Here is a 72,089-nt window from a genome sequence, read left to right on the forward strand (position 1 = left end):
TCACCGTGTCTGCTCCTGCATCCTGACTTCTGCCACGCCTGCCAGGATCCTGGATCACCTGCAAAGGAAGAGAAGAAGAGAACAGAAGAAGGAAAAGTACTTACCTGCTAAATCCGCATCCCGGAGACATCTCGCCGACAATCCTGAAAAGGAAGACTTTAATTTAAAAGCTCATTGCGTCGATCGCTGCAGCGCCGCATTCCACTCACCTTTACAGGGCGCCTCCATGTTCAGCAGCGATCATCCGGATTCGCAGTCACGCCCCAGTGCCTAGGGAGAAAAAGACCAGAACAAAAGGTGAGAGAGAGAAGGGAATAAGGAAATCTAGATCTCCATGTTAAGACTTACCTGTTGATTCATTCCCTCTTCATTTCGGGTCCGCGCCGCATCCTGGCATTTCCGGACCCCAGCCCCTAGGGGGAAAAAAAGACATCAGCGTTAATGAGCGAATGAAAAGACATTACCAAAAAACGCACATTAAAGACTTACCTGATTTCTACAAGGATTTCACCTCTCATCTCGGGTCGGTGCCTGTTCCCCGGCATTCCGTACCCCGGCCCCTATTGGGAAAAAGACACTAGCATTAGTACATTAATGCATGGACAAAAGGGGAACCTCTTATCAAAAAAACTTACCTGGAAGCCAAGCAAGTTTGGTTCTCACCAATCCGAAAATCCAGTGAAGTAACCAGGCCAGCGCCTCCGTAGGAGTCAGGTGAGCGTAACAGTTATCCAGTTGCATTCCCTTGCTTTTTCTACTTTGTTCCCTATGAGAGACTTAAGTCAGTTGGTAGGATCTCCATCTAGTAATTTGTAGAAAGTTGTCTCTGCTAGTTGTCTATCACATGCAGTAATGTAGTCCAATCAATCTAGGAGTCCAATGGTGCTGACTTTGTCTGCACTCCTAATGATAATAGTTTTGTTGTTCTTGAGTGTGGAAATAGCATGTCGTTGTAGCCTATAGCAATTCTGGAAAACTGGATCATTATTTGTCTTTTCCAATAACTCTAGTTCAGATAGTACTCTGTGCTCAAATACAATTGACTCTGTACTGTGGATGGTTGTTGCTGGGCAAATATTGTTTTAGGTGAATCTTCCGGAAAAGCTGTTGGATTTCAAAACGGGTATTGAAACTGTCATATTTAGAAGTGAAAACAAACCCAAACCCTTTCTCCAATACAGCCATTTATTCCTTGGAAAATTGATCAATAGGCTGTCTTGCACCGTGTTAGTCTGGGTTTGTAATCCCACGTCATCATGTCCATGTCTAAAAATAGAGGTTGTAGGCCTCCTGTTCCTTTGTGTTGATCGGAATGGATGTTGTCTCTGTCTATTATTACCACTGCCTCTCCCTCTTCCAGTGCCGCGTGCCTGCCTCCTAGAGTTGGCATTACTGGTTGAACCATCGTGATGCGAGCTAGGCGAACTATACAAGGTATTCAAAAAACATATGTTTTTTCTAATATTTCTGGAAGAACCATCATACATTTGGCCAGGTAAATAATACTCTTCGGTGTACCTGAAGGCTTTTTCGTGCTTATAATCAGTTATGTCTTTCTTCAATCTCCTGATTCTGTCTCTCACCATTAACTCTTTAAATTTGTTCATCTCTTTTACAATCTCCTTGAGTCTCTTTTAGAAGACTCAAGTGGGATCAATTTCTTAATTGCTTCTTCTAGATTTGCCAATTCCATGCCCTGTTTCCCTGTCATCTCCTTAGCTGTATCAATATTCAGAATAAGCCAATCGCTGCCGCATTTGTTTGCTATATAACTCCAACAAATGATAAATTCTTTGTTGTCTAAGAAAAACTCCACTCCTTAGGTATTCCAACATGCTTGTGCCGTGAAGTTCGGTACGGATCAATCTTTTTTTCAGTTGGAATAAGGCCAAATCATTCCCAACAGTCTTTGCTGTCTTCACCAATTTACCTTTTGCTGTAAAAAAACTATTTTGAAGAGGCTTTTCCGAGGGGGCAGGATACCAGCTCCTGTGACCTAGATCTGATCACATTCACCCCTCCCCTCACTCCCCAAGACGTTTTGTTTCACTTACAGGCAGAACCAAATCTGTAAAAAAAAAGTTAATTTGGACTGCTGTCCGGCGACAGGGGCAAAGGCAGATTAATGGCTGCCAACATCTCAGCATTAGTAATTAACCCAAGTTCAGCTGAGGAGGCCATGCTCTTTTTTCGTGCTCTTTTTGCAGCTCTTTAGATCATACATACAAGTGAGTAGGTTCCCACAAACAAGTTCGGCTAGGCACTGTATTGGTCACAAAGAAATCAGTGGGGCTTAAGATTTATGGCACTCACCAAAAATCCAATGAGAATAATTACGGTGCACAAGCCCCAGTCTGTGACCTGTTGATAACTCCGTATATTCAAAAGAACCACCAGGGAGAGGCCGTGCACCATGCAGCCTGCACAGATGGTCGTGACTAATTCCACTCAAAACAACTCTGCTCCGTTCCACGGTCTCCTGCAGATTTGATCAACAGGCACCTCCTTCAGCAGCAATGAACAGCAAAAACAGTCTGAAAGAGAGGAACACGAAGGAAAGGACCCACAGTGACTGCTTCCACTCAACCACCTAAGCGTCCCAATAACCCTGCAATCCATGACCCAAAGGTCCAGGTGATGAATGTGGGTGATGATGTCAGTGATGTTACCTGCAAAATCAGTTATAAAACTGCAGCACTCACCTTTTTTACGAATGCACAGATGCCTCCCTGTGAGGCTAGGGCAATATCTAGAGACATGCAGTTCTGGAGCACCATAGTTTGTAAAGCTACTAGTTGACAGGACAACAAGTTCAAGTAGACAGCAGTCGCATGTGTGACATCCTCCACTAACCATGACAGTCGAGTCAACCAGGCTATTTTATCTTAACCCCAAGCACTGGTATGAAATGTCCCACTCCCGCAACAAAGTTTTACAAATAATTTCTGCTCCTAGGAAGGGGCTGAGTGCAACAAGTAAGAGTGTGATGCACTGCAGGCGAAATATATCCCACGTAACAACTCCCTCACCAATGGATGGGTAGGACAACCAGGGGTAAGCCTTGTCCAAACAGATGAAGTAAATCCTGGAATATGTAGCACGTCCAGATTGGAGAATTAAAAACACTGTTCCAAAGTGAATGTGACATTATTAATCAAAACATTGGAATTAGTGGACAGATAAAACAGTCACTTGCTAGTTCCCATATACAAAGGTCCCGGGTTGGTATAACAAAGAAGACCAACTGCTGGGGAGGAGAGATGGAGTGCGGCCGGCATAACCCGTACTCCTTTCCTCTCCTTCCCTCAGAAGCTCACTGTCTCCCAAGCTCTGGTTCTCTCTAGGTTGGACTACTGTAACAGCCTCTTTCTAAATCTACTGACCTCCACTCTCTGCCCTTTACAACTAATCCAGAATAGGACTGCAAGACTTGTCCTTGCCCTCAAGCCCTGGGATTGTATCTCTCCAGCTCTTAATTCCCTTCATTGGCTCCCAGTGGATGCAAGGATTAAATTAAAAACCCTCCGTATTGCCCAAAAGGCTTTCTGGGGCCAGGGTCCAAAATACCTTCAAATATCCCTCTGTAAATACCTCCCCTCTCGAACCCTTCTCTCCTCTAATTCTAACTCCCTCAGGGTCAGTCATTTTTCAAAGAAACACGCTGAGGTAGATCTCTTTCTTTGGCTGGGGCCACCCCTTTGGAACAGCCTCCCTGACACCATGAAAATTGAGGAGAACCATCTCTGGTTCCGGAAGCACCTCAAGACATTCTTCTTCACTTCTGCCTTCGCCCCTCTTCTCCCCTGCTGATCTGTTGTCTCTCTCGGCACCATGCACCTGGCCACCCTCTGTCCTTCGGGCCCAGGTACCTGCTCACCCTACCACCCTCCTGCACTGCCTCTGGGCCACCCCTTGCACTGGGGTCTGTAACTGTACCCATACAGTCCCCACATTTTCTTCTGCATTTATCAAATATACCCGATCTGGCTAACCTAGCACTTGCCATTTTCTGGCTGCACTACCACTGTTTATCACATTTATTTATTTATTTTGCTTATTATTATTTATGCTGTTCTCTCCTCTGTCCCACACTTTCCACTTCTCCCCCCTTCCATGCACTTTCCCCTTTGTCCCTTTCCCGTGCACTTGCGTGTTTTCAATGTCACTGGGCCTAGTATGATCGTTGTTTTTTCCCTTGTTCCCCACCCTTCGCCTGATCGCGCTCTGAAACACTTGTGTACGAGCGCGATATAAATAAAATATAATTTCATTTCATATCTTCTGGGGTGGGGAAATTCGGAGACCCAGTAAAGCCCAAGTGGGAATGGGCACCCCTAAACAATCCTACTCACATGGAGGGATAACAACTTGAGAACCAAACAGACATTGTCCATTGGAAGTGGGTGGGCGTGATAAGAAACCTGGAGGATAGATTGTGTGGAAAATTGGACAAATCCAGCAATCGATCAATAATAACTAAGTATTTTCACTGTCAACTCAAGGATGTGCAGAGGGACCATCACTGTCTTGGCAAGTGGTGTAAAAGGTGGCTGACACAGTTAAACAAGAGAATATCACTATCTTAAGAATCACAACAATAACAGAGTTGTATCCGGACATGGTATACACCAGGCCCACTCCTTAAACACTACAGTCCTGGAATCAAGTCGTAACCTTGGGACAATAGCTAATGGACTGCAGGCAACGTTCACTATAGTTCATCCAGGCTGGTAGGATACAGGATGCAGGTGAAAGGAGTCCACCAGACTAAACCTTTTGGTTTAAAGTTCCTGGCTCTCTAGAGAGGCAAATGAATACAAAGCAATGTCTCAAAGTTCGTTCACTTCTGAGGTGCTGGGCAACAGTTTGTGATTCTGAGTTCCTCCTAAAATTCCACATTACAAATATTTGAGGTACCAATGAATATAAGGGTCATGGTAACGAAATGCTTGACCAACAAATGATAGCACAAGAGCTATAACTTATAGATACTGGGAAATTAGCAGCAGTGCAGGAAGATTCGTTATCATTGTGAGGTCAGATCCAAAGGCAAGTAACTTGGCCAGGTGCTTTGTTCGAACCTGCTGACTCGCTGGTATTCTTCCACTATTATTGTTTATTATTATAATTTCTTAATGATTGCTTTGATTAAAATATCAACCTTTCATCAAACTAATTCACAAGGTTAAAATAACATTATACATTGATTCATCACCACAAAACATTAACATATTAGAAAAGGCAGTCTGACATATAAGTTAATAAAACTATGAGCATTGCAACATTAAAAAGTGATCTAAAAAATAAGTCTAAATGACTTTAGAAACTTATGGCACATTCATTAATGCACTGTTCTCATAACCGCTAACACAATAATAATTAAAAAAAACTAATCGTACCATTTTAAATGTAACAAGTAATATATCACAACCAAAATTACGAAATATGTTGTCCATTAAAAATCATGTTCCACATTTGATAAGGTGCTAATATTATAAAATCAGAGAAGAATTTATTAAAAGTTGCCTTCCTCAAAGGCGCCAAATTAGTGCAGTCTACAACCAGGTGTTCTAATGTTGCAACTTGTGCAGAGGTGCAGCAGAATCAGCAAGCATTGAGAAAACCTGAGGCTTGAATGGATATAGAACAAGGTTCTTCCATGCACTTTGAACCAACTCCGAGCATTACTTTGGATTGGGTGGTGCTGCAGTGGGCCTCATCTATTGGTAAATTAGATGTGAAAATAGATTGTTCTTGTGAAAATAGATGGAATTGTTTTTTTAGATTGAGATGTTAACAAGTCAACTTTTAGTACTAGGGCATTAAGAAGTACTGTTTGAGCATCCATTTTTTTTCTACTACTTCAAACTGTTTAGTTAGGCTTGTGAGTCCATTATTCATTGCCATTAATGTGATCTCATACAATGGATTTGGTACCGGATTTAACCGAAATGATGGTCTCAGAGTTGGTTTTACAAAAGACATGGGTGAGCTTGCAGTCAAGTTAAAAGTTGAATTAATTGAATCAGGATATAGAATAGTGGAGTGCAATAGATTTGAGTGTTGGATGCGCGAAAGCTCACCAGGTTGAGTTTTGTGAACTATCTGTGAGTTATTTACTGGTTTATGGACAGGCATAGAAGTAGTGTTTCATGGCAAAGGACAAGATGTTTGATTCTCAATTTGCTGTGTGTACACCTGTTTGAGGATAGTTTCTTTAGGTATTGTTTGGACAATTTGTGAATAAAGAGTGAGTGTTTGGGTGTTATCTATTGAATTAAATATTGCCTCAGTTAGTGCAGAAGGTTTAGTAGATAAGGCTTTATTATGGTTTTCACTAGTGAGACTTATTGTCGGAAGAGCAATAGCGTGACTTAGATTAGTTTGATTTGCTACTGTCAGCAAGTCTGCTTCCGGTATGTGGTGCAAGTCAATAAGGCAAGATTCCTTATTGGACAAAGCTATCTGGGGAGTCGCTTGCTGATTTACAAGAATCGGGGTGCAACTCATTCAGGAATCAGAGACAATTGTGGCATGGGTGCCATTTTGCCAAAAGTTGCCTAATGGCTGTAGCTAGCGATTTCAAAACAAGTGTGTAACAAGGAACACATATATCAATGCTTGTATGCCTAGGAATCTGCGCCTGCTGTCCAGCTGAACAGCTAAACAGCACACTGCGAGCACTCCTAATATAGGCGCGCGCTTGCCAGTTTTAAAGAGGCAGGCAGAAGTGGGCAGAGCCACAGGCCAAGCAGGTTATAGTAAGTACAAATTAAGTTTATAACAGAGTTCATAGAGGGTCTTTGTGGCGATAGTCACTGGCTCAAGGAAGGAAAATATTCTGCTAGCTAAACATCACTCCACAAGCACTCCCTCTATGCGTGCCACTGTATCGCAGAGCATACCTCTGGCAGGTTACATTGTGAGATCCAGAGGCATCAGGCACTGAAGATGCTATGCCAACAGAGGGTGCTAAATAGTGGTCGTCCCTTCCAGGGCTTCCACATCCTGATGAAGGGGCTTTAGCAACAGCTCCAGCATGGTCCACACTGTGTTGAAGATACCCAGAAGCTGCAGATTCTGTTTTAGCATGTGAACTCATTGAGCCCTCGCACTCTGATAATAGTCACTAGGCTGCAGAAACTCTGGAAGAGTCTGACATTGGTACACAGTCAGAAGGTGGTGGTTGTGTCGATGGTCGATGTGGAACTTGAGCCTGCCCGAGTAAGACCAGGGGGTGCAGAGTTGATGTCATCGGCTGGGGCAGTGACTTTGTAGCAATGTGGCACATGGATTGTGGCCAGTCGCCCGTCTCATTTGTTAGAGGCGTTGGTTGGAAGCAGGTCTTGAAATGGTCTGCGCCCCCTCAAGCTAAAGTGCGGCCTTCTGATGATGGAGCATCAAGAGGACTGAATGTTCTGGCTACAAGTGGTGGCAGGGTCAAGTAGCTGGTTCAGGGAGAGCTTCACTGACCTGGGCATGAAGAGAATGAACAGTTTTAATCAATGTGCTACAATACAAGGTATCATCCTCTAAAGAGAAACTTGATATGTAGGCAACTGCTGGGGGTGCAGTCCCCAATCTCATGGAATGACCAGTGAGGTTTTCATGGGCGGACAACTTGTGTTTATGTTGGGGGTTGTTTCTCATAGTAAACAAAACCAGGGGTGGGGGTTGGGTCCACTTTAACCATGTTTCCTTGCACACATTGGACAGCCTCAACTTGAGGTTGCCATTACGGCACTCTACATGCACATGTGATTGCAGGTGGTAAGTGCAATGGAACTGTTGAGTTATTCCTAAAATTTTGCAGACTTCCCTAATAACCTAATCAGTAAAATGGGTACCTTGGCCACTGTTTATGCTTAGGGGCAATAAAAACTGGGGTATAAACTCAACTAACAGCTTCTTGACCACAGTGACAGCATCTGCTTTTCTACAAGGATAGTCCTCCACCCACCCAGAGAACACATCTACCTAGTCCTGGCAATACAGATAAGTCATACAAGGGCCGGGAGGATAGCTTAGGTTCAACATGTTTGTCCTGGAAGCAAAATAGCGCAGAGCAACACATGTTTGAATCCTGGTTCCTTGCTTAGAGACTTGTCTATGGTATTAAGCATGTTATAAAAGATTAATTATTTAATAATTAATTAATGCAAGTGGGTAGCTGTATGAAATCTGTCTGCATTTGTAAAAATGGATCGCCTGGTGCAGGAGGTGCAGACAGCTTCGTAGCACCTTTCTCCTAATGTTCTATGTTAAACATGTCACACAATGTTCACAATAACTCTGGGCTATGGAGGCTAAACCAGGAGCCATCTAATCCCGATGTAACAAGACAATCATGGTATTTTTACCTGAATGAGCCATGCTGTGAACTTCATGGACCAGATAGGCGAGGAATACCTTAGGTGCCACCAAGCGGCCATCTGGGAAATGCCACAGAGAGTCTACTCCCAGGCTACACCTACGTTGAATCCAGGTCACATTTCCAGCCTCCGGAGGTTAATCCTGGAGATTCATCAGACTGGAAAGTGAAGAGATAGGCAACTGTTGAACTGCAACACAAACAAGACATTTGTTAGGAGTGAATGGCCCTTTCAAGGCCGCTGAGCGAGCTGCACCATCAGCTAAAGTGTTTCATTTTGGCCGTAAATGACTATGAGGGGTTGTGCCCCTTGCATTTGACTATGACTTTGCTTCAGGGATTAACAATGCATTCAATAAAGCTGAAACATATTGTCCATTCAATATCGGGGTGCCCGTTCAGGTTAAACATCCATGTTGCTTCCATGAAACACTGAAGCCGTGGACCACCCAATGGATGTACCTGAAATTGGTATTGATAGTAACCGACCTGTCTCGAGCCCATACACATGCACGGGTTAAAGCCATGAGTTTGGTGACTTATGCTGCTTTTGCCATATGTAATTGATATGCTTCTAGAACAGCATGAGGGCTACATACAGAATATCCAGAAACCAGGTACCCTGTTTCCAGAACACGGATACAAGCTCCGTCAATGAAAAGAATAAGGTCAGAATTCATTAAGGGTACATTAGAGAGATCAACACGGGGTGATTAGAGTGTCTCAAGGAAAACCTGACAGTCATTCGACTCCCTGTATTCCTGAGCTGGTAGCAAAGAAGCAGGATTCAGAACTGAACATCGCCTCAGGGTTACATTGGCAGCGTAAATAAGCAACGTTTTGGGGTCTCACTTTATTTGTTTGAGATGAAAATTCGACACATGCTGTGTCTTTCCCTTCAGCAATAGTGATAATACAGAATGGGGAACCATATCCATGGACCAAGGAGTATGGTATTATATCTGTGAACAGGTCAGCAGTGGTGATGGCATGCAGGCATGATGGGTGTCCCGCAGCTACTGGATCTAGAGCTATGCAGTGATAGCATACAGGCCGGTGCTTATCACTAAGGCACCTTGAGCAAACCCATTACGCTTGTCGCAAAACAAATGTTTATAGTCATTCAAAATTGTAGAGTTCCTCCTGTACCTCAGGAATTGTCCGTAGGTAGGTTTCTTCTTAAGCTTCTGGGGTGGTAACTCTGGACCAGGAGTAAGAAGTTTCTGTCTGTGGTTTTATGGTAGACTGTAGTTTTTATTTGGGCAGCTTTGGCACTCAATATCAAGTTGGGAAAGTTGACTTGAGAGCGCCTATGTGTGTCACTGAATTTCAAGAACCTATCCCTTGAATTTAACCATGTTGTGAACTGCGTGAGGCCATCATCAGTACCCTCAAATATCATCAAGATATCATCGATATACATCGCCGTAGTTTAATTTGATCACAAAAAGGGTTGAGGGGATTATAGATATGTGCCTCCTCAAAGTCTGCTACGTACAGATTTGCCAGACTCAGTGCAAAAGTCCTGCGATTTATTCTAAGTATTCTTTTTCAAAGATGAAGTCATTTTTTATTAATGCTATTTCTGCCAGTTGCATGATGAATTTGACTGGGATCTCTATGGGTGGTTGTCTGTCTCTGAGTATACTCTTGATAACCTTAAGGGTGGCAATCTGAGAGATCCTGGTGTACAGAGATTCTATATCCAGGGTCACCAGAATTGTATGCATTGGGTCAAATTGGAGATCATTTGTGAGACAAAGTACTGCCCCGGTGTCTTTTATGTAGGACTTCATATTGGTCACCTCTGGCTTTAAGAAGTAGTCTACAAATTGTGATACTGGTTCTAGAATCAATCCAATGCCTGTTACTAAGGGTGTCCCTGGTGGTAGGTTGACACCCTTATGTATTTTGGGTGGTGCATACAATGCATGACATTTTGGATTTTCTGAGAGGAGGAATTTTAATTCTTTTTTGCTGATGTGTTGTTCCAATAGAGCCTCATCTACAATGGGTACAATCAGCTTTCTTATTTTCTCTGTGGGTTCACTCCCCAACCTCCTGTAACTCCCTTGATCATCCAGGAGAGTTGTTACCATACTCCGGTACTTGGCAGTATTCATGATGACTTTGGCTCCTCCCTTATCCGCAGGTTTTATGGTGATTTTTTCATTATCAGTTAATGTTTTGAGGGCCATTTTATCTTTCCTAGAGAAATTATTGAAACGCAGTGTGTATTGCTTTTCGAGTTCATCTACTCTCTTAATAAGAGCTTTCTCAAAGGTGATTGATTCTGTGCTTATACCATTCGGTGGTGGATAAAAGGTGGATTTGTTCTTCAGACCATTGACACTATCCCATGGGACTGTCACTTTATCTTCGAAAAATAGTTTTAAACATATCTTATGCACTAACTGTGCTATTTTAATCCTTCTAGTCTGAAAAGGATCATGTGTGCCAGTAGGACGGTCCCTTTTCTAGGAGAGCTGATTGGTCATTTTTGAGAACCAAATCTGACAAGTTGATGACCAAAGAGATGACAGATGATGAACCGTATTCAATATGACCCGGATTGTGTTGGTCGGTGTGCCCCCTTGTTATTGTTCATTCCACCCCCTTCCTCGGCTGCGCGTTATTCTCAGCGATTTATTTTGCCAATAGTTTTGCCACTTGTTCTTGCCTTTTCCTCCACTTCGCTCCTGGTATAAAAAAGACTCTTGATTGCGGTTGTCACTCATATCTTGGAAGTGGACGTTCCTATTTCTGATTGGTTGCTGGCATGATGGTACTCAAGGTGCTTGGACCACTGTCATCCGAGCTGGCACTTGAAAAGTTCCAGTTGTTTGGCCTTGGGCGAGGTCTATTGAATTGTTTCTTTTCAGTGGGTCTATTAGAGGCACCTCCTGTTGGGTTTTGGTCATCGTAGTAGGTATTGGTTGCATGTGGATACACTTTCTCATGTGAAAAGGCGGTTATGTCCTTTTTAAGTTTGATTGCCTTCTTATTGAGGTTACATTCTTTTAAGTCTTTTATGGAAGCTTCCAACTCTTCCAGACTTTTCTTGTACTTAGCTACTAGGACTTCTGTCTGCATGGATTCTTGTTTAGTTTCAATTTCATGCAGCAGTCGTTCTGAGACCGTCTTAGTCATGCTTATTATCAATATAGGCCAATCATGTGTGCCATTGTTAACTATATTGCTCCAGTCATTATGGAACTGGAGCTGGTCTAGGAATATCTATGGTTCAATCCTCACAATCAGGCCCATGGGGGCTGCATGTGCTCTCAGGTATTCTGTCATCATGGCTCCATGGAGTTCGGTTCTGTTCAGTTTTATTTTTAGAACTTATAATTCATTCCATTAATCCATTTGAGTCCCTCCTGCCTGAGGTGTATATATATCCAGTATCAAGGGGATCGACAGGTCCCTTCCACCAGTTCCGCAGCGAACGCTATATAGGTTGTTTCAGTCATGTTCCGGTACTTGGTGGTGGTTACTTTGTCCCACCTCAACCTCCTATTGCACTATATATATCGCTGCTATCATTGCAGGCTTAGTCCACAGCCTTGGCCTTAAGAAGAACAAAACACACACTTAAGGACTGGGGGTGGGTAGCTGACCTGTAGCTATCCCCAAAACACATTCACACATTAAAGGTACAGGTTACATACTTCATTGTATTTATTCATTCGTGCCCATGAGTGCATCCAATGTAGCCCTCCAACCAATCTACCTAGTCCCTCAAATGAGAACTAAACCGTAGGGTGCGGTGGTGCGGTGCTTATCTAGGATCCTCTGGATAGGAGAAGGGGCTTGCCCTAACTTGTCAAAACAATGTACAGGTATCTGATTAGGAACACACCCCGGGCGTTGTTGATCAAGCCCAAAGTCATGTTGGAAGTCATACATGGTTCAAATTATTACTTCTGTAATTACCCTGTTTTGCGGCTTCAGAAATAATTCAAAACAAAGGCTAAAAAAATAAATAAAAAATAAAAATGTTTGACTTAAAAAAAATGGAAAGCTCTGTATTTGAGTACATCATTTGCTATGCACTTGGGTTCCATTGTGGTAAGCTCCTGAATACTTTGGAGGTTGTAGGAAACCCTCTTTTGGACTGACCAGTTCAAGTGGCATTTTGTGGATCTCACCACTTTATTCAGGGCTGTGGTCCCTTTGTGGGCACAGGTTGTCTCTTGTGCCATTAGAGGAAAAGAGCGGGGCAGGGAAAAGGGGGGAGGGAGAGATAATAACAGTAACTCCATTAGTGACTTTGGGGCTTCAGTGTTAGGTGCCCAACACTCGTGTGTATGGTGGTTCCCACAGCCTCAAAGTGCAAAGCCAGGTCTCACTGCAATATCTTTCAGTCCTAATGGCCTCTTTGTTTTCAGACTCGTCGGTAGGCCTGATTACATAAATGTAAAACGTTTTCACCATTAGGCTTGGTAGTTGTGAGGGCATTTCATAATTTCATTTTGCATTGTTTTCATTATTTAAGTGCAGAATTTCCGCCAGATTGTGGATCGTTTGTTGATCCCACAATGGCTGGAGGCTCTCAGATGAAGGATTGTCTCATACGTAGGTCTGCTTACCTTATTTTTCTTTTACCGGCTTTCGTACGCGCTTGTAAAAGATTTTATGAGGCACCATTCCAGTCGTATTTCATATTGAGGAAGCTTTCGGTTTCTCGTGATTGACGCACATGCACCTAGGTACCCAATGCAAGTGGACAGACTAACAGAGTACATAGAGTCTCCATGTTGGAAAGTCTGCTGCCGTTTGGTGACTTAGAGAAATTATGCCCTTAGTGGTGTCTCTATCAGTTTTTCTTTATTACAACAGCAAGGCCGCACACCATGGCTCAACCGTCCTTCCATGGTATTACCAGTTCTGCAACCATACAGCGTGGTAGGGCATAATACCCATGTATTACAGATTGGTCAGGCACACAGCTGTTTCTCATGAATATTCACAGCGGAATTCAGATTTGTATAACTCTGATCTTGGCAGGGGGCCAACCGATAGTCTGTATCCGTTTCCTTAAGCAGCCTGTATGGTCCTTATGCATGGTGGCTCAAGCGATGTTGTAACGTTCAGTCTCATAGGGCATGATTTCCATCCTGGTGCATATGTATGTGCCTTTGGATCTGGCTGCGAACAAGCTCGGTAATGTGCAACGGGAAACCTATGTGCCAGTTAGACAGTGTCTTGTCACAGTAGTAATGCTGCTGCTGGCTTGTGCCACAATGACTCAGATTCGAGTGATTACAAAGTGGCTAATGTTTGCCGGCCGGTATTTTCATTCAGACCTTTTTTGTCTGTGCCAAGGCAGAAGATCCATAGCTGTTCCCTTTTGGGCTTGATCAGCAACACCTGGGGTGTGTCCTAATCAGATACCTGCTACTGTCCTGTACATTGTTTTGACAAGTTAGTGTAAGTCCCCTCTCCTATCCACTAACCCTAGAAAAGCAGCGCACCAAAGCACCCAAGGGTTTAGTTCTCATTTGAGGCACTAGGTAGATTGGTTGGAGGGCTAAATAGGAATTACTCATGGAACGAAATTAATAAATACAATGAAGAACATAACCTGTACCTTTAATGTGTGAATGTGACATAACTATGGCCACATATCCTGGAAAATATTGCGCAGTAGCTGTCCATCCCAGTGAATCCCCTCACCTGCTTTTTGGTATGGGGCTTAGGGACTTTCTCAATCGCTGCCGTCAAATCCTGGGACAAATGTTTTTTGCCACCAGAAATCTCATGGCCCAGGTATTGCACAAAGGGCAGACATAACAGTAGTTTGTCTTTGGATGCTTTGGGACCCTTTTTAGCAAGCACTTTCAAAAGGACCAGTGAGTCTTCCTCACGCGTTTCCAAGGTTGGGACAGTTAGGAGCAGGTCATCTACATACTGCATTAGCGTTGACTCTCGTGTTAATTGTAGTGAATCAAGATCTTTCTTTAAAATTTGGAAAAACGGGGTAGGGATTTCTATATACCGCATTGGTAGCCTAGTTAAAATGTACTGCATTGATTTATGTGTAAATGTGAAAAGATACTGGGCCTCATTATTAGTCCGGTGGTAGCCATGCCAGTAAAAACTGGCATGGCTGACGCCAGAGTAATTTTTTTTCCAGCGCCAGAAAAAATTACACCCCATTCCCATTTGAATCCCATTGGACTCAATGGGGAGGACAGATGCACCGGCACCATTCATGAATGGTGCCGATGCATCTTTGAAGGTCTGCAGGCGGGTGCTGTTCCGCCCGCCAGGTCAGACCTGGCGGGCACAAAGGCACCCGCTCGCAGACCTCGTAGTTTGCCGGTCCGGTAACAATGGTAACAACGGTGCCGGTAGCTTACCAGCACCATTGTTACCAGACCGGCAAACTTGTAATGAGGCCCACTGACTATCAGGGTGTATGGGCATGGAGAAAAAGGGTGAACACAAATCTACAACAGTGAAATACTTGACTGAATAGGGAATACATGACAAAATAATAGCTGGAGTGGGTACCACTTGAAAAGGTGGTATCACAGCTGCATTAACAGCCTGCAAGTCCAGGATGAAACAATAAACCTCTTTAACTAGCTTCATAGTAGGCAAAATGAGAGCATTGCAGGGTCGGTGGGCCGGTACAATCAAGCCTTGTTGGAGAAGGGATTCTGTCACAGGATGGATACCTTCTTCAGCCTGTCGAGGAACAGGATACTGATGTACACATGGCAAGGGCTTGGCAGCATTCATAGTGATTTGGACTGGCACAACATTGACCATGTAACTAGTGTTGTTTGCATGGGTTAACCATAATTTTATTGGACTTGAAAAGGGATTCCCCAGCCTGCGCTAAAAAAACATTCTCATGTATTTAGGACAAACTATGCTCACTCAAAAGGGTTTGATGATGGACAGTGTCAACATTTATTAAACTTAGTAGTTATTAGGGACAAAATATTAGATAACCACCGTTAGGCATGTAGTTCCACACTGACTGAAAGGTAATGATACGCTAATCTTAAATTGACACAGTATAACCACGAAAAAAAACAAGAAATGCCTATACAATTAGTTCTTCACATACTGGAAAGTGGTTTTAGACCTCATTGGACACTTTGTGCCGTACAGACTGCCGTATATGGTACTCAATTCTCATATTAATACATTATGCTAAGAAAATTGTGAAAAATGCCTCAATTCTCATATTGATACATTATACCAAAGATATCATAAAAAGTGCCAACACGTGTTTCAACCTTCTATCGGGTCCTCCTCAGGGCATGCACTAATTAAAAATTGTCTGAGCACTGAAAGTGATTCAGCCAACAGATACAATTTGCATTGTTAGAATATTGTTGCACAACTGTAACATTTGTATTGCTGCATCCAGAGATAATATGGTGCAATTTAACACACGTTATCCGAGCCCTTAGTTGAAACAAATAGCAAGTGTTGAATCTGATGGGATGTCAGATCCAAACATAATAGGCACGGTTTTCTTGCAGAGATAAAAAGGTATAGAAAAGGTAACGACATGTCATACAATACTGTCAACAAACAAGTGAGATTTTGTGCCCCTTTAGGTCCCAATATTACATCCACCCCCATTACATCAGAGGAGGAAGAGGAGCAACGCAGAGACATGCAATCAAGCATCAACACCAGACTGCTCAGGTCAAGCTCCAAAACTCAAGTGCCGAAACCGATTCTCAAAACTTAGTGATTAATCTTTCAGACGGAGTATTGAATCAAGATGAAATCAAGCTATTAAATTATGGTCTCTCTTTTGCTCCAACCTCTCCAGCCAATTTGACGGCAGTGCAAATTCATTTATACAAGTTCACCAGGAAACTCAAGCTTCAAATATTCTTTCATACAAAACCACTAATGTACAAACCAATAGCGAAACAAGCCACGCTGAGTGCTTTCAGTATTGCAGACATAGAAAATACTCAACTTTTACTTTCTCTCACCGATGACACACCAAAATCATTATTAGAAATTCAAAGTGAATTAGGGATTCATCCACGCAATATTGATTTGTTAGAACATCGTCCGAAGCCTAAATTTATTCCACATACTCTATCAGAGAATGTAATTGATGCTTTCTATCAAGCTGTGTCTAATGATATTCATGATTATATTGATGGCAAATATCGAGGCTTGTCCAGTAACAAATACAATCTATCAAATGTGGAGCAACAAGCATTGCAAGACCTGGCTCAAGATGAGAAAATAATTATAAGAGAAGCTGATAAGGGAGGAAATATTGTAATTTTGAACACTGAGGATTACATTGCAATAGCCCAGGAACATCTTGCCACTCCTAGTTGCTATAAAAAAACTATCATCTGACCCAACAGTTGCTACAGTAAAGGATCTGATTACATTAGTGCAGTTCTGGTACTCGAAAGGTCTACTGACGGACCATGAAAAAGCGTTCCTTATCAGACGCAAACCACTAGTGCATGCCCTGAGGAGGACCCGATAGAAGGTCGAATCACGTTTTGGCACTTTTCACGATTTCTTTGGTATAATGCATCAATATGAGAATTGAGGCATTTTTCACAATGTATTTGGTATAATGTATTAATATGAGAATTGAGTACCATATATGGCAGTCTGTATGGCACGAAGTGTCCAATGAGGTCTAAAATCACTTTCCAGTATGTGAAGAACTAATTGCATAGGCATTTCTTGTTTTTTTCTTGGTTATACTGTGTCAACTTAAAATTAGCGTATCATTACCTGTGAGTTAGTGTGGAACTAAGTGCCTAATGGTGGTTATCTAATTTGTTGTCCCTAATTTGGGTATCCACTATTCCCTACAAACCGCTGCTTCAACCCTCATCCAAAACGGTCTTATCATACTTTGTGGACCTTGCCGCACAACCTAACAGGTACCCCACCTCGCTTTTCTCATTATTTAATTGGGACCTGGTTCAACCGCTCCTGCCATTGACATGGAGTGCCAGCCTGCCCCCCTCCCCGGGTTCAATTGGGTAATTTCCTGCAATACTGCCAGCACCTTGTGCTCTCTATGAGCGGGGATATCCAGGTATACACAATCAGGGGAACAATGAATAGTGCAATTTAGTTTACATAATACATCCAATTAAAAAATCTTCAAAGGAGAATAAGGACTCAGCAGGAATGCATGTTGGTCAGAAATTGGACCTATCTAACAGGAGGAGGTATTGGCATACACCCTATAACCATGGCATTTACTACATCATCGGAATGCCTCATCAGGGGAATCTTGGAGACTTTTAGTGTGATACGAGATGCTCCAGAGTCAATCAAACATGAAGTATTTTGACAAGCAAAAATACAGTCACATACAGGGCTGTAGGATTAATCGATATAATTGGTGCAACAAGCGCAGAGACCTCGTGGCAATCCTAAACTTCGGTCGCAAGTAGTGACAGTGAAGGCAGGGACCTCGTTCAACCACTTGGTGTGGTTCACTGTCCACCTCGACTATCATACTGAGGTCAATGTGGCCATTCGGGTTTCCAGTGTCTAAACTCTTTACAGTAATTGCATTGGTCACTGTATGTGCTTGTTTAATACCCTTTGGCAGTTTGCCCTGACAGAAATGACTGGGGTGTTCTGCTTCCTTTTCCCCACCCCCACCCTGTCCTCCTGGTGTGGAGCAGAACCCTTCCCTTACCTTTGCAGGTTGCAAGCTCTGTATCTGCAGCGCCATAAGTTTGGCTACTGTAGTTTCCTTTAGTCTTTCACATTTTTCACAGAAGTGTTGTGCAGCTAATAAAACCTCTACCAACCCCTTTTCTTCCCATCTTATCATTACTGCATTCATTCCTCAGATACCTTGGGTTGCAGAGACATAGCAAACTCAGCCACAACGGCTTTAGGTGCTGTTAGCGCGGTATCAATAATGCCGGAATATTGTTCAAAGCACCGTTTTAAAAGTTCAAGGTATTCTGAGGGATTTTCTCCTTTGGCTTGCTTGCATGCATTGATCTTTGCCCAATCTGTCGTTTCAGGGAAAGATTTGAGAATATGTTAAACCTGTCTATCAGTAAAGGATTTCAAGTCCCTAGCAGTAGCCGTTTCTTCAGCTGACGAATTAGCTGCACCTTAACCAAAGTAAAGTGTCTGTGGGCAGCACTGCTCCTAACAACTAATTCAGATCAACACAAGTGGGGTAATAACAATTGATGATGACCTGAAGTTCCTCATGGAACTCAACAAGGTTCTTCTCATACCTTTGGCAATCTCTGAACCATATTAAACAAATCAGTGGCGCTCCATGTGGAGTACAGTAACAAGGATACCCCCTCCTCCCAGGAGCTGCCTTAGTGGGAATGCACTGATACTGGCAGTTGAGTTATGGAATCCTTCAAACATGTCTGAGGACGATGAAAACAGTTTAGAAATCTGAACTCATATCTCTGGAGTAAATGGGCCAGTCATAGGGTTTATTAGAGTTAGCTGATGATAAGTTGGAGGTTGGGCAATATCTGTGATAGCCGGTCATTGATCCGGTACCACATTGTAGATAGCTTGGTTGTACGTGATCAAAATATCTTTGGGACTTTCTTTCAATGGGGGCTCCCTTGGAGTACAGGATATTATCATTTGTACCCGGGGTTATGGTCCAGTACCTGCATGTTAGAGCACTTGGTTTTCATGGATTTTATTTGTTCCTGGAACTTTTCTTGAGTGTCTTTCAGTACCTCGGTTTTAGATTCAGTCTGTCTCTTGGTGACTTCAGTATACCAGTCTGAATAACTGTCCTATTGACATTGGTGTAAACTTGCACCTTTCGTCTCTAGTGCTTTTGCGCAAGTTCGTTATCCTGTCTAAGTCGAACGTACCTTCCTGAGGAAAATGGTTAGGTGACTCTATGTATATTCATGATATTGTTCCAGGTACTTGCATGATTTTGGTGAGTAGTGAGTAAACATAAAGTGTGCTGGACCTCTTTTAGGAGGAAGTGGAACTTGCCTAGACTGACCATTCTTATGGGGAGGTCATGAGCTCAGGGGGATCGCCGGGACGTGTGCCCAGTAGCCCAGGAATCTAACATCTAATGGCACCAATCTTGCAGTGGAAAAATGACCAATCTTGATTCTGGTCGATTGGTGAACAATTTATTATTAAAAGCAATAACAAAAAAGAACCAACAGCATCATATGACGCCAGCACAAGTAAAAAACCCTTCCTCTGTGCTCTGCTCACTTATACTTAAAGGAACACATGAATTTTAATGGGAGGGGGTGGTCCTGATCAGGCAAGGTCATATCTTGAAACATTGTTGCTGACCGAGAACAAAACATGATTATGCACACCTTTAATTCCAGCAGCATTCTAGTTAGTGTTATCAGGGAGGACAGCATATCATATGTTTAGTCAAGGTGAACATATTCCAAAAAGATTCACACACGCTTTAAGGCAGGCGTGCACCCTATAAATATGATGACTTTCGTTCACTAATGTCTAAAGCATGCTTGCATATGCCAAAAGAGAAACATGTCAGAAGCAAGGGCTGTGGAAGCGAGCATTTCTTCTGCCTCGCCTCACACAGGCAAGAAACAGTGGTTGAAACATGGAACTTCGCAGCACCTTCCCAATATCATGTTGCAGTAATATGGAAGGGGAGTGCACCCATTTACAGTTCCCAGACTTTTCCCCCACAGTACCCTCCTTTGAGACTTTCACTCCTGTCTTTCAAACATCTCTAAGGGAGAAACATCACATCCTGGCATGTCATAACAAATTCTGTCTTCAGCAACATGACAGTAAAGCACTTGTGAGGTTTGCAAGACTTCATAACAGGTATTGTGTAACCAATAACAGAGGCACTTGCAAACCATTTACAGATAGGACAGGTTTAGAATTATAAAAACTGCTATAAGCAAGATCTGACCAAAAGATTCACCTAATCGTCCCAATAACCCTACAATCCATGACCCAAAAGTCTAGGTGATGAATGTGGGTGATGATGTCAGTGAAGTTAATTATGAAAACAGATATAAAACTGCAGCACTCACTTTTTATGAATGCACAGACTCTTCCTTGTAAGGCTAGGACACTATCTAGAGAAATACAGTTCTGGAGCAGCATAGTTTGTAAGGCTACTAGTTGACAGGACAACAAGGTCAAGTAAACTTCAGTAGCACTTGTGATATTCTCCACTAAACATGATAGTCGAGTCAACCAGTCCCTATTGATCTTAACCCCAAGGGCTGGTTCAAATACCCCACTACCACAACAAAGATTTCCCAATCAGTGCTTCTCCTAGGGTGAGGCTGAGCAGGAACAGTAGGAGTGTGATGCACCGCAGGCAAAATATATCCCATGTAACAACTCCCTCCAAAATTGATGGGCAACCAGGGTTAAGGCTTGTCCCCACAGATGAATTAAGTCCCAGAATATTTAGCACACCCAGAATGGGAGAATTAAAACTTCTTATCAAAGGCAAATGTGATATTATTAATCACTACACTGGAATTAGTGGAAAGATATTACTGACACTTGATAATTTCCAAGTGCAGAGATCCTAGATTGGTATAACATAGAAGACCAACTGTTGGGGCGGAGAGATGGAGTGCAGCTGGCTTAACGCGGTCTTGGTCTGGGTTGGGAATATCACTATCTTAAAAATCACAAAAATAAAAGAGATATATCCCGACAAGGTGCACAACAGGCCAACTCCTTGAAAACTATAGTCCTGGAATCAAGTGGTAAATTTGGACAATACTTCATGGCCTGCAGCCAGTGTTCACTATAGTTCATCCTGGCTGGTACAATAGAGGACACAGGCAAAAGAAGTCCACCTGAACAAACTTCTCAGTTCAAAGTTTCCGGGCTCTGTAAAGAAAAAACAAAATACAAAGTAATGTCCCAAATGTCCTCCATGCCTCAGCTTCTGGGCAACTAAATCCAAGCCTCACAATTTGTGATTCCGATTTCCTCCTAAAAGTCCAAACAACAAATATCTGAGGTACCAGAGCCAAATGAATATAAGGGTCATGATAATGAAAGCATGACCGACAAATGATAGCAGTAAGGGGCCATATTTTATAGATGCCGGGGAATTAGCAGCAGTGGTATCTATTCTTAGCTAGACCACTGTCACTGCAGTAGGATATACTGTTGTTGAGAAGTCAGATACAAAAGTGAGTAACTTGGCCAGTTTCCACTTTGTTCAAAACTACTGACTCTCTGGTATTCTTCCATAGTGTCACAGAGAGTACCTCTGTCATGCTGCATTGTGAGAGACAGAGGGGTCATACAGTGAAGGCAATATGCCAACAGGCGCCCCTGAATCAGGGGAATCCTTTCGGGACTTTGACCGCATGACAAAGGAGCTTTGGTAACAGCTCATGCAGAGTCCACACTGTTTTAGCATGTGAATGTATTGATTGATTGAGGGTCGTGTCATCACCCTCTAATACTGGCAACTCTGCTCCAGAAACCCTGGAAGAGTCTGCAAGAGGATTCAATTCAACACTACAGCTAAGTCAATGCCTAGTCTTGGATACTGAATGGAAACCCTTATTGATATATCTTTACGTCCAGTTCATGCGTTCTGGATGACTACCCCTATATAACCCCCCTCTCTTGGAATCCCCCTGACCCCACTGAGCCACGAAGTAGTTCTGTTTTGCAAGTTTAAACGGTTTATTTGATAATTTAAACAATATATATATATATATATATATATATATATATATATATATATATATATATATATATATATATATATATATCACACTTTATAATAAATTAATGATTGAATATCACACTTAATCTGAGCAGTAATCAATAATGTATAGTCCGGCACTAGCACACTTCTTTATAATCAATGATGAGTGGTTATAGGATGGATACGATAGCAACAATACTTTTATGGTTTCAAATGGATGCAATGTGGAATGAAATGCAGTACAGAAAATAACTTGATAGGATTTCAGCAAAAGACAATGTAATCACTTTCTTGGACAATTCACCCCCCCTTTTATGCACTGTAAGGAGATGAAGTTGACACAGTTCTTAGGAATGCAATCAAATAGAATTCAGTTCAATTCCCCCCCAGCAGCTTATACAACAGATAGGAGTTTTGAAACACAGGCAAAATGCTTTGAATATGGTGACAATGCAGTGAGAAATATGCTGAAAATGGTTTTAATTCCCTTTAGGAGGTTCAGGGTGAGTGAAATATACTTGGGATGAGTTCAGGCTCACTTTAGCAAGGATCTAGGAGTAACTAGCAGGTTAAACGAATTTTTGGCAAAGGAAAGCAATGAAGCTGCTGTGTGATTACGGCAAAAGTATACGGAGTAGCAAGTCGGTTCTAAGCTTGTTGAAAAGCTGAGTTTCTAAGCTTTCAGAGGAAAGTTAAACCAAGTTCCTAGCCCAAACGGTTACAGAGATACGGACGATTAAATAAAGGTAGTTTTTCGGATTTGAAATTTTAAAAGTTCAAAGCGACAGGTTACAGCTTGCAGATAGAAAATGACAGGTGACAGCTTTGCAAATGACAGGTGACAGTTAGGAGGCAGTTCTGGTTAGATTAAAATAGATTGAATTATATTATTTTAACTAAGAGATTGGTTCTGCACAGTTCTGCGAGGCACTCACAATATATTTTGAAATAGGCCTCGCCACGGATCTGGTCAACAGGTTTTCTTGACTCGCCACGGACGGTTTCTGCGCACAGCATCTGGGTCAACTCTACTCTGCTGGTCTGGTCTGGGTCTCTGGTTCTGATCAGGTCTGTGGGTCCGGATACAGCGGTCTCCGGTTCAGCTGGTCTCTCTCTGGATACACACTGCTCCCTGGCAAATGGCCAGAGTTCTTGCAAAGAATTCAAACAGCTCGCCTGGCTGTGAATAGTGGCAATGATTTGAGGCCTGCTAAAGAGGGATTTAGCTTGTAGTTGACCTCTCTGCTACAAATTCTGAAGTAAAGTCTTGGTCTCTGAAGGTGGATAGATTGAAGTCTCTATGTTGGCTCTCTGGAGGTTGATGGAGGTAAAGTATGGATTTTCCCGGCAGAGCGTCCCGCAGCAGATGGAATAGAATGTCCCTATCTGTCCTGACTGTCTGCTTTTATGTGTTTTGAAAGTGGGTGGAGAGGCTAGCTTTCTAGGCCCTACCCCTCTCCACTTGTCATTGGCCACTTCCTCCTCTTCCCCTTGATTGGGGGAATGAAATGAAGTGTCATCATGATGAGGTCTGTTTATGATACAGAGAACCCACCCCTGTCAACTTGACACCCAAATCTATATCTGATCCAAATACATACTTCCCCGATAGACAGTTGTTTGGCATTGCATACACACATCATGCATTTACTGATGGTAGCCCCTGTTCCAATTCTGTCGTTTCTAGGAGCTTGGGTTCAAAAATGGCAACATATTTCACTTTTTGGTCGGGTTACCAATATTAGATTTGTCCCTGCATTTACACAAATGTTCGCAAAGCATGTGGGCATTAGGTGGTGGAGTGTCAGATTTTTAACATACATACATTTAGAGTAATATCCTCTTTTCCGCTAAAACCCCCCCTGAACATACCACCGGGTCCTAACAAGTCTTCAAATGTGCACAGAAAAATCACAAGAATAATGATATCACTTATACAATTTTCACAAGTCCGCTCTATGAATGATCCATCTTTTTAGATTTATGTTCTGGCCCCAGGGGTGTGTCTTTTCAGGTCACATGGTGTAGAAACCAGTTTATCCAGTTTCTGCCAAGCTCAGAGACCCTGCCCCTCCCAGCTTCTGCCAAGAGGAAGCTATTTTACGGTCCCCCTAATAAACCATCTGCCTGGGCCCTGGAAGGCCCATTGTTCAAAAGGAAGCCATTTACGACTACCCTAAAAAACCATCTGCCTGGGCCCAGGACAGGCCTTAGTTCAACTCCCTGTAGCTGCTCCACCCCTAATCTAATCAGAGAGGTGACAACTCCTTTTGGCAAGGGGAAGAGTGGCTGAGCAGGTTTTAACTCCTGTGGGGGTAGATGTCAGGCAGAATTCAGTTCCTTAAGCCAGGCCCCAGCTAATGTCACTTCTAGTTACCCAGTTTTCTGCATTCAAATAAACTAACAATTTTTACACATGCAGCTAGAATGCTGATTCTAAGTTCAAAACTATGACATTTTAACAGTGACAAACTATGTGGCAGTCACAAGTCTGTCCCTCAGTTTTTTTACACATTTCGATTTTTGGTAATTTTAAATCCAGTTTCAGTTTAAGCCGCTGCAGACCTGCAGAGCTCAGCCAGTCTTGTTATAAACCTTCAAGTCACTTCAGAATATAACTTTACATTGTATCCACCTCTTAGTAAGTCTTTCTTTGGCCTGCTTTGGGTTCATTTATTCAGTTTTACACAAATGTCTGGTGTTGTTTTAAAACGCCGGCTTTCTGATAGTGGTGAGTACTGGTAATGCAACCATTTTTGGGATTTAAGAAATGAATTCCCCACAGTTCTAGGTTGCTTTTGGCAATCAGCATTGCCATTCCCAATGGTTTCAGGCTACTGTGTGAGTAGTCCAATGGTGGTTTTAGGCAGTGCCCTTCTGTGCCCATAACATCGGCAAAAATGGGTGGCAGCCTATTCTTCATGCATTTCCCTGGGCATTTTCTGGGAAGCTCTGGCCATCATGATGTTTTCAATGCCAGTACTGCACAGTTTTTGTGGTAGGGCTCGGATGCATGGGTAAAAACATCCCACAAGTCTTACATCGGAACACAGTCAGAGACATTACTGATACTGGTGGTGGTGTCGGTGGTCACTGTGGAACTGGACCCAGCCAGATGAAGACCTGTGGGCGCACAGGTGATTTCCTCGGCTGGGGCAGTGACTTTGTGGCAATGCAGCACATGGATCCAGGCCAGGATCCCTTCATATTTGATAGCCGCGTTGGTCATAAGCAGGATTTGAAATGATCCACACTACCTTGGCTGAAGCGCACACTTCTGCTGATGCACCTTCAGTAGGACCCATTGTCCTGGCTGCAAGGGTTGGCAGGGTACAGGAGCATGTTCTCATGGGATGACCAGTGCAGCTAAAAAGGGCAGACAACTTTTGTTTAAGTTGGGGGATATTTATCATAGGGAACAAAACCAGGGGCAGGGCTTGGGGCCACTTTAGCCATGTTTCCTTCCACACTTTGGACAGCCTCAACTTGAGGTTGCCGTCACGGCACTCTACAGGTGCACTGGAAAGCAGGTGGTTAGCCCAATGGAACTGTAGAGTTATTCCTAGAGCTTTGCAGACTTCCCCAATTACTTCAGCAGTAAAAGGTGTAGCTTGGTCACTGACTGTACTGGGAGGGGCCATCTAAACTGGGGTATAAACTCAGCTAACAGCTTCCTGGCCACTGGGACAGCATCTGATTTTCTGCTAGGATAGACCTCCACCCATTCAGAGACCAAGCAATAAAGATAATTAATACAAGGTACTGGAGGATAGCTCAGGAGCAAAGTGTTTGTTTTGGAAGCAAGTTAACGTAGAGCAACACAGGTTTGAATCCAAGTCCCGTGCTTAGAGACTGACCTCTGTTATTAAGCATGTTATAAAAGATTAATTAATTCAAAATTAATTCATACAAGTGGGGAGCTGTATAGAATGTGTGTGTATGTGTGAAAATAGACCATCTGGTGCAGACAGGTTTGTCGGTACCTCTCTCCTGACATTCTATGTTAAACATGTCACACAATTTGTATTTTTTACCTGAGTGAGCCATGCCGTGGGATTCACTGGCAAGATATTGGAGGTGTACCTTGGGTGCCACCAGACAGCCGACTGGGAAATGCGACAGGGTGTCTACTCCCAGGCTACACCTACGTTGAATTCAGTTCACCTTTTCAGCTTCTGGAGCTTGATCTTAAAGAATCACCAGACTGGAAATGGAAGGGATAGGTGACCTTGGAATTGCAACACAAACAAGACATTCATTGCCTGCGGCCTTATCAAGGCCACTGAGAGAACTGCACCATTGGCTAAAGTGTTTCCATGGGCCTTAAATGACTGTCAGTGGCTGTGCCCTACATAAACATTCAATTCCCAAATGTTTCCCCCACAATTGACTTGATTATTTGGTTAGTTATCTTAACTTTGGTTACCTTTTTTGTCAATTTTATTTCTCAATTTTTTTAAAAAATGTTTGATTACTTATCATTTCATAGTCATAGTCTTTTTCCTGTGCTTTGTTGCAGATAGAAATATGCAGATTTACCTTCAGTATATAATGCATAGTTTTTTCAAAAATAATAAACACTATGAAAAGTGTACTAAGGAACTCTCTATATGAATGACAAACTAGTCTTTTTAGTTGTCTTCATTTTGTCATCTTTACTTTTCTGTGATTATTAAAATAAAAGTAATATTTGTGTTGAAATAATGCATGTATACAAATGTACATATGTTATGGAGTGATTACTGCAAGTGTAAGTGTATGCTATATCCCATTTATGCTCATTTAAATATATTCATTTTACTTACATTGTATTGATTTAGTATCATTTTTACACTGCCCAGTATTTGAGTTATACTATTTACACAATATGCTGCATATTCATATTTGTTTACAGTACTAATGTAATTTAAAATGAGTATATTTTACTATGCCAGTATATAAGTAGCACAGTATGATATATTGTATTTTCCTCATACAATTGTACTCATTTACAGTAAGCTAAACTATTTATACATTACACTGTTTTATTGTTGCACTGTATAATGTAGGTATTTGACTCCACACTCCTAGTTGCTTTCATTATTATGCTTGTGTTTATATTTGTATTAGATTTTTTCTAAAATGCTAAACACTAGTTAATCTTGAAAATGCACAATTTCTGACATGTTGTATTTTGCATTATGTATAGCACACATTTTTGGTATTATCATCAGTTAGTTTCATTTTTAGTTATATAAGTATCCAAGTTTGAAAATGTATTACAACGAAGTACTATATAACAATAGACATTTATGTTAGAGAATTGGGAGTTGTGTTTTAATTCAAAAGAGCGTTTGGGAGTTTTGTGCTTTATATCATCCCTAATTACAGAGAGAGAACATTTATTACATGCTGTCTGCTAGTTTCCTTAGGAATTCAATTTGTTTGTTGTTGCAAAAAATAGTTTTGCCTTTAAAGATTTTCTTTTTTTGTGGAAGATGAAATCTTGTGTAGCTGGTACATTTGCACCTAATAGTTTCAATCTTGCTAATAACTTTCATTTTTACGGTCACAAATGATATGCTTATTCAATAAATGTATCACTGTTTTTTAACTGTCTTGACCAAATCTTGGTGCTCCTACTGATAAAACCATTAGAGTATGGAAGGCACACGGCACACAACAAGTAATGGTTTACAAAAACTGAGGATGGACAAGTAGAATTTTGAATGCACTATATAACTTTGCTAAATATTTATGGTGCAAACACCTGAAGACATTTACTGTATCTGAGTTCATTAGGAGTTACCCAATTTCTGTTTTTTAGACATTTATTGGCTAATTTCCAAGACTCTTTTTGTTCTTCCCAACCATTTTCTTCACAACATACAGCTACAAATCATATCAGAAGGCATGCACTGCATAACAAACAACTGAGTTCTGAATAACCTCTGTACCAGTACTGTGACTTTCCATGTGTCTTTGTTAATATGTTCTGCTTTATAAAATGTGATATTTTTCATCCCCTTGTTGTACTAATGTAGAAGCTGTCATATTTCTGAAATGTTTACCTGTATTTGAAGTATGTGCCACCACATAGCACAACATTGCTAGTTCATTTTGATAAAATAAGTGAATTATGCAATTATGGTTTGGATTGAAAACATGGAAGAACAGAATGCGTATAACATGCATGGTCTTCTGCTGTGGATCTTTTCTATCATCTAATCTACTAATGTGTAATTTCAGATCCAGCTAAGGAAAAGTGGTTTCTTCTAAGCATTTGCTCGAAATGCCTTAAAATAAATAGCTGTGCTTGTTACAGTTCAATGGAATTACCCATGAGTTCACAACAGTGAAGTGGATAAATGGTATATTCTTCTTATGATGGTTTGTGAGAGTAAAGTGAATCTTTTGAAACAGAACATCAATATTATTTTGAGTACATTTATCTAAGTTGATGTTTATGTGCTCTGTGATATTTAAATTACCGTAATTCAAATTATTTCTTTTAGATATGGTAAAACTTCACAGAACTTCTATAAAATCTACAAGATCTTGCCATTTCTTTTAACTCTTGATTGGCACTCCATTGATAAGAACAAGCAGGGTACTTTTAGCACATGTTTTTTTACTAGTGCTTCAAAATGTTCATGAATACTTAAAGTGAGAATAAATGTCATTCCCTTTTAGAGCTTTACAAACTCATTGGCTGGTTGTGTTCCAGACTTTGTTTGAAGCGATATTGTTTTTTTTTTAAAGATTCCACTATTTGGATTATTGTGTTCAGACAAGTTTAAATGTAAAGGTTAGCTGTAATTGAATGTGCTTTCATTTTGTTTGTCTTACAACAAGTTGGAAATGCAGTATCATTTAATTTGTTAATCCAGTACAAATGCAGTTTTAAATCTTTATCATGTGCTTTGGCAGCCTTAGGAAGTAAGTACATAATTGGACGAAACCAACGTTTAGTTTGTCACCTAAATTAATATATTTAATTTTGCTTTTATAGGAAGTGCACCTGAAAACATTTACATATGTGTTTGATATTCTTTGATTTCATAGGGCCTCATTACACGGACCTTGGTCCATGCCGGTAAAATACCGGCACCGCCTTGGTGGAAAGGGGAATTACCGCCCTATTCCAAGGTTGGTGGGGCGGTAATTCCCCCTTCCCCCATTGCCCTTCCCCATTCCCATTTTTGCCCCATAGGGCATAATGGGAATGGGAGAGGTGCTAATTACGGCACCACAAATTGTGGTACCGTAATTAGCTCCATGGTCCCTTTGCGGGTTGGTTTTTAACGCCTGCGAAAAGCAGGCGTTAAATTCTCCAACCCGCAAAGGGACCTCGTAGTAAGGCGGTAAGGGTTTACCGGTACCGGTAAAATACTGGTACCTGTAAACCCTTACCGCCTACCATGTAATGAGGCCCATAGTTGTATTTGCAAGTCTGTTTTCTGAAAATTAGATTAATACATATGCCAACTTCTACATCAATTGTACTGTTTTTGCAAGCTAATGATTTTGACTGTTATTAATTTTGAATAAAAAGAACCAATCTTATATATGTTTTCGAAGGTCACATATATTTCAAACTGTTGCATGTTTTTGAATATTGTGTAATTCTTTTAACATATCAGCTTTTATTTAGTAATTTACATTTTCCATATCAAATTACATACTAGTGTGGTAAGTGTAAATAACCTTCTAATGTGATGGAAAATATCATTGAGTTGTGTTCCAGATGAATAGGAACTGTGCTTAACTTTCAAGTTATCACAGGCATCTATATTCTGTGGAACCTTCATTTTTGCTTTTGTGCTTGTTGTGGTATATTTGTAAGCACATTTTTAAAATATGTGATATGTTGTCTCTGTAATACGACATGTCTGTAGACATGTCCACTGTTTGACCTTTTGTCTGCACACCTATGTATCGTGATTTCATTGTCACTGCTTACATCACAAGGAACAATTAAATCCTCAGGAATATATTTGTTCATAGGCATTGCATTCCTTAGTGAAAGCATGACCAAAGCCATGTTTTACTTTATATGTTTCTTTTCCAAGTAACATTCTGTAGAAGATGCATGTGTACATTTGCTGGAATAAAGGTTTCAATTTTTCTAAGCTGAATCTTACACCTCTTTTCAGTAGATCTCATATGGACTTTTACATTGTGGTGATATTATTATGAAGATGAATCATCTGTGAAACAATTTCCCTTGAAGAAGTAAAGCTGTATCAAAAACAGCATTGACACATGTTCTTCTTTACATTGTGACATATCCAATTGCGTACATTAATTTTGGTCATTATTGGATTACTAGAGAAAAATGTATATGTTTTTGTTTCATACATTTCGTTAGAACTTTATATTGAAATCTTCAATACAGATTTAACAGGTTATTAAGAACAGAACATTTATTTATTTGTTTGTAATTGTCAGTACTTTACTTTGTTAGTAATACCTTTTTTAACTGTTCCTTTCTTAAGACTAAACAAAGTGGTGCATGTGTGGCCATTGGAGAATAATAGTGCTTACATGAAGCTGATGTAAAAGTAAATGTGTGGGTGACTCTTTCGGGCAAAACTTGCAGGTTCATAATTGTTGAAAATATGAGTTGTAGTAAACTCTGCTAAAAACATTCAATCAAATATGTGAGTTATAAGACATTGGAGGTAGCAAGTAGAATGTTTTGTTATTGTTTGGTTGAAGTTTGCTAGGCAGAGGTTTACAATTTTGTTAATTTCACATGTAAGTATAATATCAGGACAACATAATGTAATCCTTTTTGGGTACAGTATAGCTGGAGCAACACATACAATTGATCTTTTAATAACAAACATATTCATGAGACAATGGTATTGTTTGAAGTGTCTGAACTGAAACTTAATTTCCATGGATAAACAGTCAGGTAAACACCTTGTTCACCTCGGACAATGGCATACTTAGCCCATGCATATTCCATAGAGAAGGATGCTATTCATTTCTAAAATGTATACGTCACGGAAATTATCTTTTTTTAAGAACAGTCTGACATTCTAGATGTTGTACCTCACATGCAACAACCTAAATTGTAAATCCTTGTTCTTCTTCTGTGCACAATGGTGTTTTTTTCTACAATACAATTTCTCGAAAATTCATGAAGGTCAAATAGACATTACTGAGAAGTGTAACATTTTTGTTTTTCCCATTCATTGAATACATTTACAAAAGATCACAATCAATGCAGTAATAACTATTTTTTGGGGATATAACTTTAAATGAAAGGATTTTAGAGGGGAAACATATTTTGTATACAAATTTCTCTTTCTAAATGACATACTACATGTGAAGGATTAAACTTGTAAATACTTGTTCTCTGTGAAAAATATTTTTTTCTACAATAGCATTTCTTGAAAATCATGAAGATGAAAAGACAGTAATGACAAAGGATAAGTGTTACATTAAAAGGAATCGGAAGGCTACAAAAATAGTGTGGTTTGATGGGGCCTGTCCTAAGGCTAAATAAATATTCGCTCTTGAAGGCTTTGAAAGCTCCACTGTGCACCAGGAAGGAGATTGATCAGGCAAGAGCCAATTATCGAGGGGAGCTAAAGAACAGGAAAATGGAATAGGAAGGGGAAGCATGGGAGAGCTTCCTGGATGTCTTGCGGCGTAATGACCCAAAAACCTTTTGGGAATATTTAAAGGGGGCATAACCCCATTCACAATGGAAAGATCTATCAGGACCTTTGTGAAAAAAGCAGCAGGGGTGGAGTATTTTTGTTACCTGTTTGGTAGAGGGGCCCAGGCGGAAAACCTGGTTGAGTCACCCACCCTTGAAGTTTAATCTAGAGGATGTGCCACAGGCTATAAGCCAGCGAAGGTGCAACCGTGCACTGGATCCTGATGCGATCCACGCAGACCTTTTTCAGGATCATGGGGACTTGTGAGCTCCCCTGCTGACTTTGGTGTTTAATGCCTGTATGGAGATGGAGCTTTACCCACCTTCATGGAAAAGAGCCATCATTTTTCCAATTTTTAAGAAAAATTCAATCAAACCCTAAGTCATATATACACATCTCGCTTTTGGACATGTCTTTTAAGAATTTTGGCAGGGTTTTTTTGGGGCTTATCGAGGCCTGGTTGTCGGTGGGGGAGGTCCTCTCAGATGTCCAGTTTGAATTTCGTCCTGGGGTGGGTACCTTGGTACAGCGCATCAACCTGTACCTGCTTGTGTCAAATTCCGTTTTTCATCGAGGAGAGGGAATGTATCTTGCCTTTATGCATCTGAGCACAGCCTTCAATAAAGTAGATAGTTTATAATTGTGGGTCATGCTCAGCTCCATGGGGTGTCCAGGGGAAATTTTGTCAGTATTAGAGGAACTGCATAGGGAAAAGGAGGCTTGTGTGTGTAGTGGCCCAAGGGGATACTGCACTGGCTGCTTCAGCTGTGGTGTATGGCAGGGGTGCTTCTTGGCACCGATTTGTTTTGCAATGTATATTAATGGGCTTCTAAAGGCTCTGGTGAATACAAGGGCGGATTATCCGGGTTCTGGGGTGCAGGGCGTTTCCTGGAGTGGCATATATGGATGACACCATGCTGCTAGCCAAGACCCCAAGGGCACTTCAGATTCTGATTTCCAACTACGCGAGCTCCATGGAAAAGATGGGGCTTAAAATTAATACAAAGACATTGACCGTAATGTGCTGTGTAGGCAAAAAGGGGATGGCGAAGATGAGTGTTCTCACTTTAGGTATTCCATAGTATGTACTTTGTTCCATTGATTTTGTATGGGTTTTTATGAATTGTTTGTATTATGCCATTGTATATTGTAGTGAAATGTGTCATGATTGTCTGATATTTTATGTAGGATTTTATGAGGGAAAGGGATTTTATTAACTTTGTGTCTTTGTTTTTTTTTTGCATGTGTTTAATGGATTAATGGATCCGAATAAACATTTTGATTGACTGATAATTTGTTCGACAAATACCCTGGATTTGTGCGATATAGACACGTGTGTGATGGAAAGCAAACAAAAGGTGATTCTAGAGGCGTCTGGCAAGCAATGCAAGGCTTTCCTGGCCTCAGATATGTGATCACTCCAGCAAAGGCCCTGGACTGCCCACACAACATTATTTTGCACCGTCTGTAATCGAACAATCTCTCCTTTACCTATGCCCTGCAGTAGGCTTGAGCAATAGTCCAACTTGGCACCAACTATAGCCCTGGCAACAGTGGCACTATTATTGCGGCCCCAGAAAGGTCTTAATTGAGGTAGTAGCTTAAGTCTCGGGAGGATAGCTCAGGGGCAACGTGCTCGCCTTGGAAGCAAGATGATGATGAGCAACACAGGTTCGATCCCTGGGTCTGCGCTTAGAAACCTCTGGGTATTAAGCACGTTATAAATAACCTATCATATCAATATGAGGAACATGAAACACGCCTATTGACGTGCGGCTTCATATCAAGCTCCTGATCCATGATTACACCCAGGGTCTTCACCGTGGGAAGTGAGGCAATGGCACAGCTGGCAATCTGAAATTCGCAAAACTCAGGACCCAGCTTTCTGAGCTGCACTGCTCTGCCTGTAATCATGAGCTTGGTTTTTGTGCCATTAAGGGCTATGCCATTATCTGTGATCCATTTCTGGATGAGAGAATAAACTGAGTTGATGGTATTCGTGTCTCTAGTGTGATCACCTGAGAGAGGTATGAGACACTGAGTATCATCAGCATAATTGGTGTATAATACCTCATTAGCATCAAGCAATTCAAATAAAGGCATGGTGAAGACGATATATAATGTTGTTGATAAGCAGGGTCCATAAGGTGCCCGGCAGGTCACCAAAAAATCATTGGCCATGAACTCACATTGAACACTGAGCGTTCAGACAAGAACGTTTGACCCAGTTGGCATCTGGTGGGTAAAGAGAGGCAGAATGTAATAGCCTAGTAACCAGCAGATCATGGTCAACTAGGTGACAAGCTGCAGAGAAATCAAGGAGCATGAGAAGGGCTATGCTACCTTTTTAAAAAATCTGGAGAATGTTAGCCTACAAATCAACCAAGGCCGATTCTGTGCTATGAGCACCTTAAAACCCTGACTGCGCTGGCACAGGATGTTATTCATGGCCAGGAAATCCCATATTTGAATATAGGAATCCCGATCTAAGATTTACAACAGAAAAAGGACCTTGGTGACAGGCCTCTAATTTGAGGGCACAGTGGAATCAAGTGAAGGTTTCTTAAGTAAGGGTGAAATCCACGCATGGTGGATACATGGTGGAACAAGGCTTTCACTAAAAGAGGTATTAATACATTTCATAATCAGTGGGATAAGTGGTGCGGCACAAGCCTTAACAGCTGTAGCAGGGCACACATCTTCTTTGCAGTGGGTCGGTTTAAGTTATTGTAGAATGTCTGAAACTTTCGGTTCAGTAACCATGCCCCATTCAAGAATAGGTCTAGTATGCTCTGATCTAGATACATCTGTATTTAGTTGCAGCCTTTCTAGTGCTGTACGTTTACCAGCAACGCCATCTTGAATTTTCTTGATTTTATTCACCATCGACTCTTGACTGGATGTGCACCAGCTTTTGTCCTTAGTGACTGATGGAGCAAATGGGTAGGGCATGCTCCACACCCATCTTCTCTCTCGTTCCTTCTCCTTTGCCGTTTTGCTGTGGCTCTTTGAAGTGGCTTGCTGCAATTTCACAAATAGTAAAAGGACAGGATAACTATATAAATAGATCTCCCATCCAATCACCTGCAAACACATCATATCTTGCTTTATGCTAACCTCTCCAACATGCATGATGAGCAAACACAGCCCAATCCGTGAACACATAAAAATGCTGAACTTCTGCTACCCTTCATCACTTCCATAATGATGCCTCACCAAAATACACAGAATAGCTTCTGTGATGACAATTTCAACCTCATGTATCGGTTCCACAACATCTTGGTAAATGCCTGGCAACACACTGCGAGAGGACCTCTGAAGTTCATGGGCGGGATTGCCTTATTCTAATGGGTCTGTACAGTTAGCAGGGTGGTCTTTGGAAATGGTGGTACGGCATCCAGTCTTCTGCAGAAGAACAGGGTAGTCAATGCTGGAGTGCTGGACTTTGCACGTTTTTCTGTAGAGCAGAAGGAGGCGGCCGCCTCACATCTTTGAATAGGAGTCAGGACTAAAATAATTGTAAGCTGCTTTGACATCAGCAGCACTATAGCATAATGTTGGTTGATCACTACTGCCACATCACAGTTCAGTTGATTTTATATCTTTTAGTAGAAATAAGGCATGACATTTACAACACTAAAACCATATGTTATTTAAGGCCCGATTCATGGAATATTTGCCCAGTTCAAAGTGAATTTGCACTGCTGAAAAGTGACTTTGCACTGACAACACATAGGCCCTCATTACAAGTTAGGCGGTGGACCATGGTGCTATTAGCACCATGGTCCATGCCGGATTCCGCCATGGTGGATGGCGGAATTACTGCCCCATTCCAAGGTGAGTGGGGCGGTAATTCCCCATTCACCCTTTGCCCTTCCCCATTCCCATTTTTGCCCCATAGGGCATAATGGGGATGGGGAAGGCGCTTATTAGGGCACCGTAAATTACGGTGCCGTAATTAGCACCAAGGTCGCTTAGCGCCTTGGACTTTAACGCCTGCAAAAAGCAGGCGTTAAAGTGTGAATCAGGCGTTAAGGGTTAACGGTGCCGACGGCGCCGTTAAACCCTTAACGCCTGACTTGTAATGAGGGCCATAGTCTCAACTGTCCTGTGACTCCACCTCAAGTAAGGTGTTGCCTGCCAACGTGTTTAGAGTACTAACTACTTAATTTATTGTATTTTCTGTCCACACAAAACTTTACTATTTGGAGAAAAAATGAATGTAGGCATTGAATACCCAATGAGACCTATTCTTTATATCCAGACACATTTTCTCAAAAATATATGTTTGTCTATACAAATTGATGTGTTTCTAAGAAGTTGAATTCATGCAATTGTCGAATAAGAAGGACATTGAGTAGAAATGTCAATTAATTCAGAAGTAGGGTAAACATTTTGGGTCCGATTCATGGAATGTATTGCTCAGAAAATAGGCTACTTGCGCCTAATCTGTGCGTGCAATTCTGTTTGTTGATTAATGGAATCGAATGCGCAGCACTTTTCCTGGACTTGCGTAGATTTCATGCTGGCCTGGCATGCCTGTGCGAGCTGTTGAGGGACTTGCCCGAGACTCTGAGCATAGGGTTGGCGTGGCCTGCACATAGTGCTGGGAAGGGGTCAGAACACCAGAAATGGAGACTAAATTGGAAAGAAGTGGGCGTTCCGAGGGACGGCCTGCAAACCCACTATTGCATGGCAAGAGAAGCAGTCATGGAATCGATTACGCAAAGTCTCGGCTAGGAAATGCCCACGCAAGTCCTTCATAGGATCCGCCACCCCAAAGGCTGGCATAAGTACACTTGCGCGTACGTTTTTCACCAGGCAGGTAGGATTGCATGTTGGATTTTGGTGTGTGTGTACTCAATTGGGGTTCTGGTGTAATATAGGGGTGCAAGTAAGCTGATTAGCGGGGTACAGGAAAGTGTTATGCACGTTTCCCAAGTTATTGCAAGTAACGATTTTTCATACGCATGTTGTTGGGATGCATATATAGTTAAGGGGACACCGTGCAGCCTCCCCGAGTCACAGGCCTGCTTACGGGGGACCTCATGAACTGTTTGAAGGGTGTGTGTATTTACACCCCAGGGAGCGTGCAAAGGTAGCTGATCTGGCAGTTTCCTGCTGTGCGTGTGGGCATGTTGGGGGCGTACCAGCCGTCACTTCCGAATGCCGTTACTTTGCGTGAACAATTCCATGAATATGCGTTGCATGCATTTTTCTTTTTGTGCGCAGGCTCGCTCAGTGTCCTTCTCGGGGCCTGGCCCTTGCACGATTTCTGGCGAAATTCCATTAATCATCGCTTTATGTAATTGTTAAATTAGGAGTACACACTGAAGGTTTAATTATGTAATGCATTTAAAGAAAAATCATATATTGTTTTTTTCGGAATTTTGTTGGTGAGAATCCTTTGTATATTTGGAGTATATACATCTCAAAACAATCAAGTTTCATAAAAATGATGGAAACAGCAGACTCCCTCGTCAAAGCAGCTCAAGGTTTGTTAATTACATTAATGTCCTTTTTTATATTCTTCCTTTCACTACCCATCCTTGACACATATTTCCAGAAAAGGGTTCTCAGTAGCTTCACACAAGCATGTAATGCACTTTTTCTGATGCAAATGCACATTGGATCATTTTCTCCCCAAATGTTTAGGATCTATGCTAGGTGTTCCTTTGGACAATGGAAAATACAGTTTATTTTGTAGTCACCATTCTTGGTTCGACCCCATCATACGATTAGTACAACGTTTTACCAAAATGGAACCTCGTTCTAGAAACGTTCTCTTCATGTCATGATGCAGATAGACTTCACCTCCATCTTCAGCACTATGGATTACCCCAGTCCCCTTGACTGTTTCACCTCTTGAGCTCGCATGTGTCTAAACCACCTTTCTTGGTTCACCTGATGTTTTCACCATGAAAACCAAAAGCCAAACTAGCTCCCAACTAAGGTGGGGCTGTTCCCTAATTCCTTTTCAATTTCAAAACTTTAAAATTGTACTTCTGATATGTTTTCCATCACATGTATCTAACTTTTTCGTAACTAAGTCTGCCACAAGTAACAGTGTTGCGATGCCTTTGGGCTGCGTGTGCACTATATAAATGTAAACATAAATAAATAAATAAATAAAATGTGTATCTGCACGCAGTATTAACTTGTCTAAATGTGTCGGAACTTAGCTTGAAATCTTTTTCAGGTGATATTCAGGACAATCTCATGATCACAGACCCTAATATAGACCTTCCTCAGGATATTGAAAGCATGATGCATTACCCCGCATGCCAGACGAAGCCTTGATCAATGGAAGTCATGCTGTTCGATACAGACAGCAAAATATTGCCTCTGCTGCCTGCCTTATTTTGGTCGTTGGCAGAAGACTTCTTGAAGTGAATTTTGCTTTAAAATTCTCTCTGCCTCTTTTAATCATAGCAACATCTAGACATATCTTTTCCCAGCTGTACTAGATCCGAATTTCTTTCCACAAAATGTTTCTGTAGATCTATCAGACTTGTTGAATGTTCCAGCTGTGAACTCACTCTTGAATCTGAGCCATTCTTCACATCTGGACCTTCCCCAGAAACCTACTTTCCTGCTCAAAGGAGTTCACATGCAGGAGTAATGCTAACAACGTAATCAGGATGCCATTGTGTCTAGAATAAGCCAGTGTATTCCATCACTGGTTTCTCATGGAAGCTATGGTAAACAATACACATTCAGATCGTGATTATGAAACATATTTGTCTGACATGTCCAGCACCTCTTTCCAATGTGAGAACCGTCTCTAAATATGTACTTGATAAAATAATGACATCAACCTTACACAATCTATTGGTCCAATCTTTGTTACATCTGTCCATCATAGGTGGACAGGGTGGTGGGGGGCTCATAGACGCTCCATTATTCGATGGACACCTTTCAATAAACATGTCCTGTATTTCCATTAAACATTCATTTCATTTTCCTAGCAGCTTAGCTGGTCATCCGTGACACTTATGATCCCTATCTCTCTTATGATCTTCCCTGAGTGGATTCCTGCCACTATAATTCACACTCAGATCTACTCCTCTTTCGAATGCCTCGTCTGCAGGCTCTCAATCTCTCCTAGCCACTCTCTTACTGTTGCCACTCTATACCGGCCCCCTGGTCAAATCACCTCTTTTCTCTCTGAGTGGGCTGACCTCTCCTCCTCTCTCCTGGCCTCAACTACTCAACTCCTCCTCCTTGGTGACCTCAACATTCACCTTGATTCTCCCTGTCCCTCAACATTGCTCTTTCACGACCTCTGTGATTCCCTCTCCCTCTCTATCCTCCCCTCTGTCCCAAAGCACTCTGCAGGGCACACACTTGATGTCTTGATCTCCTCTAGCCTCCCCCTATCTATCCCTCTCTCCACTCCCCTCTCCTGGAGTGAGCACTACCTCCTCTCCTCTCATCTGTCTCTCTCTTCCCCCAAGCCAAGCCTACCCCAACACTGCCGCCTAACTTCCTGGACATCTGGCCATTAAGCGTGTGTCAGTCGAGGCTTTTGCTTCCACCTTCTCCCCACCCCCTCTTCCTCTGGCTGACTCACACCCTGACACAGCCCTGTCTTCTCTCTATTCTTGTATTTCTGATACTCTTGATGTTCTTGCCCCTGTCATGAGGATCTGCCTGAAGTCCAAAGCCAAGTGCAATTCCTGGTATGACTCTGACCTAGCTACACTTAAACGTAGGTATAGGGCGGCTGAGAGAAAATGGAGGGATTCCTGCTCATCCTCTTACAAACTGGCCTGTCGCCTCCTCCAAAGGCAATACCGTCTCTCTGTCCATACAAAGAAGAGAGTCCACATTCAAGCCGGTGTCTCTGCGGCATCTAACAGCTCGGCCGAACTCTTTAATATTAGTAAGGAGCTGGCCAACTCTGCTGCAGTCTCTACCCTCCCCTTGCCTCTCAAGCTCTTTGCAATGCCCTGGCCTCAAACTTTATCTCAAAAACCCAGGACATTCTGTCCGTAGGTACCCACTGACCCTCCTCCAGCCACCCCCCAGCCTCCTTCTCTTCCTTTCCACTCTTCTCCCCTGATGAGGTCGCTAGACAAGTCTGATCTATGAAAGCCTTGTCAAAACAGGTTCATCCCTGTTCCTCTAAAACTCTCAAGGACCACATTGATACCATCTCGCTGGCCCTTGCTGACTTCTGCAACCACTCCTTTGCCCCAGGATCCTTTCCCTCCCCTCTTAAGCACTCCCTTGTGCATCCTCTCCTCAAGAAACCCACGGCGGATCCCTCTTGTCCGGCCCACTATCTCCCAATTTCCATTACCCCCTTCTTAGGCAAACTCCTTGAAAAGCTGGCCATCTCTCAGCTAAACCTTCATTCTGATTCTGTTGCCTGTCTCCATGACCATCACTCTGGCTTAAGATCTGGCAGAAGCACGGAAACTGCTCTCCTGAACATCTGTGAAGATCTGCTTTCCAACCTTGACTCTAGCACTCTCATCCTACTTGATCTCTCCTTTGCCTCCGACACGGTCAACCATACCATTCGCTCAGCCATCTCTGGGATAACTTGGGCATCACCGATCAGGCTCTGGCCTGGCTGACCTCCTTCCTCTCTGATCGACCCTCCAAGGTCCAACTTGGGTCCTTCCTATCATCTGTCTTCCTCTCCACTTGTGGTGTTCCCCAGGGGTCTAACCTCTCGCCTTGCTTTTCAACCAATACCTGGCAACTCTCGCCCGCTGTATTGCCATTTTCTGCTCAAACCTCCAGTGCTACGCAGACAACACTCAACTCATTTTCAGGCTGCCCTCGGCCCCCTCCTCCACCTCTCTCATCACTGATTGCCTAACTACCATCCAAGATTGGTGTGCCGCCAACGATCTTTGTCTTAATGCCAGCAAGACAGAGTTCCTCCTCATTGGCACACCATCACCTTTCTTTCCCCTCACTCTCTGGCCGGCCTCCCTTGGCCCTCCTCCTATCCCCACCTGCATGGCCAAGAACCTTGGTGTCACCTTTGATTCCACACTCTCCTTCTCCGCCCACATCGCTGATGTAGCAAAAAAAGTCAAACATCCTACTGCACCTCCTCAGAGGTATTCTTCCTTTCCTCTCATTCCCCCAGAAGCTCACTGTCTTCCAAGCTCTGGTTCTCTCTAAGTTGGACTATTGCAACAGCCTCTTTCATAATCTACCTGCCTCTACTCACCGCCCTTTACAACTTATCCAGAACAGGACTGCAAGCCTTCTCCTTGGCCTCAAGCCCTGGGATCGTATCTCTCCAGCTCTGAAATCTCTCCATTGGCTCCCAGTGGATGCAAGGATTAAATTCAAAACCTTCTGCATTCTCCACAAGGCTCTCTGGGGCCTGGGTCCAACATACCTTCAGATATCCCTCCGCAAATACCTCCCATCTCGAGCACTCCGCTCCTCTACCTCTAACTCCCTCAGGGTCAGTCGTTTCTCAAAGAAACAAGCTGGGGGTAGATCTCTGTCTTCGGCTGGGGACTCCCTCGGGAACAGCCTCCCTGGCACTCTAAAACTTGAGGAGAACTATCTCCGGTTCCGGAAGCACCTCAAAACCTTCCTCTTTGCTTCTGCCTTCTCCTCCCCTCTCCCCTGTTGATTCTACTCTCCCTCAGCACCATGCGCCTGGCCACCCTCTGTCCTCCGGGCCCAGATACCTGCTCATCTTGCCACCCTCACGCACTGCCTCCGGGCCACCCCCTGCACTGGGGTCTGTATCTGTACCCATACAGCCCTCCCCTTTTCTTCCTGCACTTTCAGACCTACATGGCCTGCTGCCATAAACCAAGCACTTGCCACTTGCTGGCTGCACTCCCATTGTTTGTTGCCTTTTTAATTATTATTTTATTATTATTTTTGTTTTTTCCTTCTCGCTCCGCACTCTCCTTTTGTTCCCCCTTCCATTCACTTCTCCCCCTTCTCCCTATACCCTGCACTTGCTCGTTCTCAATGTCACTGGGCCTAGTAAAATGATTGTTTTTGTTCTCCCCTGTTCCCCTTCCCTTGCCTTGTCGCGCTCTGAACCACTTGTGTATGAGTGCGATAGAAATATAATATCAATATCAATATCTCCCATAGGCAGTGGATTCATTGAGGTGTGCTATGCAAATGTCTTCAACCAGTCAGCAAAGAGAACAGATGTAGGCTGGGGGTCATATAGCCAAAGAATTCAACATGCAGATATGAGCCCTCACAACGTTTTCCTCCCCATGTCCCAATTATAGAAATCCTCGCCAAATCTGAGGGTGTGGATATATGATATGATATGATAAGTTATTTATAACGCGCTTAATACCGAAAGCTTTCTAAGCACAGACCCGCGGATCGAACCTGTGGTGCTCTGTGTCGTCTTGCTTCCAAGTCGTTGACCCTGAGCTATTCTCCCAAGATGCGACCCTCTTGTCCAGGGAATATGGCACAAAAGAATTCTTCTATCAGACAATCAAAACCTTTCTGCCCCCAGAAAACTTCGGAACTCTGAAGAAGATTCTTTTTTAATGTATTCTCTTGGTTCACAAAGGCACCACTGTATCTATCCTCCTCTATCCATCAAATCTTCTCGTAATCTCAGTTCTGCCTTCTCGACTACTCTTGTGGCATCTCGCCCTCCTGCGCTTCCTTTCTCTGGTCTTGCTCCACTTGATTGGAATTCTTTTCCGCCAGGCATCCGTGGAACAGTCCACACTGCTTTGTTCAAAACCAAACTAAAAGGCTGCCTCCTTGCCCCAGAGTGACCTCTTAGCCTATGTCTCATCTGCCTTCTTGCTAACATTTTTTCTTCTTCCACTAACCTTCCTCTGTCCCTCACTTTCTCTGCCTCCACTCTACCACTTCATCCATCAGGGTCACATCCCTAACACAGCTGGCCACACCGCCTACCTGCAATTTCAAAACATCTAATGTGGGCTGTCCTTAATCTATGTATGTCCACCCATTGATTGTCTCTGGTCACTATTCCATTTGCTCCTCTCCACAACCTGGTCAGAATGTCCGTCAAACAAACTCCATTGTAAGAAGCGCACTGCGTCCCCTAAATTTAATTTCTTATATTTTGTACGTTGTTTTGTGATCACAAGAGCATTGTTCCTCCCAGGAAGGAAAGGAAAGGAAAGGAAAGGAAAGGAAAGGAAAGGAAAGGAAAGGAAAGAAAAGAAAAGAAAAGAAAAGAAAAGAAAAGAAAAGAAAAGAAAAGAAAAGAAAAGAAAAGAAAAGAAAAGGAAAGAAGGAAGGAAGGAAGGAAGGAAGGAAGGAAGGAAGGAAGGAAGGAAGGAAGGAAGGAAGGAAGGAAGGAAGGAAGGAAGGAAGGAAGGAAGGAAGGAAGGAAGGAAGGAAGGAAAGGCAGGAAGGCATTGGGTAGAATCGCTGCATATCTTCCTCTTACCGTTTTGATTGCATTGAATATTGATATTGATTTCCCCAGAAGGGTTGGGTGCATGGCAGCTTTCATGTCAGCAATGGTGGGGGAGCAGCGCTTAACTTGCTGCCACTGCTACTGATTGGATGCCCTTTCACTTCACATTGACAGTCATTTGCCTTTTTCAAGATGAACCTTTTCATATCTTTGATGCCATCTGCTTTATTATGCGAATGAAAGTCCAGATTTTAAAGTGTATTATTTATAAAAAAATGAACAAAAAAATCTGCCAAAGCAGTCTGCCAACAATTAACTGTGAACAACTTAAAACAAGTGAGATGTTTTAAGTCGTGTGCACACCTCAGATGATTCCAAGATTAAATCAATGCCTGTGATCCAATACCTGGCTGGAAATAGGCGCCATTCACACACGTTCTACATCTCCATTTTTAGGGTGCCATTTTGCATCCGATGTTGAGGAAAAATCATAACTCCACCCTCCAACTGCATGATATGACTGGTAGAAGCAGGATGAGTGCAGCTCCACTGTTCAGACACCCCTGAATGATGCCTTAAATGGTCATCAACTTAATTTACTTGCATATAATTTCAGAAAATGATGAGATAATTATTGGCCGCCTTTCAAAGATTTGAGGGTAGCCAAAGAGGCACTCAGTGGACCCCTCATCCATCTCCAAACTGCACAGGCGAGAGATTTCGCAAAACGGGCCTCTGTCGCAAGGCCTGCATCCTGTTGGATTTACATTTTCCCATCAGCGTTTCAGATCGTAATGTCTTCTTTTCTGATTTATTCACTTATTCCTTCATTATTTTAAAGATGATTTGGCTGGAACAGCCATTGCAGGGTATCTATTGCATACATTCCAGCTTCAAGTCCTGCTGCTGCCCCAGTCATTCTGAACAAAATGCAAATGTTCTCATTATTTCAATCTTGTATGCATTTTATGAACTCACTTTGTATAATGCAAGCGAAAGGTGTTGCATTAGAATAAAATGATGAGACAGTAATGCTTTTAAAGTACCGAAAAAGAAGAACAAGCTCCTTCAAGATACAAAAGTGGGTTTCAATCTTTGATAACGTTAAAGCAGTCCCTGCAACCCGTTAAATCCAAGTTAACATGCTTTTTAAAAAAGTGCAATGAATTTAGAGTGTTCCATTTTTTGCGTCCACTTATATACTACCTTTTGCAGTACATCAGCTTTTCAGAGAGAACTGTGCATTTTTTAACTTACTGACAATTAATGACAATGTGAACAACATCTTCTGTGAAACATATATTCAGAAATTCGATTATATTGATTTCATAACTACTCGTTAGCATATGGTTTTTCTGAGACAGCTTCACGTTATACAGGTATAAAACGGCATGGCAGTTGCAATCTGTTTTTCCCAAAATGCTTTGCTTTATGTAAAAACATTCATGATATTCGCGAGGATGCTGCCCTTTCCACGTCTGCCAGGATCATGATGTGCTCACTATGAAAAGAAACATTACAATACACAAACTTTGCATGGTAACCCGAATAAAACGTATAGTGTCAGGGCTATTGACTGAGGACAGATAACTTTTAGTTTTAGGGCCCGATTCATGGAAAAGGGTGCATTGACCCCGCAAAGCCTACGCGGAGATGACCCTGAACTGCCCTATGTGCAAACTTTCCTCTGCGCGCTCCGCGTCAGCAAAGAAAACCGACCTGCATGAGGAATGCCCACAAGAAGCCCCCACGCAAACCAAAAACCAAGCCATATCCCAACCTAAGCGCATACCTCTTAGTCAACCCCTGATCCACCATCCAGCACCCCTGCGAAAAGCGTGCAAGCTCCCACGTAAGTCAAGGCAGCACCCCTGCGAAAACACACAAGCTCCCTCGTAAATGAAGGCGGCACACCCGAGAAAACGCGCAAGCTCACTGGTAATTCATGGCAGCACCCCAGCGAAAACGCACAATTTCCCTCGTAAATCAAGACTGCACCCCTGCTAAAATGCGAGAGCCCTTCATAAGTTAAGGCTGCACCCCTGCAAAACTGTGAGTCCTCCCCCTACTACCAAGGCACCCAAACTGCCAGCAAATACCCCTACTGCACATTCAACCCCTCAAGTCCAGACACCACCCAACAACCCCCATCACCTCCGACACTACCTCAGGTAGCCCCCTCAAGCCCAGACACCATGCACCAGCTCCACTCACATCCGCCACTACCTCAGTCAGTCAGTACACACCCTTCCCAAACCGCCTTCACCTCCGCCACTACCGCAGGCAGCCGCCTCAAGTCCACATGCAACCCATCAGCCCCCCTCACCTCCAACAATACCCCAGTCAGCCCCCTGACATACAGCCCCCTCCCTACACCACCCTCACCTCTGCCACTACCCCCAGTCCGCCCTCTGACAGTTTGTCCCCTCCCCACACTGCCCTCACCTCTGCCACTACCCCAGACAGCCCCTTCAAGTCTGGACACCACCCAAAAACCCTCTCACTTCCGACACTACTGCAGGCAGCCCCCTCAAGGCCAGACACAACCCACAAGCCCCCCTCACATCCGATACTACCCAAGTCAGCCCCCTGACAGCACACCCCCTCCACACACCACGCTCACCTCCATCACTACCCCCAGTCATCCCCCTGGCAGTACACCCCACTCCCCACACTGCCTTCATCTCTGCCACTAACCCACGCAGCCCCCTCAATTCCAGACACCACCCACCAGCCCCGCTCACCTCCACCACTACCCCTAGTCAGCCCCCTGACAGTACACCCCTTCCCCACACCACCCTCACCTCCACCACTACCCCATGCAACCCCCTCAAGTCCAGACACCACCCACCAGCCCCCTCACCTCCGACACTACCCCAGGTACCCCCTGATAGTACACATCTCTCCCCACACCATCCTACTTCTGCCACTACCCCAGGCAGATCCCTCAAATGCAAACACCACCCACCAATCCCCATCACCTCTGACACTACCCCAGGCAGCCCTCTGACAGTACAGCCCCCCTCCCCACAATGCACTCACCTCCACCACTACCCCAGGTAGCCCCCTCAAGTCCATACACCATCCGCAAGCCCCTCTTACCTCCAACACTATCCCAGTCAGCCCCCTGACAGTACGGCCGCCTCTCCACACCACCCTCACCTTGCCACTACCCCAGGCATCCCCCTCAAGTCCAGACATCACACACCAGCCCCTCTCACCTCTGCCACTACCCCAGTCAGACCCCGGACTGTACACCCCCTCCCCACACTGCCCTCACCTCCGCCACTGTCCCCAGTCAAACCCCTGACAGTACACCACCTTCCCAACACTGCCCTCAAATTCTGCCACTACCCCTAGTCAGCCCCCTGACAGTGCACTCCCCTCTCCACACCACCCTCAGCTCTCCCACTACCCCAGAAAGCCCCTTCAAGTCCAGACACCAACCACCAGCCCCCCTCACCTCCAACACTATTCCAGTCAGCCCGCTAACTGTACACCCCTCTCCATATCACCCCCACCTCTGTGACTACCCCCAGTGAGACCCTGATGGTACACCCTCCTCCCCACACTTCCCTCACCTCTGTGGCTACCACAAGATGCCCCCTCAAGTCCAGACACCGCCCACCAGCCCTGCACACATCCAACACTACCCCAGTCAGCCCTCTGACAATACAGTCCCCTCCGCACACCACCGTAACCTCGACCACTGTCCCAGGCAGCCCCCTCAAGTCCAGACACTACCCACCAGCTTCCTCACCTCTGACACTGACCCAGGCAGCCCCCTGACAGTACACACCCCTCCCCACACTGTTCTCACCTCTCTCACTACCCCAGGCAGCCCCCTCAAGTCCAGACACCACCCACCAGCGCCCCTCACCTATGACACTACCAGGCAGCCAACTGACAGTATGCCCCCCCTCCCCACACCACACTCACCTCCACCACTACCCCAGGAAGCCCCCTCAAGTCCAAACACCACCGCCAGCCCCCCCTCACCTCTGACACTACCCCAGGCAGCCCCCTGACAGTCTCCCACCATACCAGTCAAATTCATGGCTGCAACTCACCTGAACCTCTGTGGTCTGCCTCCACCATGAAGTGGAGCTTCCAAATGTCCACCGCCATAACGATAGACAGGAATCACTGAAGATCAATCCAGGACCAGAGTTCCCCCGTCACTCCCTGTCAGACCTGAATCTGCAGCACAACAACCAGACAGCACAATATTGCACCAATAACAATGTGGCCACCCCATCCCCATGTGCCAAGTGAATACAATGAAAAGTGGCATGTGCATATTGGCCATGGTTCATTGCAGAGACATCAAAGCACAGCAATTGAATGAGTTTTGGGGACAGAAGTAAACAGAATCAAACATTGGCCAGATCCACAAATAAAGACTAGGCACATTACAGCCTGAACATAAGAAAACCAGGTGGTATGGGTGGCAAAATCTGTGTCAGTAATGACAACATGACAGTCCTTTGCATGGGTGATGGGAGGTCAGTGAGAGAGTGCATGGCTCACTGGGACCGGAAAAGTGTGCTGCCACACAGAAACAGCAAACATGGCACACAACTGTATTACAGCGGCAGAGGCGAAGCAAGACATGAGAGCAGTTAGTGTGTGACTACACATGCTGGTGGGCGTGTGATCATGGGAGTGAAACAGCAATGAAATAACAAATGTGCAAGTGATATGTCCAGGCCACCCATCCACGGCGAGCTCACCCCCCACCACAACACCCACAATGCCAAATAGACATTACAGTGAATAGAGTGTGGGCTCATTCATACTCCTAAGCATGTGCAGAGGGGACACATGAACAACAGTGGGCCTGAATTGAAAACAATGTGAAAGCACACAAACACACATGAACAGGTGGCATACCATCCACAATGAGAGTTAAACAAAACAATACATAACTCACCCACACATCAATAAATCCATACCTGTATGTACATCATCACAAACACAACAGAACACCCCACAACAACCACACTTACACAAAACCCCCAGTGATGCTGCACATGTATTGAAAAACAAAAACATCCAGTGCAGCCTCCAGTTGTCTGATGGCCTCCCTCCCACATGTTAGGCACATGTGCATCCCTCCATCCTCAAACATCACAGCAACAACATGACAAACAGGCACACCACAATATACATGACCTGCAATGAAGAGATGCACCGGGTGAGATGTAAACGGTCAAATGTGCAGACACACAAATGAACTACATGAAGCATGAAATGTAACCAGATAAAACCTGTATTTAATAAAACTATGTACAACAAAAACTGGAAAGGAATGCTCAAGAAGGTAAAAGAGGAAAACTGAAATGAACCCTATACCTAAATAACTATATACATGAAAAACAGTGAAGGAAAGTCACTGAAGTCCGGGGCAAAAGAAAAAAAACATAAATTAAACCTATACCTTAATAAGTAAATACAAAGGCAGCAGGCTAGTCCTCCTCACCGACCTCTGCCAACCTGTCGACCAGGGCTGACACCGTTTCCTCCTCCCTCAGGTGGGCCTCTGTTGTTTTATGGAGTGATTGATGTGTGGACAACAACTAGTGTTAATGTCACCTCCAGGATGGCAGCCCGCCTCCTTGCCCGACGCAACACCAACTCAGCCCTGGCCACCATCACTAGTGCCTCCCATGCCCTCTGCCTATCTGCCAGCAGCTGCCTCTCATACCAACTGAAAACGGAAGATATGGAGTTCAACACCCCCACATGGTCCTCCTGCCTTATAGTTGCCACCTGCCTCCTTGAGGTGGTTTGCCCTGTGAAGGTCTGCCACTGTGTACTTGTCTCCTGCTGCTGATGTGCCCAATGCAGGCTCCATTGGTACACCCTCCAACGTGATGACAATTGCCGGGGGCGTATAGCACCAGCACTGCTCTGAGGTGCCTGCTGGTCCTCCATTGCCTATGCCCCAGTTCCTGCCTGGGTCAGCACAGTGACCACCTTAGCTGATGTACTTTAAACTCCCACTTGGGCAGGGATGTTGGATCCACCAGATGGGGCATTCGGGAGGGAAGGTACACAGGGACTGTGCTGGTATGTGGCCCGGAAGGCACCCTGGAGGATGATTGGCACATAGAGGAGGAAGCTGAGGAGGCAGTCACAGCTGTGAACAGGGCATGGAGCCCACCAGAGAACATGCCTGCTGCCAGCAAGCCCATGAGGTGGCACAGCTCATTGTGATGATGGACAAGCATACCACTAGTAGCCTTCCCATCATCACGAATGACTGTGGTCCATCTTTTGAGGGCGGACAGCAGGGGCAGCACCTGATCCCTGATCGACATATCAGCTGGTAAGGGGATGCTGTTCTGGGTGGAGGCATCCTGGAAAGGTGTGCACTGCTGCATCCGATGGCCCAGGGACAAAATTCTGAACAGACGCCTGCTCAGCCTCATGCACCTGTGACAGGGTCTCAGCATGTACACCCTCCTCAACACCCCATGTGCTGGTCTGTAACGGCCACCTCCTCCCCCTCCATCAACCTCCATCAAACTGGATGACTCCAGGGTGTCTTTTGCCATGGATGGCCCCTGTGTGGCATCACCCTGTCCCACTGCTGCTGAGGAGTCCTCTGCCACCTTCACCTCCTGGGACTTAATCCAAGCAGCCACACCTGATGGTCCTGGCACTACCTCAGCCACAGTGTTCCTCGAAGATGAGCTGCCACCGGGGTGTTACTGGGGACAGCACCTTTGTCAGGTGGAATGGTCCCCGCTTCCATGCTCCACAACACCGCTTCTGCCCTCTTCTCCAGCTGCAGAAACTGCGGTAAAGGAGACACAGAACAGCGACATCAGTGTAGTGTCAAAGCCTGTGTGGCCTATACAACAGTTACAGTAACATGAATTGTCCAAGGTACAACCAGCAACATCACTCACACACATGGACATGCAATTCACATTCAAAAAGACACAACCCAGGCTCAATGACAACCATAGTCATGACACATCAACATGTCAATGCAGCCCAATGAGGACAGTGCACAGACACATACCAAGGGAAATTACATGGCACAATGGCAAAGGCAACGTGACCCAGCTGCAACCTGCTGCATTGCCATGGGAGACATGCAACAGGGACGAAGGGGTGGGCAGGGAGTACATTGGTAGGATGGCCAAAAACTGAAAGCATGGAAGCACAGATGGGCTGGGGTACCGCAGTGGACACTTTGTTGGCAAGACACACAGTGGAATCCTGTCCACCAGTAGACACTCATGATTGCACCACTCACAGCATGGCCATGTCAACACCTGCTTGTTCATCTGTTCACACAGTCACATTCAAATAACATGCCTCTCTCACAGCCCGTCCGGTGAGCATGCAACACATACATCCATCAATTGGAAAGGCACACGTGAGTATGCCATAGACTTAAGCACATACACATGGCATGTTCACACATCAACTCAGAGTGCATAAGCAGTGACATGACATATCACATCAAAGTCCCTGAAGTTACAATGCCGCTCTGGTCAGGTGACGATGGTGCAGACATGGCAACCCCCGAGGCAGGTGTAGGTAAGGAAAGTGGTCCTGGAGATGGGATTTGGAGCACAGGTGGTGGAATGGAAAGGTGGGAGTCTCACATGGCAGCTGAGGTGGTTACAGAGCTGGAGACAGGAAGACAGGCAATGTCTGGTCAGAAGGCCCTCCCAATGCAGTGCTGGTGGGCATCAGGCATTCACACTGGACAGGCAGCAGCAGATGGCAAGGTGGGAGTCAGCACAAGGCAGGAGGAGGCAAGTAAAATGGCATGGAGGCAGGAGAGTGCGTGTTTCATGTGCAACTCATAAGGCAGTGGAAAACGGACTAAAGGCCCTAAGGACATAAGCTATGCAACACACGATGCATGCAGCATGCCTATGCAGCTCACAGCATTGACAGGGATTCATAAGAACATAAAAGCGTAACACTTTTTGTGCGCGCGGAGAAACGAAGATGGAAGAATATTGTTAAGATGTATTTGGGGGTGCCATGCAATCCATTCCCTTCAGGTACAGCGTACCATATTTTTGCTTGTGGGTTTGCCTCTGTGCATACTCTCATTATTTCTTTTTCTATTTTGAGGCTTGCGGTGTGTCGCGTATGCTTTTTTTCTTTTTTGGGGTGCCTCTCTGTATCACGGACTGCCTTTTTCAATTTTTGGAAGCTATCCGGGTAGCGCGTACGCAATTTATGAGTGTCCGGGTGCCTCTGCGTATGGCATACCAATTTTTTTTTTTCACTTTTTGGAAGCTATTTGGGTATCGCATACGCAATCTTTGAGTGTCGGGTTGCCTCTGACTATCCCGTACTGTTTTTTTGGGTGCTTTTGGGGTACATTGGAGCCTTGCTGGACAACACATTTACGTTGCACACTACATAGACTGTTCTCTTTCACATATTGCCCAGGACAATAATTTGATTTGCCTTCCATTTAGCCTTAACACCTGTCACATGAGTAGAAAGGCCCCTAGAGGGAAAGGGAGCAGACAGGGTCGGGTCGGGTCGGGGATGTGGTGAGGGCACATCTGCCCCACCCCCCGAGGGGTCAGGGACACAGTGTGGATACATCTGCCCCAGCCCAAGGGGTTTGGGACGTGGTGTGATGACATCTGCCCCAGCTCCATGAGGACATAGTGGGCAGATGTGAGCAGCAGAGGCTGGTGACGTCACAAGAGATTTGTGTGACGCACTGAAAAGGATGACTAGAGAAGAAAACTCATAGACCTTATAGAATCTCATGGCGAAATAAGGAATCGAGAAGACCTTCATGTGCGAAATGAAGATTGCACGTGTGAAGAAGCACAGCACAAAATGCAAGTGGTTTTATGACTGTACAGATACCCTAACGCAAGTAGACTAAGTAATCATAAGGCTGACTATACGTAGTGAATAGAATGCAGGCGGTGCCGCCAATGTATATATATATATATATATATATATATATATGTGTAGAATCTGGACATTCGATGCTATGATTTTAGTAAGCTCAACCCGTGTAGAAAGGAGGATTGATAGCTGTGTGTGTGTCGCAGCAAAGAATAAACCAAAGCTCGAAAATGGACCAAAGGAAGACTGCTTTGCTTGGTGTCAAAGACTAAGAGCAGCCAAGAACTGGTTATCTTTTTTCAAAGAACCGTAAAATGTGAGAATCAAAACCGTCCCTTGTTAAAGTTGCAAAGAGAAAACACCATGAGAGCCAAGTTTCTTCATTTAAGAAAATGACATGCTATAAAATGGGAAAATTCACGGTGTCTGATCACGTGAGTCCAAGATGCAAATAGATGTGGGCATGCAAGCCTCAAGCTTGATAAGAATGTGCTCACACTCCGTTATATTCCCAGAGACGAGAAGCAACTACAGGGCCAAGTTCAAAGACAATCTGAATGGCAGATGGCATGAGTGATGAGAGATGATGGCCAATTGGGTGGGGAGATATGGTCAAGTCCACCCACCAGCACCTGGGGTACCAGCGTACGCGCTGCTAGAGAATCGAATGTTCCCAAAGGGTACAATCGTGCCAACCAATTGTAGATGGCCATATAACGAAGGGCCTTATAGTTTGATAGCTAATGGTGTGCCGTGTAGCTAATAACTGTAGAAGATGACTTACATTAAGGGAGGGCATGAGTTGCCCACCTGACTGAAGAGAACCAATCACAATCTTATCCCACATAGAAAGTACACTTAGATATTCCCCTTAGCCTTATCACAATCTCACGTAGGTTTTTATAGTTTGCCACATAGTATGACGTCACCTATGACACGTTTTTGCTATAAAAGTAATGTTTTTTATTAAATGCATTGAGATCATGCTGTGCAACGTCCGTTGATTTCCATTGTACTCCCTGTTTTAGATAATTGATATTAAAACAGACGTATTTGCCAACTACCTGAGTCAGTCTTCTTGTTTGGTGTGAGAGTTACTCTCCATCTCATCCATCGTACAATGTGTTACCTTAATTAAAAGGACCATAAGGGTTCACTTGGTGGCATGTCGGATGGTTGGATAGAAAGACCCATCGACCCATAGACACTAGAGTTTCGGAAGATCATGAGGTTTCCTGTGGAGAGCGGCCGATATAGAATTCTTGCAAGAAAATCGAGACAGATGGGATGGATCCCTCTTTGATGAAATCCCTCCTGGTTTCCACAGGTGCTTTGTGGACGGAAGGTGAAAGTGGTCAATTGGAGGGGGGGGCCGATACCGAAGGCTTTGAGCTGAAAGAGCGAATGGTGAGTAGACTAAGGAGCATGGCAAATTAAGGGGATGAGATTGTGGTAGTTTAAAAGTAACGGGTAATTAGAAAGGAACGGGGAAAAGTAACGTGTAATATTTTTTGTGTGTAATTTAGAGAGAAGACTCGAGAGTCCTAATCCAAGGGGATTCAGAAGGAGTTGTTATACACTTCAGTTGAAGTAACTTAGGTGATGTATTCGACAGGCCCATATAAGATAACAACTCAAATTTAGTGATCAGAGTATAATTAGGGGCAGAAAAAAGAGGAGTGATCACTAAGGAAAAATATGAAGAGTCGACTAGTTTGTCTGTTTGTGTATTTGTGGTATAATAAGGTGTCAAAGAGTGACAATTGTGTAAGGAGAGTTTTAAAAAAAGGCTAAAAAGATATAGCGTCTATCTAGAGAAACTGTCGGTACCAATTTAGAAGTAGACTGAGATAAGTGAATAAATAGAGATTTTTTGAGCAGCGAGTAGTGGAGCCTGCTCATATTTGTTGTTTCATAAAGGTATATTGTGTAAACACTGGTAAGTATTGACAGTCAATTGAGACTCCTCACAATGGGAGATATTACTCCTCTGATGCATTTATGTAAGACATGCCAAAACATATTCCCAAGCTTAAACAGTACAGTGCAGAATGGGTGAAAGGCACGGCAGATAAAATTGTCATGCCATGGCCACAAGGGGGATCATTGTCAAAAGCAGTATTGCAACACATGACAATATACTTGCACGTTGCGTACACAGGAAAGAAATTGGAGAAAAGGTTAGCTATTTTAAAGCTTTGGAAAATGTACCAGGAAGAGAGGGACGGTCCGATACCTGAGGATTGGATGTTTAATCTATCCAAAGAGGAGGGTGTCGAGCCTTCTGCTGCCTTTGCCTGACCTGAAAGGCGATAGCATGGAAGATGTAGGATTGTATCCATTAAAGGAACTAAAAAAAATGCGGTGAGGTACAGTAATCCGATCTGCGAACTGCCTGCTTATAGTAGTCATCCTAGTCCAGAGGAGACTAAGAGAAAAGAGGAGATTTTTAAGGTGTTACAAAAGAGTGAAGAGAAAAGTGAGCATTCGAATGTATCGACAGAAATAGCATGAGAGATCAAGAGGTGGAAATGAGAGAAGGATAAAGCTGATGAATTAGCACTCATACAGAACGAATGGATGGGAGGACAGATATTACTCAAGCTAGATGGGAAAAGCATTGAGGAAGTTAGGTAAAGGGAAGATCAAGATGAACAGTGTAGAAAGGACAGGGATTGAGAGAGAAGATTGAAAGAAGATGAGCATAAGTGGAAAAGCAGACAGCGAGAACAGATGTATCAGGAGGAGCAGCAAAAGAAAGAAGAAAGGGCAGAGGAGCAAAGAAAGTATGACAACAGACAGAGAGCAATGGAAGAAGGGGCTAAGCAAGAAAGGAAGAGAGAAGAGGAGAAACTGCAGAAAATAAGAGATAGAAGAATACAAAGACAAAGAGACAAGTAAGAAAGAAGAGCAGGGTTAAGGAGAGATGACATGAGAAAGAAAGAAGAAAGAGTTAAATGGGAATCAAATAAGCGAATGGAAGTAGATGAAGAATTAGAACGAACGAGGAGACAGCGGGAACACGACATTGATCACATTCAAAAGGAATTAATGGAGCCATGTCCAGTAATACAGTGGGGCAGGATAGAGGAGTTCCTCCTGTTACAGGAAGCAACGTCAGGACCATCCAGAGTAACCCTAGAAGAGAACAACGATATAGGGAGCATCAGAGAAAGGATTGATAAAGCCTATCAGGACTTAAGAAAAGGTGGCAAATCGGGAAGCCGAGGGAAGGGAGAGCAAACCCTAGTCCTCCAGTCACGAAGCAAAGAGAATAATCCAGTCTTGAGCCTATAGCCTTATCTTTAAGCAGACTGACCATAGATAAAGGTTAAGGGACTAGATATGTCATATGAGGCGAGATAATTCTTCTGTTTGGAAGAGAGAAAGGGGGAAGTGTCACTGAGGGAGGCCTACAGGCAGACAAGGAAGTGTGATGGGCTGATCTAAAGCAATCTAAAGAAAGGACAACAGATCCAATAGCATGTCTGGATCGCCCTAAAGGACGATTGTATAGCTAGAGGGAGGAGTCACCGCAATATGTAAACAGATTAAGGTCATTGCCAGGAAGAAGGCAATCAGGAACCATTGTCCCTACTATAGATAGGCAGATGATGGGAGCCGATTGATAATCGAGATTTATGCAGTTTCCCTTAATGGAAAAAGAGGGAGCAAGGCCACAGTTTATTCCATGGCCACAGATAGATAAGGATCATTTAAGGTGCAAACTCCCCAGTTTAACGGCGGGTGCGGGAAAATTGATCTATGAGTTTGAAAAAATGACGGGAGGAAATACTTTGGCAACAGGGGATATTAAGGGTCTCCTAGCAGCCATTCTTGAGGAAAGAGCTGATGACATTTGGACAAGACCAGGATATTCATTTGTCATGGCACAGAACACGGTGCATGATGGAGCGTCATTTATTAATTGTAGAGTAGATGTATCGGGAGCTCTCAGAGTATAGTACCCTGATGTATCAGACATGGGTGCAATTATGACACTAAAGATTAAATATGACGAGGATCTGCTTGCTTATATTCAGGATATTCAGGAACACTGGACTCTTGAAACACGCGAGCCATGGGGAAAGACAGTGGCAGTATTTTACCACATTTTATGTCAGGGATTGCCTGAACAGGTACAGAGGCAACTAAAGAAGCAAGTGGGAATGGAAGTGAAACCATGGCCTGAAATACAGTTCACTATAGTGCATCACTGTCGACTGATGCAGTAGAAAAACAGGAAGAAAAATGATGCTAGGATGATTGAGGAAGCCAAGTTGGTTCAGAAGAAATTGTCAAAGTACGCCATAGAAGGTGCGGTATTGACAACTGGAGAAGGGATAGGACCACAGAAAGTAGTGGATACATTGCAGGCGAATAATCAGCACCCGATGGACCAAGGAGGGAACGGGTTTATACCATGAGGAAGAGGCACGGGCTACAGAGGAAGGGAAATATTTCAGAATGTACAAAATGAGAATCAGAACATGCAAGGAGGCTTCAATCAAGGGATGACTAGTCAGACGAGGGCCTCCTATATGCTGGACATGTGGAATGACAGGGCATATTGCACGCACATGTGGAAGCCAAGGGTATGTACAAAACAGTCAGTTCTCAAGAGCGGGGACAGCTTATCCTCCAGCATATAGCTCACAACTTACAAAAGGATTCGCCCAAGATCAGACAGCGTATCAAGCACAAGCGCAGCAAGTGCAGCAGTAACAGCAACCACAAAAGTTAAAGCAAACACCAGGGAATCTACCACTGGGGCAGTAGCAGCACGCCTCTATGCAGATACAGCAAAATGCAAACAAAGGACAATTATTGACACCAAGAATAAGGGATTTCGAAACAGTGGGAGGGAATCCTTTGACAGGTACAGGGGTATGCATGTACCAACAATAGGACAGCTCACAGGGTGACTTGATGTGTTCAGTACTATCCGTGACACCAGACCCCCAAGAGGAACCAAGGATTGAGGTGACGATAGGAGGCAAATCTTTTTCTTTTTTAGTAGACACTGATACAACTCGTTCATGTATACGGGAGGGAAAATACACAATGTCGGGAAATACCATTAATGCTCAAGGATTCTCTGGCGCTACAAGTCGTGCTCCTTTCACTAATGCATTACCAGTCTCTAAAGCAGAATGTGATATGTCTATTCCATTGTTGTATTCATGGCAGACACCAGTTAATATTTTGGGAAACGAGTTAATGATAAAACATAACATGACGATTACTGACAAAGGTATAGTGTGCTGCACTCCTGGGATACACTATATGAATGTGGGTGAGTGTATATTGGTATTTACATGGCTAATAGCTCTACAAGGTGTGCCAATAGAACCCAAAATGTTTCTTTATGGAGTGAGCATTCTGTTAACATGGCTAATTTGTTTTGTGAGAAAGACTATGAGGATACCTGATGAATTTTTGTTTAGACCACAGGTACCTATTGATGAAGAGGGGGGACAGACTATCCCCCTAGAATTAGATGCAGCCATAGTACAAGGGGAAATGGCAATGCTCGAAGGAACAGATGATGAGGGTATGCAGTAAAGAATCGTGATTGCCATTGGGAAAGGGTGCAGATTAACTGACGTAACTGACGATGATATGTTTAAAGACAATCCATCAGATGATGAAGTGGTGTTCTTTATGAGCATTACATTTTGGATCAGATTAGAGAAAAGGGAGATTTCACAGCGCATGGTGATAATCCAACAGCGACCAGTATTTTTTGATGAAGACTTGGAGAAAGTGCCAAGCGGTTTATGGACAAAAGGCCCTTATGATGTAGGCCTAAAGGGAGTAAGGGATATTAAAATAAATCTGAAACCAGCAGCGATTCTACCATGAGTAAGCCAATACCCAATGTCTCAAGAGGCAGATAAGGGCATTTTGTAAACTATCTCAGCACTAATGGAGCAAGGTGTTCTGGTACAATCAGAGTCATTGTGCAATACCGGGGTGTACCCTTTGAAGAAATTAAAGGGAAGGTTGTGGAGATTTGTGCAAGATGTAAGACCGATTAACCAGATAGTAGAGGCAGAGTTTTATTTAGTTCCCAATCCAGCGACTATACTATTGACTTGAAAAATGCACTTTTCTCAATCCCGTTGCCCAAAGATTCACAATAATTGACTTCATTTATATTCTGCCAAATCCATCAGAAGTACAAAAGGCTGGCTCAAGGGTACTGTGAGTCTCCATCAATCTTTAATAGAGCCCTATAGATGGACCTAGGAAATATTGATTTGAAAAGCATGGTGATGCATTATGTAGGTGACATTTTGGATTGCAGCACAACAGAAGATGAGTGTAGACAAGACTCATTCAATTGATGACTATTCTAGCAGACAATCGATACAAGGTAGACAAACTGAAGCTGCTGTATTGTCAAGAAGAGGTGTTGTACACAGGCCAGTTAATTTCACATGAGGGAAAGAAGGTAACACCTGAAAGAGCTGAAGTGATTATGAAAACTGCAAAGCCACATACGGTGAAACAGATGCCACAGTTTCTGGGATTATGTAATTATGTAAGAGCATGGGTGTTAAATTATAGTTCGTACACAAGATCCCTCTTGCAGGATTTGAGGAAAGCACAGGTGAATAAGGAGAAAATAGAATGGACTGGAGAAATGGAGGGAGGATTTGAATGATTGAAAAAGGCAATTTATACAGCCCCTGTTTTAGGGATTCCCAATTATGCTGAGGAGTTTTTCTTATTTTCCATCACTAATGGGACAGTCATGACAGCAGTGCTTACACAGAGGACTACATTAGGGTATAAACCTTTGGCATAATATAGTGGGATTTTAAACCCAGATATGAAAAGGCATTTTCCTTGTGAACAGTCATTGGAAGCCGCCGTGTTTGCAATTGAGAAATCTAGAAATATTGTAATGGGTTGTTCTATGATGCTTTTTATAGAGCATGCTTTGTTTGCCATTCTGGAGAAACCTAAGGGTACATTGACAACTCAGAGAGCTTCTGTATATGAAGTGATTATATCAAATCCAGCGATAAATATTGTCAGGTGTAAAATAGTGAATTCTGCCACCTTCTTGGCTTAGCCAGTGGCAGACTGTGAGCAAGTGCAAACTGCGCACATTATGAGGAGTTTTACAATGGCATACCGCGCGTTAAAGAAAATGCACTGGCAGGAGTGGAGATTCTCTTTATTGATGGTTCTTCCAAAATTGATCAGACAAGTGGACAAAGGCATTCTGGCACAGCTGCAGTGAGGCATAGAGCAAACAGAGAATTTGAGGTTGTGGCAAGTGCTAGACTACCGTCACACTTTTCAGCACAAGCGGCAGAATTGGTAGCGCTTATTGTGGCGCTCGAGAAACACAAAGGGCAGGAAGTGACGGTGTATAGTGATTCTGCCTATGTGACGTCAACCGTATATACAGGATTAGCACATTGGAAGAGGAGGGGCTACCTTATTACGGACGGCACTCCAGTGCAACACGCATTCTTATTGGACAGGCTTATTAAGGCACTACAACTCCCAGTAGATATCACGATAGTTAAATGTACAGTGCACACTAAGCAAACTGACTTTATTTCTTCCAGAAACAAAGCCACAGATGCAGAGGCCAAGAGGGTTGCATATTAATCAGATATTTCAAGTTTTTATGCTCCAAATCTTAAGGAGAAAATAGTTATGATTATGGTAGTAAATGAAGGATTTAATCATTTACGAAGAGCTCAGTTAATGGAGATTCAAGGCAGTGCACCGCCGGAAGAGCAGGAATTATGGAAACAAAGGAGGTGTTCTTTATCCCTCAAAGAAGCATTATGGTGACAAGACAGCAGTAGAAAGCCAGAAATGCCAGTAGCCTTGTTAAAGGTAGCGCTTGAACAGCTGTACTATCCTGCCTATGTAACTAGGGAGAGTCTCCCTGCAGCAATTGCAAAAGACTGGTTTGTACCGAACCTGTTAGAACATGTTGCATTTTATGTAGTAAATTGCATCATATGTCAAATGTTTACTGCTGGGCATACACTGCGAAAGATTAGAGGAATAATTCCTTGACCGAGTGGTCCTTTTCAGCGTTTACATATTGATTATTTTGACATGCTGCAAATATGTAATGGATACAGGTATCTGATAGTGGTGATTTGTCCCTTCTCCAGGTGGATCAAAGCAGGTTCTTTTCACACACTCTGATGCCACTCGCACATCAAAGTTTTTAGTATGAGAAATATTTACTAAATGGGGAGTGTGTGAGGTGCTGAGATCCGATAATGGGCCCCATTTTGTTAATGAAGTATTTGAACCAATCGGATTAGTGCTGAATATTAAGCACAAGTTGTCTTCTGCTTATCACCTGCAAGTAAACGGGATATATAAGAGACTCAACAGCCTCTTAAAAGAAAGAGTTGCCAAGCTGTAATTGACACTGAAGAAGAGATGGCTATATTGCCTACCCCTAGCTTTATATGCTTTAAGAAATCAGCCCGGGTGTGACCATCACCTCACACCCATGTGTTAGCGACAGGCAGACGAATGAGAATGCCTTTAACTCCTTCAACGAGAAGTAGACGTGATGCCCAGAGCACTACAAAATTGCTAGGAAATTAATTAAATTTATGTTTGACATGTATGACCGCTAGTATCTCTGTAATTTCAGATCAACTCATGCGTCAGGGTGGTCGGACTCAGAACACAGATGAAAACCATTCAGCGACCAGAGTTTCAAAATTATTATCAGCACCTGCACTCTTTGCCGGAGATGCAGTGTTGATTTGTAACTTTACTAGAATGTTGCTTGAGCCACGATTTGTCGGACCCTATGTTGTGGAGGACATTACTCCCTCAGCAGTAAAAGTTCAAGGCAGACGAGCTTGGATTAATCTCAACTATGTTAATCTCTACACCGGTGAGAACGTCACACCCCCAATGATCGATCCAGAAGCAAGACAAGAAGAATAATTTCGGCGTGTGTAGACTCGATCGATGACGAAGAATAAGGATGATAAACTAGAAGACTGAGTAAAAAATTCAGATTTGTATTTGGACTGTGGTTCTCATTGACACTCCTTATAGATAGTATAGCAGGCGTGCACATTTGTTCCTTGAGCCACAGAAGTCTTTGAAGAAATTAACTTTAGAAATTGTTGATGCATTAAAATTATGCCTGAGTTGGATTTTGAATTTGGCTTCGACAACTGGAAGAGGGAACAGTACCCTGATTTGTTCCATACTCTATAATTGTTCTAATGAGTTTATGGTTATTACAGAGAGTAATGTGCATCGAATTGTGCTTGCTATTTTTGTGTTTATTCTCCAAGCTTATTATGCACTTCTTAGAAGAGAAGTGGATATCCATGCGTTTTTAGAGGATCCTAAGAATTGCCCTACAATAATGAGGCAGTTTATAGCAATTGTAGAGGAATTACTGCAATTACTGAATATAATACAATTGCCAGAGTATTGTTTTTTTCCTTCCTGAAGAGTTTAAGCAAAAATGAGGAATCTTGAAAATGGCATGATTTCAGAGAATTAGCAAACTCAAGTGGTACCAGAGTGGCACAAATGGTGGGAAATACTGTGTTGGTTTGCAATATACATATGCACAGTTAAGCTCTGTGTCCTTTTGTTCCTTATGTTTCATCTTTTCTATTATTATGATCCAAAAAGGGCAAGAGCTCTTTTGATTCTCCCCACTTCAGGAACTAATGTTGATTTGCCCATTAACAAGGAGCCTAGGTCTCAAGTGCTTTCTGCTGAGAGAAAAGCTGCTTTAAAGCTATTTCCATGGTCTGCAACCATTATAAGACACAGGAGGAATGCAGAGGAAGATGATAACAGGATCAACACATATTTAGTCAGTACAGCACACTTGGGTAACAACATGTGGTATAAGCATATGAAAAAGCATATGAGTACATCTAAGGAGATTTCTACATGTGTGCTCTTATACCTTATGCCATCATTGCTGCTCAATCTTTCATTTCCAGAGAAATACCAAAGTACCATGCCAGATGTCTTGTCCGCCTTGCTGCATGCATGACTCGAGGACAGTTCCAAGGACATTGGGTGACTCTACGATGGCGATCGAAATGGTTATTTCCATTCCAGGATGATTATATTGAGACTACACAGATGGAAAAGGAGCCCGCATGGAAAAGCAAGATGCTCACAAACCCTAGGGCAGGACAGTATGAAGTTGTCATAACAGAAATTAAGAGAATGGATTGTCCGGATAAGGCAGCAAAAGCGTGGATGCCTGGATGCTGGGAAAGAACTGAGATGCTACTCTATGGACAAGTGAAGTTCAAGAAAGGATGGGAAGAAGGATTGATGTCCTGTGCAGCTCATCTATTGAAACAGAAATATGTGCAGGAAGTACAAAAGGTAAATGATGAGTGTTTGAAGTCATGGGTCGAACATGCCAAGCTGCTGACATGGGTAGAAGATGAATTAGGCCCAATGTTTGTAATTCCACTGATGAATGTGACACTGTGCTTTCAATGAAAAGGAAGAAGGCATGTGGGAGATAACATAGGATGCAATACTATAGTTGATGTCTCCAGTATGGGAGCAGGGGCAGCCGTCCTGATGGATCTATATTGGGCTTGTGGGTCCAGAGCCTACATGAAACTGCCCAAGAATTGGGGCAGAACATGTTCCTTAGTCTTTGTCCATGCTCCAGCATTAGTGATTCCGAAGAGTGACCTGAACATTGGTGAATTTCCAAAAGCAGATTTGAGAAGGAGGAGATCACTCAAATTCCTCAATCGAACAAAGAGGGAGAATTATTTCTTGGGTAAATCAATAGAAGCATTCCATGCTATCGCTTATGAGCATAGGCTATTCAGCAAGATTGCATCGATCTTCATGACTATTTTCATGCCAGGAATTCCAGACGATGGCCAATGTGACATGGTTACATATTACCAGATGGGAGAGCCTGCAAATGATCAACACTATTATAAAGAGATCCAATGCGATCAAGGAGGAATTGAGGGCCATTAGGCTGATGGCCCTCCAGAACAGATATGTCCTTGATATGATCACATCAATGGATGGAGGTGTATGTGCTAACATTGGGCCATCATGTTGCACATTAATACCTTCTCATGATGACAAGAATGGGACCTTAACAAAGGCCATAACGTTGCTGACCAAGTTGCATAACAAAATGGAAGATGAGACAGAAGATATTGTGAATGATAGCTGGTTCCCGTCTATCTTCTCATGGGTTGCACAATGGATGGCGAACATCTTCAAGCTCCTGGGGGAAATCCTTGGGATGGTGATGTTCAGATTCTGTATGATCAAGATAATAATCACACAGTGCAAGAAGACAGCAAAGAAGACTGTAGGAATGAAGATCATGATCGATGTCGGATCAGGGTTTGGACTCAAGGAATTGACAAATGAAGAAATCAGAAAATATACAGAGGCCAGCATCTTAGCAACAGAGGGAACAAAGTTCCTGCATCAAAGGAACCACAGGAAGAATGTGGGATGATGGATTTATTGTTCTTCAAATGGACAATACAGTGGCATGAAAATCTGGACTCCTAAGAAGCAGTTTTCCAAGAAAAAATACCAAGATGTGGAGACTGGTGATGGAGTGGTCGATAAATCAACCAGAGGGGGGAATGTAAAGGAGCAGCTGAATGTCTCTGCAAGAAGTACTGCCCCTATTCTGCCTAGATATTGTGCATTATGTGCAGTGATTTCTGGGCCTTGTGACCTCTCTTCATCCAACTCTCTCTCTCTACATACCTCCCTGCTACAGCCCTTCAGTCATCTAGCTGTGACTCTTTGCAGAACAGGTGCTTTGCTAATGATTGAGTGGGGGGTAGATATACCTCCTCTGCAGGTGCCTCCCTCTCGAATGGCCACCCTGCCATTTTCAGACTTCCTCCGGATTTCCTTAAGTTCCTGAAGCTTCCCAGGACCTTACTATCCTCTTCTTACTTTGCGCTCCCCCTCCACTGCTAATGTCCTTGTCTGTCTCTTGACTGGCTGCCTGGTTCCTTCAGAGTCTTACAGGGTACCAGGCCCTCACTACTCCAGTCTACCCTTGCAATTGGTCTCCCCTGACCACCCCCCCTTTACTGTGTATTTGCACTTCTGGGCTCCTACCCCCACACTGGCCTGGCTGGGCCGACACACTTGTGGGACTTACATCACCTGACCTTGCACTTGGCTCGTGGACCTGCCTACCCCTGGACTCTCTGCTTTTCCTGACTTTTTCCGCTTGGCCTCACCTGGCACTCACTTTTTCTCTCTGGCCCTTTTGCCCTTACTGGCACTTACCACCCCGACACTTCTTTCACTGCGCTTGCACAATCCAAACATCACAAGGCCTAGCATGACCGGTTTCTTTGTTAGCCTCCCTGTACCCCTGCCCTCTTGTCTTGTTTTGGGTCAAAACACATTGAGTTTGGGCACATTGTGAATACACAATAACAATCATGAAATGAATGCTTATACTGACAGTGCTGGCATCTGTGTATCCACTCAGTGGTGGTCTGTAGACAGTGAATGGCATGTTTTGTTGTGGTAGCAAGGGTATTTGTCACAGTAGAGTAGTAGGAGGAATCTGTGATTGATGCATTGATTGATGCATGCAACAGTGTGTCCAGTATCCCACACTCGTGGTAGATGCATATGTCAAAGTTCCCAGTGCACTATGTGTATATATGTGCCATAATGCTGGTGCAAGGGGATAACAAGTTGTGTGACCACACAGGGCATGAACAAATATGGTGTTCAACATACACTCATGATCTGCAGTAGCAGTTGTCATTTTTTGAGATGGCAGTGCCCGTTGCATGACAGTGTCATACATAACAACTGTCAATGGGCCTCATTACGGGTCTGGCGGTTTGCCGCCAGACCTGTTATATTTTACCGGCACCTGACTTCCTGGTGCCACTGGGAGATTACAACTCTGGCAGCCCGGGAAGACAGGCGCCGGTAAAAAGTAAGTCCTCATTCCCATAGAGTCCAAAAGCACCAGCAACGTTGCTAATGTCACCTGATGGGTGTGGTCTGATATTATTTTTTGTTACCCCATGATCTGCATGGACACAATACCCCTGTCCAGGATGGTGACATGAGAAGGACTCTTTGTTGTTGTTGATTTTTTTTAATTGTGATGTGCTGTTGCCCTCTCAAAGGCATGATGAGGGCAATAGTGAACATGCAGCCATGCACAGTGGTGTCAACTATCATGGTTGCATTGAGGTCAACATGATGGCATGTGCAGGTAACAATGGGTTGACAGAATATTGCCACATATGTACTGTATACATGATTAGCGACTATGGCTGGTGAAATGAAAGGTCCCATATTGTTGTAGTGATCCTGATTCATCCGGTGACTGCACTCAATGGGAGGTCCAACCTGCACCCTTTTGTGTCCCAGGTCCCCATGCCCTCTGCCAGGCACTGTCCCCCCTATCACAAATTTGGAGGTACAGTTTCCAGTTGGGGTGATGAGGGAGTAACCTCCTACTAGCTCTGTCAGCAGGTAAACATCTGCACTGTCTCTCGTGTTATGTCTGTATTATTGGTCACAGCGGTCTTTGCATGAATGCCACATATTTGCTAGCTGGGGGTGTAATCCTTGAGTCATGGTATATGTCAGTGCAGATGTGTGTCTGTGAACATGCATGTGTGTGTATGTGCAGTTACACTTCGATGCGTGCGCATTGTTTTTGTTTTGGTTGAAGCACTTTCACAATTGACACGATTAATGGAAGTGATTATGCAGCACTTGTCACACTTTACCCATTGGCAATATTTCTATACATAATAATTGACGGCATGCATTCACTGTGCATCTGCACTCTATGTATTTTGATTATCCAACACTTGCCTCACTGACCATGATGATGTCTCCTTACTGTCAGCCTTCTTCTCCCTCTGCCCCATGTTTCCTACAGGGCCCTGCTGGTGTACTCCCCGTACACACTACTCTCTAACCTGTGCCACTGACCACTCCACTCCCTCATCGGCTCACATGACCTCCCCAGCCACTATTCCACATGTAACAAACACGTCCATTGTAAAGTCTACTCCTCCTCAGGTGCTCTGCTTCATGGTGTAGCCTCTCATGACACAGTTCTGTGCATTTGTGTACATTGTCTCCACAGGACAGGTTTGTCACACTTGCTGCATGTATGGTTGCAGAGATATGTGCATGTGTACCCCTAACGGACTGCTCCTGTGTTACCCAATCAGGTCACTTGTTGCAGCACCTCTACTCACATGTGACCATGCTGCTAGACACACACAACTAATTCTTCATGTATGAATACTTATTGCATGTCAATAAGTGAAGATCACTTCCTAAAGTCAACCATGTTACACATTTAATACTTTCATATTTCTGATTTAAGTACGAATGTGAAAACATTTTGGTGATTAGCCCAAGATAGTGTGCAGGGCGAGGGAGTTCCCTATCTAGGGAACTCATTTTGATTACACTTTTACTGACTGTCCATATGCCAGAGCAGCACATTCTGCCCCACATATTGACCTTACATTAAAATATCTAAACTCTATTTAATAATCTACAATAACAGCAAATATAAGGTGTGCAAAGTGTTACGAAAACAAGCACTACATGGAGTGTGTGCACATTGTGGGCCCATACATGTGTTACATCACCCACTCCCCACAGCTTGGCTTAATCTGTTGTCCCTGTGGGAGCTGCCAGTGCACCCTCGGATCCATGCACACTTACTGGGACACTCTCACAGAGTGTGTGTGGTCTGTTGGAGGCAGAGTGAATAGCTGCATGTTGTCCTATGGTCCATTTACAGTGGTGTCCAACAGGGGGGAGTGTTGCTTTGTGCAGGGTATGGGTATGTGGTTGTAGGCACTTCTTTGCAGGGATGTTGCATGCAGGGGTCTGTTTCTGCTTTGCATGCCATGGTGGGTGGTGCCTGTTGATTGTTTGATGTAGAGCTGCAGATTGACCTTTCACAGGTAACCATTCTTTGCCACTCTCCCCTTCTCCATCACCCACTTTTGTCCTTCATTGGCCACTACATGTGGTACTTTTCTATCTATGTGCATTCCATGCTCTCTGCACAGGTTGCTTTATGCACAAGTGTTCATGTCTCTGTCTTCCTCTCTTGCACAGCTTCTCGTTGCCCTCACCCACTGTGATGTCAGACATCCCCATCCTCAACTCCCCTCCAGCCAGTCTCCTCCTTGCACCGCTTTTCACCTATACCTCTCTCGCTCTCTCTCTCTTTCTCTCCCCACTCACTGCAGGGCATTCATCACTCGGTGTCCTCTCTCCCTCTTCATCACTCGGTGTCCTCTCTCCCTCTTGCACTCGGTCATCCTTCAACACTGGGTGGCCTATGCCTATTTCCTTGTTCCATGCAGGAGTTGTCATTGCTGTCCAGTATCTTTATGCTGATGCAATGCATGTATTTGTGATTTCAAAATGTTGTTTCTGATGGGATGAAGAGGATGCGAGCCAGGTGGGTACCCTGTGCGGGTAAGTGAAGGGCAACCAGGGTGGTACTTGTGTTGTCGGTGGTGGCAGGGAGTCTGACTCTGTGTGGGGTTGTTTTTCTTTTACTTATTTTGAGGTGAGCGGGTCCAGCTTCTTGAGTGCATGTGACACATGGTAATGGTAGGCTGGTGTGCCTATGCGTGCTGTTTTCTCAAGACAATCAGGGTGGCACTGGTTGCAGGCTACAATACAACAGATGTCCACAACCTTTTGGATCTCTCCCGTCCCCTGCATACCCAATAACAATTGTAAAGACAATCAAATGTTATTTGTTTCATAAATTCAATTCATATTTCGAAATAATAATGTAATTACACATGTGTTTATGTTTTGTAGACACATTTTTAGTAAAATAAATATACTCAAGTATGCGTTGTCAATCAACAATAATGCATTTCCTGTTCAGTATCAACTTCTGTACCTTTTCTCAATTTTACACAATTTGAATAGACAAATACAAATCATTAATATCAGATAGTTTTCCTCTTGTTTTCAATAATGACTCTCATTGAACATCCGATATTGGATTTTGTGTCTCTACGCGTTTCGGGGTGTTCTATCCCCTTCTTCAGGAGTTGTCTATTCTTTTCCTCAAGTTCAGATATCCCATCTATGGTAAATAAGTAAGTAGAGTATAATCACTCCTGTCTTTAGTTTACATTACATCAGTTTTATATAAATATTTTTGTAAATAATATAAATATTTTTGTCTGTTACACTTCTCCATCTCATAATTACCTGTTCCTTCCTATTGTGACCTCTTCTGGTGTACTAAAAATATATCCTGTAAAAATCAAGAAAATAAAAGAGTAAACTACTACTTTACTCATTTCCAGAGTTGTTCAATTATTAATAACCCAATGATGGGTGTGCACCGACACAAGGGTGCTGTCCCAATGACCCCAGTATTATCTGTTTGATATTTTCATCCAATGGACCATGGTAATTCCCAGATGTCTCTGTCTATTCCATAGCTCTTAGAGTAGCCCTTGGGTGTTAAGACTTTAGGTGGCAGTCTCAGTCTTAGATGTATCCCAATAGAATCGCCTATCGGCTTTATTACTTTCTTTGTTGCCTATAAAGATACATATATGTATCAGTTAATAATTCTACCATGTCTACCTTTAGTAGTATTTCTAGTGGTATGGAAGCTGGAAACTGGTATCTTACCACTATAAGGTTATTAGGTGGTTTCCTGGTAGTGTCTCCTTATAAGGTAGATCTGCAAGGAGGTAAGTATTTTTAGTGGTTGCTGTGGATTAACATTAGTTTCCCCTCTTCTGTGTCATACAGAGCCTTGTAATATGTTAATGGGGCTTAAAGGATGTACTATCCTAGCCGTTAGAGGCTATTGTTCTTACCTCAGTACTTCCCGTTCTGTAAATGCTGGCCGTGGCGAAAAAGGTCCGCAAAATGGCCACCATTTGTTTATATGTGTCATCGAGGTGACCCGGGAGTGTGATGATGTCACGTGCATGCACAGTGACGTCACGCGCGATTGTTGTCATTTTGTAATGTCTGCGATATTGGGGTTTATCAGAATTATCATAATGTTCTCTGATTGTATCTACCTCTAGTGACTGGAAGTGTCACTGGAGAATATAGTTGGCCAGTAATAGAAGGATAACTGCACTGGTTGCAGGGCCATAGTTCTGAGGAAGGCTGTCAATGTAGGGCCATTGTTGGTGAGTTGTCATCAGGGTGGCAGGCTCGGCTGTATTTGTGCTGGGACACATGGTGATGGTAGTGATGGGGAGTGCTTCCTTGCAGCATTCTCGTGTCTTGCCTGCCTCGTGGCATCCCGTTCAATGCGTTTTTATTAATCATGTACACCCACGCAGGCAGTTCAATGTTTTGTCTTTATTGTCAGGGTCTGATGTTCAGTGTGTCACATGCTTGCATGTGCGTGTCAGTTCATACTCACCGATGAGCCATGTATTGCCATGTTTTCCAGATTCCAAGGCCCGATGCGGTGGTGACTGGCGGTAGATGTAGCTATCATGTGTGCTGGCTGGAACATTGGCATACACCTGCATGATGATCCCATTCACATCATACAATACATGCACGTTAATAGAGTGCTAGTGCTTTCGATTCTTGTAGACGTGCTCTGTCAATCAGGGTGATGAAGCGCAACGTGTGTGCTGTCAAATGCACCTTCTACACGAGTGAATTATGCTACTGCATAGAATTCCTGGATCACTGTCTGTGTTTCTGCCAGTTTTTCGTTGCATATATATGTGTCTGCACACATATGCATGAGCTGTTATGCATGCCAATACCTGGTGTAGACTGCAGGATTGTGTGGCCTCCGACATCCCACCAAATATTGTTTTTTAAGGACCCAGTTGCAAAATGGAGTGCAGTCAGAACTTCTTTTAGGGGATTAAGGGCCTTGGAGCATATGGTGGGTGATGATAAGTCCTCTTCCCTGACAACGTCTAGGATTACATGGGGGGGGAACCTGTACCTAGTATATACCTGGTTATCCAGCATCCCAAACAGCATGGTGCATTGTGTGAAGATCCTGGGCATCCTCCTGCGGTGTCCATGCAAGATGGCTCCTACTATTGCTGGGTTCATCATGGCTGTAGATGTTAGTTTGGTGTGCATTGCATGCTTCATAGTTCCTATGCGCATTGAAGTTTACACCTGCTATCATGTGGCGGATTGATCACAGGGTTTGCGCGTACCTTTTCATGACGCAAGGTTGTGCTTTGAGATCCATGAATACATTTGAGTTTGCGTGAAAATCGGCATTGATATGATAGGTTATTTATAACACGGTTAACACCCAGAGATTTCTAAGTGCGGAACCGGGGATCGTACCTGTGTTACTCCATGTCATCTTGCTTCCAAGGCGAGCACGTTGCCGCTGAGCTATCCTCCCGAGTCATATATGACATGTGTTTGCTTAGACGTGGACCATCCCTCAATATGCCCACATTTAGCCTTGTTCTTCCTCATTTTGCTTGTTGCGCCCACTACTTTGAGCTCTCCATAGGCCCAACTCACAACTCCACGAGGAGTATCACGCAAGGCACTTGACCGCTCGCAGACACGTGCCGAGCCAGTGTGTGGTTTGGCGCGCAAAGTCTCTATTTATGTGCAACAAATTCCATGAATCAGGGCCTCAGTTTCAATGAAAACTGTCACTACTTTACAGACCGTCATTATAATGAAAAGGATGTTAACGTGGCACTGTTAAAAGAATTTTCAAATAGTCTTAAATAGCAAAATATTGATAGCAGTGGCAATTTACATTTATGTACAAGTTAAAGTACAAATGCAGGTTATTAGTAAACTGATTCTGTTTGGATTATGTACAGATCTAAATTAGAAGTAAGACTATAATGTATGCATCATAAAAACACTGAAATTGACACGGCCTAGTCAGAGGAAACAAAAACAGAAACATCTATGTCCACCTCCAGACACACCATCACTTAAGTGGTATACCCACTCCTACACACCAATAAGTGTGTATTCTGCTGTACTGACCATGTGTTGGCACATGTGGGAGAGGGGTAGAAAGAAATGGGGAGACAGAGGAAATTATAAGAGGGATCTATTGTTGGGTGTCCTGACCCACGTTTGGACTATTATGCTGCAACATTTGGTGCTGTGGGCTTAGGAAATCCAAGATGGTGGAAAGGCCCACATTTGTGCCAGAATCCAGGAGAACCGTGCAGTTTTGCGCACACCAAAATGGTCCACTGACCTGCCACCCACCAGTGCAAGGAAAGATGGTTCTGTTCAAAATCTGTTTTTATTAATGTCAAAAATTGCTAAGATCATGGGCCCGAAACCAACAAACAAAAATCCAACTATGGTTGAGTGTTTTACTTTACTCTACTGCAGATCCACACCAATGCCATGTCAAGCAAGGATCATATACTATTAAGTAAAATCCTTTGTTTTTGAAATGCATTAATTCAAGACAGCTGTCAAAAATAGGTGCAGTACCGGCATTGGACACTGACCAGCGATGGTGCTCTATAAATCCTGACAGGAGAGCTGTCTTGCAGAAGTGTGCAGTGAACAGAAGGGGGTCTTATGTAATTAAAAGTTCAAAAGACTTGCCTTTCCTGAGAACTCTTAAAACCCCAGAGACCCACACCAGGAGGCAGGATATCACATGGCCCTGTTGATTGAGAGGGAGGGGACTTCCCTGCAGCCTGCTGGACCCAACTCAATAGACCCTTTCAATTGAATGGGGTATGCTGCTATTAGGTGTGGACTGTAAACAGAGCTCTGCCTGGAAGGAGAGACATGTGATCCCTGACTCCCCCAGTTCCTAGGGGCGGGCCAGACAGGACTGTGGATTCATATTGCAGCGAATATATGTTTAAGTTAAATACTTCTAAAATCTTGTATTAGGCTCACAGAAATGTACAATTTGGGGATCCTGAAAATGAAAAATGCCCTCACGATTTGACCCCAAATTCCATTGTGTGCGGTGTTCCGGGACCAAACCCCGCTATTTATTAATATTGCAGACACTGTGTTTAGGATAGAGACATAGTAATTTCCAGTCATATGCTCAGGGAAGGGGTCCAGGTCTGTGTAAATTTTGAGGAAAAACCAATATGGCGAAAGTCACTAAAAAGCACAAAATTTTGCCATTTTTGAACCCAGGCTCTGAGGGGGATCAGAGTT

The sequence above is a fragment of the Ambystoma mexicanum genome, chromosome 10 (assembly GCF_040938575.1).
Source record: "Ambystoma mexicanum isolate Mex_15411 chromosome 10, UKY_AmexF1_1, whole genome shotgun sequence".
Lineage (NCBI taxonomy): Eukaryota > Metazoa > Chordata > Amphibia > Caudata > Ambystomatidae > Ambystoma > Ambystoma mexicanum.